Source organism: Bufo gargarizans, chromosome 3 (genome assembly GCF_014858855.1).
Source record: "Bufo gargarizans isolate SCDJY-AF-19 chromosome 3, ASM1485885v1, whole genome shotgun sequence".
Classification (NCBI taxonomy): Eukaryota; Metazoa; Chordata; class Amphibia; order Anura; family Bufonidae; genus Bufo; species Bufo gargarizans.
The window spans coordinates 175,603,079-175,675,167 of record NC_058082.1 but is presented as its reverse complement, the minus strand read 5'-3'; positions in this window follow the sequence as shown (position 1 = coordinate 175,675,167).

The window sequence follows — 72,089 nt, the reverse complement described above, 5'->3', positions numbered from 1 at the left end:
CGATGCGATGCGATGCAGGCCTCTTCCGGCCTGTGTCCCTTGTTATACGGCTCAGGCGGCGCGATGACGTCATTGTGCCGCCTGCACCGGTCTCTGATAGGCTGCCAGCACTAGGCCAGCAGCCTATCAGAGAAACAGGAGGGGGCACACCTCTCCCTCCCTTGCCGCAGCACAGGCATCTGTATCGCCGTCCTGAGGACGGCAATACAGATGACTATGGAGATGAGCGCTTCCACAATGGAAGCGCTCATCTCCTGCTCTGCCCTGCCACCGGCCGCCCCCACTTGTCACCAGGGCCGCGGCCTTGCGGCACTCAGGCCTGCCGGCCTACCGGGAGATCTCTTGGTATCCTGGCAGGCCAGTCCGGCCCTGTGGCCAGTCATTCACAAGTGGCTCCGAGGGTAGGTTCCTGCACCCACAAAATGCCAGGTACATAATATTCCAGCCAGGGCACAGTTCTGGAGGATGAGGAGGTGGAGGATGAGGAGGAGGAGATTGGAGGAGGAGGAACTATGTTCACAGCAGGGTGGCAACCAGACCAGCTCATGGTTATCACTTGTGCGTTTTTGGGTGGGCCGAGTTGCCCACCTTCTAACTTGTGCTGATTACTGGATGGCCACGCTGCTGGATCCATGTAAAAAGGACAATGTACCGTCCTTAATTCCGTCACTGGAGCATGATCGTAAGATGCGCGAGTACAAGCGCACGCTGGTAGACGTGCTGCTGGTAGCATTCCCACCTGACAGCGGGGGCACAGTGGAAGCACAAGGTGAAGGCAGAAGAAGAGGAAGAGGTCGCCAACGCAGCTCGGGCACCACGAGCACCTCAGAAGACAGGGTTAACATGGCCGAAATGTGGAAAAGCTTTGTCAGCACGCCACAACAACCAGCACCACCAGCTGATATGGAATGTCTTAGCAGGAGGCAGCATTTCACCAACATGGTTGAGCAGTATGTGTGCACACGCCTACACGTACTGAATGACGGGTCTGCCCCCTTCAACTTTTGGGTCTCCAAATTGGGCACATAGCCTGAGCTTGCCCTTTACGCCTTGGATGTGCTGGCCTGCCCTGCAGCCAGTGTATTGTCTGAACGTGTGTTTAGCACGGCAGGGGGTGTCATCACAGACAAGCGCAGCCGCCTATCTACAGCCAATGTGGACAAGCTCACGTTCATTAAAATTAACCAGGCATGGATCCAAGAGGACTTGTCCGTACCTTGTGCAGTATAGACATGTATACCTGCCTTAACCAGCCATTGTCATACTGCAGCGCAATTTCTCATTCTTGTATTTTGGATATGTCACACTTTTTTGGAGTGTACCATAATTTAAAAAAATAAAAGCAAACACTAGTGTTGGCTACCTAGTCCTCCTCCACCGCAGATTCCACCTACACCGCTACATCCATCGCCTCCTTAAACTCCTACTCCATATGGAACTCCACCTCATAAATCAAATTTTTTTTTTTTTGTACGTATTTAATTTTATGTCATTTCACTACTTTGTCAGTTACATTTTCAGGTGAAATTCACCAATTTTTGGGTGTGATGTACCACTGCTATACCTGGTAAAAATAAAAATTTGTTACATTTTCGGGTGAAATTCCAATTTTTTTTAGTGTAATATATCCCTCCTCTACCTAGTTGACAGCTTAATAAATTTCAATAAATTTTCTTTTACATTTTCGGGTGACAAACAATTTTAGACGTGAATAAACCCCTGCTTTGCATAGGTGACAGGGAATAAAATTTCAGAAATTCTTCTCTAATTGATGCGCGCCACCTCCTTTGATTCAATGCTTAAACTTTAACAAGTTGTACCACATTTGCACTTCAATAATTTGTCCCAAATTTCGACTTTACTCTTTTGGCCCACATTTGGGCTTCTGTAATTTGTCCCACATTTGCGTCTCAACAACTTTTCCCATATATCCGCTTTACTCTTTTGGCCCACATTTGGGCTTCTGTAATTTGTCCCACATTTGTGCCTTAATAACTTTTCCCATATTTCAGCTCGATCCTCAAAAATATGTATATTTATCTCCCTTAAATTTGGTCTCTTTTTCTCACGCTCACTCTCCGGCGTGGAACCCTGATTCATCGATAACCGTGATCAACATGGTAGGCTCAGAAAAGAACATTGAAAGTTGATAGAGAAGATATCCAAATGGATGGTGGATGTCACTGGGGCAATTTTACATAGGTGATAGGAACATACATTTTAAAAAGTTGTCAATTACATTGTCAGATGACATTTTTCAAATTTTGCCAGATAGAAACCCCTGCTCTGCATAGTTGACAGGGAATTTTTTTAAATAAATTCTTCATTAATTAATGCGTGCCACGTCCTTTCATTCAATGCTTAAACTTTAAAAAATTGTCCCACTTTTATGCTATAATAATTTGTCCCATAATTCCACTCTATAATTTTAAATGTGAAAAAATGAATCCTCCATTGGATGTGGTCTCTCTTTCTCACGCTCCCTCTCCGGCGTGGAACCCTGATTCCACGCCACCCGTGATCACCATGGTAGACGCATAAAACATCGAAAGTTGATAGATCAGATATCAAATTGGATCGTGAACATCATGGGAACGTGCAACATGGTGGGGCAGTAAGTGTGCACACGCCTACACGAACTGACTGACAGGGGTCAGCCCCTGCAACTTCTGGGTCTTCAAATTGGGCACATGTCCTGAGCTTGCCCTTTACCACTTGGAGGTGCTGGCCTACCCTGCAACCAGTGTATTGTCTGAACGTGTATTTAGCATGACTGGAGTGGGTTATCACAGGTTATATTTTCCAATGTTTTGGGGTGTACCCTAATTTAAAAAAATAAAAATAAATGTAAAACCAAAAAGCAGTGTAGGCTACCTCCTCCACCGCCACTTCCACCTACACTGCCACATCTACCTCCTCCTCAACCTCCTACTCCATATGGTCCTCGTCCTCCTAGATCAAGTTTATTATTATTTATTTTTATGTATTTTATGTTATTTAAAGTAATTTCCCTATCCACATTTGTTTGCAGAGCACTTGCCATTCTCTTAACCACATTTTTATGCCATTTTCAGCCCTCTAGCCATTTCCATGACATTTTTACAGCCATTTTAGTGCTCAAAAGATCGGATCCCTATTGACTTCAATGGGGTTCGGGTTCGGGGTCAAGTTCGGGTCCCGAACTCAAACTTTTTTGTGAAGTTCGGCCTAACCTGTCGAACTCGAACATCCAGGTGTCCGCTCAACTCTACTCAAGAGTTAAAGGGGGGGGGGGGGGTCGCTGTGGAGTTCACTGTCAAAGGTGTGGGCACCGTGGAGGTCACTGTTAAAGGAGCAGTCACTGTTAATGGGGCAGCCACTGTGAAAGTCACTGTTAAAGGGGTGGTCATTGTGAAAGTCACTGTTATAGGGGCAGTCACTGTTAAAGGGGTGTTCACTGTTAAAGGGGCGGTCACCATTAAAGGGGCAGCCATTGTGAAGGTCATTGTTTTTTATATAAAGTTGCAATAAATAAATGCCCGAGCAATGCTGGTTCATCAGCTAGTTGAAAAATAAAATACAATGAAAAGGAAAAAGTTCTAAATAAAAAAGTGTTTACTGTCTAGCAACAGTCTTTTTATGACCCCTTGAGGGACACATTATGTAGAAAAAAATATATATTTAAAAAAAAAAATGTATACGATTATAAAAATTACTACAATAAAATATTAAGAAAATACAAATAAAAGTAAAAAATAAAAAGGAAAAAGTGTAAAATTTAAAAGGTCTTTTTATGACCTCTTGGGGGATATATTATTTAGCAGATATATATTAAAAATTAAGTTAAAAAAATACATAAAAGAAAAAACACCCACACCGATCAAAACAGTCACCATTACAGCCCCATTCACGTGAAACTATACATATTATATAACAAAACAGCCCACACAAAATAGGGAACTAATTATAATAATTTATTTTTGTGTCAGTTTGCATATTTAAAGAATAAGGAGCTAAAGTATACTTTTTAAAAATGTTTTGTATAGTTTCCCCCAAATAAAAATTGTTGCAAAAATTATTTTGGTAGTCCAATAAATAAAATAGTTACAACCGTTTGAACCACAACGCACACTAAATCACAAAATAGTGTCCGGTCATTAAGATCTTTTTGGGCCTGGTCATTCAAGCGTTAACCAATAAGCGCCTTCCCCACTAGCAAGGTAATGTGCTTACTAGTTACTGCAGGGTGCCTGTAACTGGATTGGCAGGAGATGGTGATAACCAGTGAGCTCTGTCCTCTGCAGTGAAGTAAAACACAGATTTATAAATAGGAGTCAGGATGGAAGGAAATGTCGCCACATTTCTGGTAAAAATTATTTTTAACAAGTTCCTGCAGCATGGCCTCTGAAATAGAAGATTCATAATTACATGCTCCATGCCGCTCTGGTCTTCTGCTCTCCCCCGCTGCCTCCATCTTCCGGTTCCTGATCTGCTTACAACTGGCAGTGCATGGCCATGCTTACTTGCACTGCTCCAGTCAATGACTGGCTTTAGAAGTGACACGCTGCTTGTGGTAACATCACCGTGTAAGGCCTCTTTCACACTTGCATTGTCCGGATCCGGTGTGTACTCCACTTGCCGGAATTACACGACAGATCCGGAAAAACGCAAGTGTACTGAAAGCATTTGAAGACGGATCAGTCTTCAAAATGCTTTCAGTGTTACTATGGCACCCAGGACGCTATTAAAGTCCTGGTTGCCATAGTAGGAGCGGGGAGCGGGGGAGCGGTATACTTACCATCCGTGCGGCTCCCGGGGCGCTCCAGAATGACGTCAGAGCGCCCCATGCGCATGGATGACGTGCCATGCGATCACGTCATCCATGCGCCTGGGGCTCCCTGACGTCACTCTGGAGCGCCCCGGGAGCCGCACGGACGGTAAGTATGCTGCTCCCCCGCTCCCCGCTACACTTTACCATGGCTGCCAGGACTTTAGCGTCCCGGCAGCCATGGTAACCATTGTAAAAAAGCTAAACGTCGTATCCGGCAATGCGCCGAAACGACGTTTAGCTTAAGGCCGGATACGGATCAATGCCTTTCAATGGGCATTCATTCCGGATCCGGCCTTGCAGCAAGTCTTCAGTTTTTTTGGCCGGAGCAAAAAGCGCAGCATGCTGCGGTATTTTCTCTGGCCAAAAAACGTTCCGTTCCGGAACTGAAGACATCCTGATGCATCCTGAACGGATTTCACTCCATTCAGAATGCATTAGGATAATCCTGATCAGGATTCTTCCTGCATAAAGCCCCGACGACGGAACTCTATGCCGGAAGACAATAACGCAGGTGTGAAAGAGCCCTAAGCCAGTCATTGGCTGGAGTGGTGTATGACCATGTCCATGCACTGTCAGGTGTAAACAGCGGGGGCAGGGCGAAGGACCGGAGCGATGGGGAGCAGGTAAGTATAACTCTTCAGTTTCAGGGGCTATGCTGAAGCATGAGATTTGGGGCAATTACTGTGAACAAGTGTTCGTAGGAGCGCTCATATCTTACATCTGGCCTGTATAATCGTGCAGCTGATCAGTCGATAAACAAGGAATTGCTCATTTGTCGGCTGACTTGCATATTTTATCAGGATGAAAGATGTACAATTATCTGCAGCACATCTCCCTATGTAATCTAAATAAAGGCAGAATGAATGTCGCAGCGATCACTCTTCCCCATTCACTTTGCACTTGTCTTGTGTAATAGGCAGATGAGCGCCGATCAACGTTTTTTATTTGCGGCCCCTTTAAATAGAGTGATGTGACAATCAGGCCCCAAAACCAAAAATGGTTGTGTACCCTGACTTATAATATAGCTGCCTTACATCTGGTGGCATTAGAGGCAGAGCTTGTTAAGAGCTCATTTGTATCCCTTTCTAAACATGCTGAATTATAGCAAAAAAAAATTAGAACAGCAGCACAATTTTAATACCAGTGAAATTAAATGCAAATTACACCATAGACAGAAATATAACCGTTTTTCTTGCATTGTTATATTGGTGCTAATTGTTTCATCGCATTACAAGTTTATAACCTGTGTTTTTAGCAGAGAAAGGTATTTTTTTAAACTGTGTTTTTAAATGCAAATAACACCCTAGGTACGCCACTGGATAGGAGAGAGGGAGAGTGGGAGTGACACTCAGCTGTGGTTGGGAATGGGAGGATCTCCATGGAAGAGACAGATAAGCGTATGGAGTGAAAACCAGACCGACACAAACATGAAGGTGTCAATAGGACCTGACTTTCTTGCTGCATTGCTGCCTCTCCACTGCTGCAAAAAATATTGACTCAGTGGGGCCATGAAAGACATGTACTGTCCTTGTTGGTGTGCACCATGCTGCACAGCAAGAATTGAAAGTTGCAGCACAGCTTCTCTGCCACATGACAATATAATTGTCACAACCATGGTTATGGTCTTGACTCCTGGAACCGCATGCAGTTGTCTGCGGTTTGGTCTTGTTGTCAATCACAGGTGAGGGCTGTAGTATGTTACCTCACCTGTGGTTGCCGCTTGCAACATTATGTATGCGGTTGCACCTGGCAACCTGTCTTTGTAGGTGTGCCTTTTATACGTTTGGTGTGCACGAGGTTTGGGTGTGTGCACTGTGACATTTTTCCTTCACTTGTGGTTGTCTCCGGCAACGTGTTGTTTATGTACATGCGGTACATAAACGATGTTTGTACACTTCCCCTTTATGTGGCTTTTTTCCCCATGCCTGGTTTAGGAAGAGTTAACTCCCTTCTGTGTGTGTGAACACTGGGTGTGTCTGTGTGGGTGTGGCTACATGGGCTATTTAGCCTCTGCTGTGAGCAGTAGTCAGAGGGGTACTTCAGCCATGGTCTGCTGGAGTCATCCTCCTACTTATATACCATCTGCCAGTGGGGGCCACCCTTGTGGTCATAAGTTTAAGTTTATGTATAAGTTTATGTTATACACGATGTTATGAAGGTGTGTCTTTTGTATGCTTTTTATTGCACCTTATGGTCCTGGGTTCCTGTATGATGTGTGGTGTGTGCTGTGTCTGTTTGTGTTCTTGTGGACAGCAGCACTTGCACATGGGTTCCAGGATTTGTGTCTGTGGCAGGTAGGTGTTGTAATTATTTCATTTACCTGCCATTGCCATAAGCTGTTTATGTTCCCCTTTCTTTGTAGCTTGGCCAGTGAGACTCCTGTTCATCCGTATCCAAGAGGAACAGGTTGTCTTACCCTGCTTCTAGTCCAGGGCCACCCTGAGGGCTAGTAGGGACTATAGGTTCCGGTGTATGAGCCCTCCTACCATCCTGCAGATCTTGCACATACCAATGTCTTTATTTTCCAGCACTGTGGAGAAAAAATGTCAAATTGAAAATACTCACAAAGTGCATAGAGCTAGCAGCAACCAAGCTTTGCTTAGATCTGGTATGTTTTGTGCCTGTGCCCACAGTATTAGTGGCATTACCAGTTCCCGAGCTGACCATAACAGAAGCAGATCTGGCCCTAGCTCTTTTTCATGAGTTTTAGCTGTATGTTGCCTCTGATCTTTATTGCCACTACTGCAGCCACCACCCTCCTCCTCTGATGTTTCCTCCTCCTATGCAACATATTATTGTTGTCTCCTTGGCATCCCTCCAGATTTCCTGCTCTGTATTTGTCCCAAATGCCACTGCCCCTACCACCACCACTATGGCTATAGTTGCCACTACTACCACCATAACCAACAGAGCTATGCCTAGGGACCCCTGTCTCTCCTTGATCCCCTTCTTCTTGGCAGTCCAAATGTTGACTGGTCTCACACAAGTCATCAATATGGAGAAGTATCTACCATAGCACATGGGGTTTTGTTGCCTCTTCTTAGGAATGAAGAAGGCACCCCACTAGGAGAGGGCAGTGAAGACAGATGATGCAACTGAAGGCCTTACTGGAGCCACAAGGAATGGTTTCATCCTGTTGTGATTACGAGGAGTAAGCCTTCCAGTCCACAATATTATACTCTCTGGTGCTGCTACTACTCGCATTCTGAATCTTAGAAGACAAAGCATGGGTCTTTTGTTTTGCATTCTTCCATTTTACATGTTATTAGAGGCTTATAAATAAAAAGTATTGAGTTTCCTATAAATGCAAAGGGTTTGGTACACAGATTATTAAACAGCACTAGCAAAATTGCATGAGTGTTTTCTGTAATTTAAAGACAGAGGAACAATTAAATGTCTTTCTTCCTCTTCTGCAGACATACCACACACTGGTATTGACAAGTTACATTGATAATATTGTAATGTTTGTGGCAAAATGTATTTAAACTATGCATTCAATATCACAGGTATAGCAATGCAATTTTTGGAAATGTCTTTGAACTCCACGGTGCGCTGCAGTCATTTTCAAGTTTATTTGTCACACAACGCAATATATAGTATAACGTGCGGTTAAATGCTTAAATGACATTCTATTACAATAAAAAAAGTGGTAAAGAGTAGCATAACATTATATTAAAAACATTGTTAGTACAATAAAAATTTCTCACAATTGTTTAGCTATAGGATACAGATTCATTTATCATTCCCTCTAAGTTGTTCTAATTCAGCATCCAAACGGCCTGCATGAAGAAACTCTTCCTCATTCTCTTGGTGTTAGCTTTATAAATGTGCAAACGTTTCCCAGATAGCAGTAGACAAAACAGACTGTTATTTGGGTGTCTGTGGTATTTCACCACCTTCATGCCCATGTTCAAGCACCTCTCATTATAAATTAACTGCAAATCAGAAAGGTCAGTGTGGATTTTTTACATGGCCAACACGGCCAAGCACACCACCCTATGAAGCACCCTCCTGTCCTGTTTCTTGCTACTATGGAACCAGGCTGTAATGTTTCCTGTAGGGTACTCTCGATGAAGAAGTTCTTTAGGGGTAGCCTGAAATCAATCAGGCATCTGAGATGATAAAGAACCTGACGGGCCTTCTTTATCAAGAAGTTCATATGACTAGCCCAAGATAATTCTTGTGTAACTTGTACACCCAGGTATTTAAAACTGGCCACACACTGCACTAAATCTCCATTACTGGGTGATAGATCATCTTCCACTTCTTGCTGAAATCTACCACCACCTCCTTTGTTTTGGTGTCACGACCGCTATCCCAGCAGCAGTCGTGTCGTACCAGACGGAGGGGAAGGGGGGCTCTTATCTATGGATGGGAGCTAGAACGGCCACCCCTGACTAACCCTAAGCTGGCACCTGTCTGCCCTGATACCCTAGACGGGGTGTGAACCCGTGCGGCGAGCAGGATGCCTAAACCCTCAGTCACCCTAGCAAGACTAGACTGGGGAAAGGCAGATGGGTACATAGTCACCATCACTCAAGTCTAGGAGAACAACAGGGGAAGACAGCAACAAACAAACAATCTATAACAGAGAATAGACTTATCCAGTCACGAGCAGAGAAGGTGATCCCAATAACGACAGTCCATGCCAGACAAGAGCTCCACAGCAATACCGTCAAATGATCTCCATCAAAGGTCAGAATAACACTGGAAGTAAGGACTATATCTGGCAATGACTGCAAGTGAAACTGAAACTAATATAGTAGCTGGGAGTGGCAGACAGGACTCACCTGAGAAGGACGCCTACAAACTCCCAGTCAGGACAAAAAGGTTCACAAGGCAAAACCCTGATGACATACCCTGAACCACAGAGCAAACTCACAAGCTATGGCGAGTAGCAAGTCGCTGCGACCTTCTCCTCCCAGACCTGTCTGGATCAGTCACAGTCGTGACATTTGGTGACATTCAGACTGAGATGGTTATCTCGGCACCAAGTTACCAAGTGATTGATCTCATCCAGGTAGGCTGTCTCGTTGTTATTGGAGATCAGACCTACCACAATAGTGTCATTAGCGAACTTAATAATTGTAGAGGAACCGGAGGTTGCCACACAATCATAAGTATATAATGAGTAGAGCAGTGGACTCAGGACACAGCCTTGTGGGGTGCCAACATTAAAAATGATGGGGGATGAAACATGTTTGCCCACACATACTATTTGAAATATGACAGAAAGTTAGTGATCCATTGACATAGTGATCTAGATTCCCCAACTTAGTAGCCAGTATAGAGGGGCTTATGGTATTGACAGCAGAGCTATAGGCCACACACAGCATTCTTACATAATTTCCTTTCTTAGTGTCCAGATGAGACAGAACTGTGTGTAATATATAATTAATAGCAACATCTGTAGAATTGTTATTGCGGTAAGCAAATTGTAGTGGATTCAGGTTCACAGGAACTGACCATCTTTTCAAAGCACTTCATCACAATTTAGGTCAATGCTACAGGGCGATACTTATTCAAGCAGGTTGGTTGTGACTAGTGTTGATCACGAATATTCAAATTTAAAATGTTTATCGTGAATATAGGTACTACGAAAATTTGCGAATATTTCAAATATAGTGATATATATTTGCAATTTCAATTTTTTTTTATTTTTTAAATCAGTACACATGATCCCTCCCTGCTTCTAGCTTGTGGGCCAATGAGAAGGCTGCAGTATATTTGACTTTAGGAGTAGTGTTGTTTGTGAATTTTCGTAATGAGACTTTTTTATTGCATATTATAGCACTATATTAGCTAAATTGCTCTATATTTGTTTTTTTGAATATTCGCTATATTGCTATAACTTCGTTTTTTTTTTGAATATTCGCAATATTCTAAAACAAGAATATATAGCAATATAGCGAATATTCAAAAAAAAAAAAAGCGAATATAGAGCAATTTAGCTAATATAGTGCTATAATCTTCTTTGTCTAATAGTTGAAATCTTTTTTCTCATCTGAAGTTCAGATTGGAAAAAAATTACAACTATAAAAAAAAAGATTATAGCAGTATATTAGCTAAATTGCTCTATATTAGTTTTTTTTTTGAATATTCGCTATATTGCTATATATTCTTGTTTTAGAATATTACGAATATTCGAAAAAACGAAGTTATGGCAATATAGCGAATATTCAGAAAAAAACTAAACAAATATAGAGCAATTTAGATAATATAGTGCTATGATCTTTGTCTAATATTTGCAAGTTGAAAAATGTGCAATAAAAATTAGCATTATGAAAATTTGCATTACAAAAATTTGCATATTACACGATCATTACCTTGCAGATTTTTTGAGTAAAAAAATCATAGAATATAACAAATATTTGAATTTGCAAATATTCAACGAATATTCTACAAAATATTCGCAAAATATTGTGAATTCGAATATGACCCCTGCCGCTCATCACTAGTTGTGACTATAGGGCCTTTTTGAAGCATGCTGAGACAGAAGACAATTGCAGAGATTGATTAGAGATTGTGGTAAACACTGGAGCTATGGTAGCTAATTAGCACAAGATCTGAGCACTTGACCAGAGAGAACATCTGGATCTGACCCTCTGAATACCCCTCCTCACCTCATGTTCTGTGATAATAAGAGTGGGAACACTCTTGGATCTAGTTGGTTTCCCGACCATCCTATAAATTAACAAGTAGGAGATAATTGAATACCTTTTTTAAGATGGGCTTCACCATCAAAGCATGCATAGATACGTCCGTATTCTCAATGCTGTTGGATGCTTTAAAGTTAGTTACCATTCTCAGCCCATGTCATAAACGCTTTGCACCATTCTGTTGGAATTGTAGCTCTAACCTCCTTCCATAACAGTGTTTTGCTTCCTTAACCGCTCTCTGAACATCATATGATGCAACTTTATACTTGGCCATATTTCCAGTGATAATCCCCCACATTCGGAAATGATCTGATGGTATGTTTTTGGCCTGTATCATCCACAAGTTTGACAAACCCCACAACTATTAAAGTTGAAATTATTAAAGTTGCCAGAGCTCTGCCTAAAAATATCCCAGTCAACATCATCCAGCGCACCTTGCAGGGCAGCCTCTGTTTGATTCATTCATCGCATGACCTCTTTCCACACAGGAACTCCCTGCTCATACACTTGAGAAAGGAGAAAAATAGCAGTGTGATCAGATTTGCCAACTGGTGAGTGAAACTGTGCTTTATATTATCTTCCAATAACAAGGATATAACAATGCAATGTTTGTCTTAAAATGTGTTTGAACTATGCATTCAATATCATGGGGATAGCAATGCAATTTTTATGTTGAAATGTCTTTGAACTACATAGTTGATGCAGAAATATGTTCAATAACGGGTACAACAATGCAATTTTTTTGGGTGAAATGATTTGAACTACATGGCTTAATGCAGTAATGCATTCACTGACTTGAGTATAGCAATGCAATGTTTAAAATGTAGGTGAATTGTCTTTGAACTATGCATTCAAAAACACGTGTATAAAAATAAGAAAAAAAGAGTGTGCAATTGCTCGGGCTTAGCAGCAGAATATTAGTGGTGTGCTTGCAATGAGCCTAAGAACTATAGAAGCAAGTTTATTTTTTTAAGCTGTCTGTTCATATACAGGAAAAAATGTGTTTATTTTTTTGCAGGGGATTTTATTATGGGTCTTGTAATGCAAAACTAGCTTGCAGCAGCTGTAAATACAGTATGACCAGTGCCTGACTCCCTCAAAGCTTTCCCTAAAGATTTCACCAATAAAATTCCCTAAACTTTACCCAATTATTTCTGCTTATTCCCCCCCCCCCCTCCCCCATAGCATTCTTATCACACTACATTAGTATCTGGTATCTGTAATAGCTGTCAGACACCATTTCAGGTCACAAGCTGAAGACAGAATAGAGATTTATCTGTCTCATAATAAGGAGCTGCCTTCATCCCTCAAGGCTTTCCCTACCAATATTGACAATAAAAATTTATTTGTCAGATGAATTTTTGTAAAATTCATATATAATCGATTCACTAATGTTTTATACATATAAGGGATTGTCTCTTTTCAGGGGGTCACACTCACAGATATCTCATTAGACAACAAATTTTCATGTCCAAATTGTGCATTTATTGTGGCACATGGCATAAAGAAAAACATACAAATAAACTTCTGCCCATCTAGGTGCTACCTAAACAAAATACATCCCTACCTCACTCGCAGAGCACAGTTCACACATGGACATCATATATGGCTTTCCTCAGCCAACCTAAATACAGCAGCCTCCAGGCTGTGGCAATTCCAGTACCTTTTTGGGGAGTGTGGCCCAGTAGTCATCCAGATTCTGGCAGTGTAACTCTCGTTCTCTAGGCGTCGCTAGGTCCCCCAAACTTCAGGCTATTGCATAGCCTCATGGCCCCTCAGCCTTGCCTAGCGGAGGTCACACTGACAGAACCTTACCAGGCTTCTGTCTGCATACTCTCCAGAGTGAGACACACCCAATTGCAGAAAGCAGATTAAATGGAATCCCTGGATGTGAGCATGCCCTAAGTCCTGGACTGGAGCATGGGGAACAGGCACCCACCCAACACATTGCCTGTTCCCAGTAAAAGCCCTGAAATAGCTGATCCAGCTACACTATCTCTATGGTGTCCCCCAACTACTTTATTGGACACCTGGACTAGGGCTTTTACTCCACCAAGGCCGGGCCCCTTGGTGACATGCTCCTGGTGCAAACAAAAGCCCTTTTATCATGCTTACCCAGACCTTTACTGCACACCTAAATGTTCACAATGCCACTAATAATATATATATATATATATATATATATATATATATATATGGTCGAGTGCAAAATCAGGCCAATACGAACCGACTCCAAGGTCCCATTCAATGGAGAAAATTCAAAAAGCCAGCAGCACTCCAGTAAAGTAAGAAAATCAATGTTGTTTATTCACCCAGTGTCAAATAGCAGCGATGTTTCAACCGCTTGTTGTGGTCTTTCTCAAGCTATGTGAACATGTGTTACAACAGCAGTATATAAAGGTGTACCAATTCATTACATAAAATATCCAATTAAAATAAAAACAATCACAATTCATAGGAGTTATGTTTAAATAAATACATACTCATCAGCCTCGGGCAAAAATACATAGTACATGACAAAAGTGCATGATCAAATATAATTGCTAACTAAAAATACAAGTGTTCCTAATGTGTAGTGTTGATTAAAAACTTACAAAACCAGTTGGTAAATTGTGTCAGCCGAGCATCACGGTCTCAAGAGCGTCCACATTCAGTTAATGCACATGCGCGAGATCGCTAGATCCCGCAATATCCCAGGCGCAAAGGAACTCTATGGAACCCTCATCAAAGATGCCCAAATCTGAGGATACTTACATGTGCGCATGTTTGAGCAATGGTTGCCACCCAAAGCAAGATCATATGATCATAGTCACATGATCCAGACCAAAACAATTAAACATGGTCACTGATGCATACATGATCACAGCCACTGACAACAAATCTAGACTGTGTCAGCAATCAACGATTCACTAATGGTAGATGGTAGAGATGCCGCCATGGGTCCCCAGGGCCAAGCATCCCCCAACTTAATTCATGCTGTATAGACCCAAAAGTGATCAAAGTAATGTAAAATGCAGGATTCGAAGTGTCTCACAGTCAAAGCCGACCGGGTCAGCAGTCAGGTCATCACTGTTGTAGGAGGGCAAAGGCGTCAACAGCGCCCAAAAGACTTAAAACAAATCCAAACGTATCGCAAATGTAAATAGAAAACGGAAATAGTGTAACCCCTGGATCAGGGGGAAACACCATCTCAATATTTCCAGAGAATATCACAGATAGTTATATGTATAGGTGGACAAAAAATAGCAATTTATAGCATGACACATGTATAGTACTATATAAACGTGGCCATCCAATAATTGTTAACAATGTATCAAAAAAACTGAATGTGGATAGCTGGTGTAAGGCCGCGATGCTCAAATCATCACACAGGATGCCCATTGGAGTTGCAACTCGTGGCTGATTCTAAAAATAATTTTATAATATAAAAAAAGAGAAATTATTATTCATTGTATAATATACTTATAAACTATAAGCCTAGTTGTTTACACACATGTCCAAAAGGACTACACCAGGGAAGGGGAACAACACGGCACATGGGGAGAGACACCAACGTTCAGGCCGTTTGGTTTAAGTGTCTTCAAAGTGACTATCCAAAGTAATTCTCGCTTTTTAAGGAGAGCTTTCCTATCACCACCATGTCTGCCCATCTGTACCTGCTCCAATACACGGAACCTAAGGTCTTTTTCAGAATGACCTGCCTCCTTGAAATGTTTGGAGACTGGCAAATACATTTTCTCCTTCCTAATGGAATACCTATGTTGGTTTAAACGTGTTTTGACATCCCACATGGTCTCCCCAACATACCACACCTCACATGGACATGACAGTAGGTAGATCACGTGGGACGAATCACACGTCAAGTATTGAGCAATCTTGATTGTTTTATGTGTCACTGGATTAAGGAAAGAGTCCCCCTTAAGCATGAGGCAACAATTCACACAGTGGTAGCATGGATAGCAACCAGTCCGTGTGGAGCCACAAAGTGACCTCACAGTGGCCCTGTTGATGCCCACATCAGACCTGACTAATCTATCACCCAAGCTCCGCCCCCTTCTGTCGAAAAAAAAGTGGGGGTGTCCGAAACTCCTAAATCTGAGGGAAACTGAGGTGAATAAACCATGTTTGTTTTTTTACTTTACTGGAGTGCTGCTGGCTTTTTGAATTTTCTTTCTCTCTAATGTGCCCTGTCAGGTTTAATAAGTGGGATTTCTTGCCTTATAAATGGGGTTGGGACCATCAGTTGCGTTGTGGAGAAGTCAGGTGGATACACAGCTGATAGTCCTACTGAATAGACTGTTAGAATTTGTATTATGGCAAGAAAAAAGCAGCTAGGTAAAGAAAAACAAGTGGCCATCATTACTTTAAGAAATTAAGGACAGTCAGTCCGAAAAATTGGGAAAACTTTGGAAGTTTCCCCAAGTGCAGTCACAAAAACCATCAAGTGCTACAAAGAAACTGGCTCACATGCGGACCGCCCCAGGAAAGGACGACCAAGAGTCACCTCTGCTGCAGAGGATAAGTTCATCCGAGTCACCAGCCTCAGAAATCGCAGGTTAACAGCAGCTCAGATTAGAGACCAGGTCAATGCCACACAGAGTTCTAGCAGCAGACACATCTCTAGAACACCTGCTAAGAGGAGACTGTGTGAATCAGGCCTTCATGGTAGAATATCTGCTAGGAAACCACTGCTAAGGACAGGCAACAAGCAGAAGAGACTTGTTTGGCTAAAGAACACAAGGAATGGACATTAGACCAGTGGAAATCTGTGCTTTGGTCTGATGAGTCAAAATTTGAGATCTTTGGTTCCAACCACCGTGTCTTTGTGCGATGCAGAAAAAGGTGAACGGATGGACTCTACATGCCTGGTTCCCACCGTGAAGCATGGAGGAGGAGGTCTGATGGTGTGGGGGTGCTTTGCTGGTGACACTGTTAGGGATTGATTCAAAATTGAAGGCATACTGAACCAGCATGGCTACCACAGCATCTTGCAGCGGCATGCTATTCCATCCGGTTTTTGTTTAGTTGGACCATCATTTATTTTTCAATAGGACAATGACCCCAAACACACCTCCAGTCTGTGTAAGGGCTATTTGACCATGAAGGAGAGTGATGGGGTGCTGCACCAGATGACCTGGCCTCCACAGTCACCGGACCTGAACCCAATCGAGATGGTTTGGGGTGAGCTGAACCGCAGAGTGAAGGCAAAAGGACCAACAAGTGCTAAGCATCTCTGGGAACTCCTTCAAGACTGTTGGAAGACCATTTCAGGTGACTAACTTTTGAAGCTCATCAAGAGAATGCCAAGAGTGTGCAAAGCAGTAATCAAAGCAAAAGGTGGCTACTTTGAAGAACCTAGAATATGACATATTTTCAGTTGTGTCACAGGTTTTTTTTTGTTATGTATATAATTCCACATGTGTTAATTCATAGTTTTGATGCCTTCAGTGTGAATCTACCATTTTCATAGTCATGAAAATAAAGAAAACTCTTTGAATGAGAAGGTGTGTCCAAACTTTTGGTCTGTACTGTATATATATATATATATATATATATATATATATTTATATGAGAGACACTGTATATAGTGTATAAATATATCCATAGCAACATTAATGTGGTCCTTAATTAATTCAGAACTTGTTTATATGTAAGATGTGCTGTTCTTATGCTAGTCTTTTACTAGTCTGGTGTGGCAAACTTTAGAAAAAAAATTTGATCAGAAGATGACATACATTGAATAAAAATGTTTTACTGTCAGTTACTTTCTTTTTTTAAATGGTAAAGTTGAAAAGACTTACTGATCTGGAACTTCAATCCCCAGTAGGGGAGCTTCAAGTTGTTATTATTGATTGAACTACTCTAAAAATGAAACTTTGGATTTGGAAATGTCCTTTCACATAAACAAGTAAAATATGAGCAAATCCAAACCAAAACAGGGGAAAGAAAGATAATAATCAAGAGATGGAACAGTCTGATATAGATGACACATTTTCAAATTATACATAACATTAAAACAACGAACACGTTTGAAAAAAGTTCACATTTCTTAAACATTCAGATAGCAGCGAGACTAATATGATCACATAGCAGTCTGGGTACATTGCGGAATGAAAGTCATGTATGCTCTTGTTCCTTTCCTTCATTTATTGATCCTGATGATTCTCCTCTTACTCTTCATCACTAGTACTGATCAAGCACCAAAGTGCTCGGGTGTTCGGGTGCTCGGGTCGCACACATCAGGATGCTCGGGTGCTCTACCGAGCACAATGAAAGTCAATGGGAGAACCCGAGCATTAAACCAGGCACCCCCTGCTCTAAAGATGGGAAGGTGTCTTGTTCATAGTAAAAGGTCATAAATTGATGGAAACACCACCAAAATGGTTTGGGAACAGCATGGGGAGGATATCTGGTTGCATCTTGGACTCACAGGTCGCTGCTGGGAACGATGTTGTCTGAGTAGTGTGCCACTTTTGCAAACTGACAATATTATGCACAAATCTGAAGATAAAAATGATTTTAGGGGAAAAAATGGAAACATTTTTTCCTGTATATTTACTTGTATATAAAGTGCAAGTCCTGCCAAAAATTACAAGAAAGAGGCACTCCAATACAACCTGTATATCACATAATAGAGGGCCTAATTCACATTGTGGTACAATTGTTCATGTAGTGGGACTCCTACACTCATATAGCCTATGCACTAAGTGAAATTGCTTCCAAAAATTACAAGGAACTGGCAATCCAATACACCCATTGCACATAAAAGAAGGGCATTATAGACCCTTGAAAAATTATGATTGAAGGACTGCTGGTGATCCTCAAAATCATTAGGAGCAAGGGCCTGCTGCTGAGCTGGCTATCTAAAACATTAGGGGTGAGGGTCTGGCTGGGAAAGTTATTTAGTGTCCGTCAAAGCACATTTTTTGTTCTGGGTTGAAATACAATTCCCAATTTAGCAATTTCATAATTTAGTGGTTTCTGCTATATCAGAGCTATTTGAAATCTATCCCTAAAAGGGTATATAATATTCAAGGTGCCCATAGGGTCATTCAGAATAACTTCACACACACGCTACTGTGCATTTCCAAGTCTAATTCTGTTAGTAAATCCATACCGGTCACCCAGCGCCTAAATACTAGGCCTCAAATTTATATCCCGCTAAATCTGTCGTTACCGCTGTACTGTTGTGGCTGGGCAAGTTATTTAGTGTCCGTCAAAGCACATTTTTTGTTCAGGGTTGAAATACAATTCCCAATTTAGCAATTTCATAATTTAGTGGTTTCTGCTATATCAGAGCTATTTGAAATCTATCCCTAAAAGGGTATATAATATTCAAGGTGCACATAGGGTCATTCAGAATAACTTCACACACACGCTTCTGTGCATTTCCAAGTCTAATTCTGTCACTAAATCCATACCGGTCACCCAGCGCCTAAATACTAGGCCTTAAATTTATATCCCGCTAAATCTGTCGTTACCGCTGTACTGTTGTGGCTGGGCAAGTTATTTAGTGTCCGTCAAAGCACATTTTTTGTTCAGGGTTGAAATACAATTCCCAATTTAGCAATTTCATAATTTAGTGGTTTCTGCTATATCAGAGCTATTTGAAATCTATCCCTAAAAGGGTATATAATATTCAAGGTGCACATAGGGTCATTCAGAATAACTTCACACACACGCTACTGTGCATTTCCAAGTCTAATTCTGTCAGTAAATCCATAACGGTCACCCAGCGCCTAAATACTAGGCCTCAAATTTATATTCAGCTGAATTTGAATACAATACATTGGGCCAAATAATATTTTTGTTGTTGTGGTGAACCATAACAATGAGGAAAACATCTAGTAAGGGACGCGGACGTGGACATGGTCGTGGTGGTGTTAGTGGACCCTCTGGTGCTGGGAGAGGACGTGGCCGTTCTGCCACATCCACACGTCCTAGTGTACCAACTACCTCAGGTCCCAGTAGCCGCCAGAATTTACAGCGATATATGGTGGGGCCCAATGCCGTTCTAAGGATGGTAAGGCCTGAGCAGGTACAGGCATTAGTCAATTGGGTGGCCGACAGTGGATCCAGCACGTTCACATTATCTCCCACCCAGTCTTCTGCAGAAAGCGCACAGATGGCGCCTGAAAACCAACCCCATCAGTCTGTCACATCACCCCCATGCATATCAGGGAAACTGTCTGAGCCTCAAGTTATGCAGCAGTCTCTTATGCTGTTTGAAGACTCTGCTGGCAGGGTTTCCCAAGGGCATCCACCTAGCCCTTCCCCAGTGGTGGAAGACATAGACTGCACTGACGCACAACCACTTTCCTGATGATGAAGACATGGGAATACCACCTCAGCATGTCTCTGATGATGACGAAACACAGGTGCCAACTGCTGCGTCTTTCTGCAGTGTGCAGACTGAACAGGAGGTCAGGGATCAAGACTGGGTGGAAGACGATGCAGGGGACGATGAGGTCCTAGACCCCACATGGAATGAAGGTCGTGCCACTGACTTTCACAGTTCGGAGGAAGAGGCAGTGGTGAGACCGAGCCAACAGCGTAGCAAAAGAGGGAGCAGTGGGCAAAAGCAGAACACCCGCCGCCAAGAGACTCCGCCTGCTACTGACCGCCGCCATCTGGGACCGAGCACCCCAAAGGCAGCTTCAAGGAGTTCCCTGGCATGGCACTTCTTCAAACAATGTGCTGACGACAAGACCCGAGTGGTTTGCACGCTGTGCCATCAGAGCCTGAAGCGAGGCATTAACGTTCTGAACCTGAGCACAACCTGCATGACCAGGCACCTGCATGCAAAGCATGAACTGCAGTGGAGTAAACACCTTAAAACCAAGGAAGTCACTCAGGCACCCCCTGCTACCTCTTCTGCTGCTGCCGCCTCGGCCTCTTCTGCTGCTGCCGCCTCGGCCTCTTCCTCCGCCTCTGGAGGAACGTTGGCACCTGCCGCCCAGCAAACAGGGGATGTACCACCAACACCACCACCACCACCTCCGTCACCAAGCGTCTCAACCATGTCACACGGCAGCGTTCAGCTCTCCATCTCACAAACATTTGAGAGAAAGCGTAAATTCCCACCTAGCCACCCTCGATCCCTGGCCCTGAATGCCAGCATTTCTAAACTACAGGCCTATGAAATGCTGTCATTTAGGCTGGTGGACACAGACAGCTTCAAACAGCTCATGTCGCTTGCTGTCCCACAGTATGTTGTTCCCAGCCGCCACTACTTCTCCAAGAGAGCCGTGCCTTCCCTGCACAACCAAGTATTCGATAAAATCAAGTGTGCACTGCGCAACGCCATCTGTAGCAAGGTCCACCTAACCACAGATACGTGGACCAGTAAGCACGGCCAGGGACGCTATATCTCCCTAACTTCACAGTTAAATGTAGTGGCAGCTGGGCCACAGGCGGAGAGCTGTTTAGCGCACGTCCTTCCGCCGCCAAGGATCGCAGGGCAACATTCTTTGCCTCCTGTTGCCACCTCCTCCTTCTTGGCTTCCTCCTCCTCTTCTTCCACCTGCTCATCCAGTCAGCCACACACCTTCACCACCAACTTCAGCACAGCCCGGGGTAAACGTCAGCAGGCCATTCTGAAACTCATATGTTTGAAGGACAGGCCCCACACCGCACAGGAGTTGTGGCGGGGTATAGAACAACAGACCGACGAGTGGTTGCTGCCGGTGAGCCTCAAGCCCGGCCTGGTGGTGTGTGATAATGGGCGAAATCTCGTTGCAGCTCTGGGACTAGCCAATTTGACGCACATCCCTTGCTTGGCGCATGTGCTGAATTTGGTGGTGCAGAAGTTCATTCACAACTACTCCGACATGTCAGAGCTGCTGCATAAAGTGCGGGCCGTCTGTTCGCGCTTCCGGCGTTCACATCCTGCTGCTGCCCGCCTGTCTGCGCTACAGCGTAACTTCGGCCTTCCCGCTCACCGCCTCATATGCGACGTGCCCACCAGGTGGAACTCCACCTTGCACATGCTGGACAGACTGTGCGAGCAGCAGCAGGCCATAGTGGAGTTTCAGCTGCAGCACGCACGGGTCAGTCGCACTACAGAACAGCACCACTTCACCACCAATGACTGGGCCTCCATGCGAGACCTGTGTGCCCTGTTGCGCTGTTTCGAGTACTCCACCAACATGGCCAGTGGCGATGATGCCGTTATCAGCGTTATAATACCACTTCTATGTCTCCTTGAGAAAACACTTAGGGCGATGATGGAAGAGGAGGTGGCCCAGGAGGAGGAGGAAGAGGGGTCATTTTTAGCACTTTCAGGCCAATCTCTTCGAAGTGACTCAGAGGGAGGTTTTGGGCAACAGCAGAGGCCAGGTACAAATGTGGCCAGCCAGGGCCCACTACTGGAGGACGAGGATGAGGAGGAGGTGGAGGAGGATGAGGATGAAGCATGGTCACAGCGGGGTGGCACCCAACGCAGCTCGGGTCCATCACTGGTGCGTGGCTGGGGGGAAAGGCAGGACGATGACGATACGCCTCCCACAGAGGACAGCTTGTCCTTACCCCTGGGCAGCCTGGCACACATGAGCGACTACATGCTGCAGTGCCTGCACAACGACAGCAGAGTTGCCCACATTTTAACCTGTGCGGACTACTGGGTTGCCACCCTGCTGGATCCACGCTACAAAGACAATGTGCCCACCTTACTTCCTGCACTGGAGCGTGATAGGAAGATGCGCGAGTACAAGCGCACGTTGGTAGATGCGCTACTGAGAGCATTCCCAAATGTCACAGGGGAACAAGTGGAAGCCCAAGGCCAAGGCAGAGGAGGAGCAAGAGGTCGCCAAGGCAGCTGTGTCACGGCCAGCTCCTCTGAGGGCAGGGTTAGCATGGCAGAGATGTTGAAAACTTTTGTCAACACGCCACAGCTAACTGCACCACCACCTGATACGCAACGTGTTAGCAGGAGGCAACATTTCACTAACATGGTGGAACAGTACGTGTGCACACCCCTCCACTTACTGACTGATGGTTCGGCCCCATTCAACTTCTGGGTCTCTAAATTGTCCACGTGGCCAGAGCTAGCCTTTTATGCCTTGGAGGTGCTGGCCTGCCCGGCGGCCAGCGTTTTGTCTGAACGTGTATTCAGCACGGCAGGGGGCGTCATTACAGACAAACGCAGCCGCCTGTCTACAGCCAATGTGGACAAGCTGACGTTCATAAAAATGAACCAGGCATGGATCCCACAGGACCTGTCCGTCCCTTGTCCAGATTAGACATTAACTACCTCCCCTTAACCATATATTATTGTACTCCAGGGCACTTCCTCATTCAATCCTATTTTTATTTTCATTTTACCATTATATTGCGAGGCTACCCAAAGTTGAATGAACCTCTCCTCTGTCTGGGTGCCGGGGCCTAAATATATGCCAATGGACTGTTCCAATGTTGGGTGACGTGAAGCCTGATTCTCTGCTATGACATGCAGACTAATTCTCTGCTGACATGAAGACAGATTCTCTGTTACGGGACCTCTCTCCTCTGCCTGGGTGCTGGGCCTAAATATCTGACAATGGACTGTTGCAGTGGTGGCTGACGTGAAGCCTGATTTTCTGCTATGACATGCAGACTGATTCTCTGCTGACATGAAGCCAGATCCTCTGTTACGGGACCTCTCTCCTCTGCCTGTGTGCTGGGCCTAAATATATGCCAATGGACTGTTGCAGTGCTGGGTGACGTGAAGCCTGATTTTCTGCTATGACATGCAGACTGATTCTCTGCTGACATGAAGCCAGATCCTCTGTTACGGGACCTCTCTCCTCTGCCTGGGTGCTGGGCCTAAATATCTGACAATGGACTGTTGCAGTGGTGGGTGACGTGAAGCCTGATTCTCTGCTATGATATGAAGACTGATTCTCTGCTGACATGAAGCCAGATTGTCTGTTACGGGACCTCTCTCCTCTGCCTGGGTGCTGGGCCTAAATTTATGACAATGGACTGTTGCAGTGGTGGCTGACGTGAAGCCTGATTCTCTGCTATGACATGCAGACTGATTCTCTGCTGACATGAAGCCAGATTCTCTGTTACGGGACCTCTCTCCTCTGCCTGGGTGCTGGGCCTAAATTTATGAAAATGGACTCTTACAGTGGTGGGTGACGTGAAGCCTGATTCTCTGCTATGACATGCAGACTGATTCTCTGCTGACATGAAGACAGATTCACTGTTACGGGACCTCTCTCCTCTGCTTGGGTGCCGGGGCCTAAATATCTGAGAATGGACTGTTCCAGTGGTGGGTGACGTGAAGCCAGATTCTCTGCTAGGGGACCTCTCTCCAATTGATTTTGGTTAATTTTTATTTATTTAATTTTAATTTTAATTCATTTCCCTGTCCACATTTGTTTGCAGGGGATTTACCTACATGTTGCTGCCTTTTGCAGCCCTCTAGCCCTTTCCTGGGCTGTTTTACAGCCTTTTTAGTGCCGAAAAGTTCGGGTCCCCATTGACTTCAATGGGGTTCGGGTTCGGGACGAAGTTCGTATCGGGTTCGGATCCCGAACCCGAACATTTTTGGGAAGTTCGGCCGAACTTCTCGAACCGAACATCCAGGTGTCCGCTCAACTCTAACTACTACTTCTTGAAATATAGCGTAGCAGTCTGCATCCAAGGACATAATTATTCCTGACAAGGAGTGATATATATATACATATATACTAACAGTGGACTAATTTGATACTTGTCCTCCACAAGTCCAATTGCATTTTATATTGTGTTATTGATTGATGTGGTTTTAATACTTTGTGTGCAGATATTTTACTATTTTTTTGTATTTTAGGGATTGCCTATTCCTTGTTATTATTCTGCAGTGTAGTTATTACATTTATTACAACTCAATCATATGATCCAAGTGTGATCCCTTATGTAGAGAGTGCCCCTCTTAATTTTATACATATCGTTTTTTTTCTACATAGGTCTGGGTTGAGGCCTTTAGAGGTGAGCACCTCGTTCTAGAACCGATTAGTGGGTGCAGCTGCTGTTTGCTACGATATATACAAAATAAATAAAAAAATGGTATATACATATATTAGGTATTGCCGCGTCCGTGACAACCTGTTCTTTAAAAATACCACATGATCTAACCTGTCAGATGAATGTTGTAAATAAAAAAAATAAAAAAAACAGTGCCAAAAAAGCTATTTCTTGTTACCTTGCCTCACAAAAAGTGGAATATAGAGCAACCAAAAATCATATGTACCCTAAACTAGTACCAACAAAACTTCCAGCCTATCCCGTAGTTTCTAAAATGGGGTCACTTTGAAGCCCCCCTGGGTGCATCAGGGGGGCTTCAAATGGGACATGGTGTAAAAAAAAATCTAGCAAAATCTGCCTTCCAAAAACCGTATGGCATTCCTTTTCCTTCTGCGCCCTGCCGTGTGCCTGTACAGCAGTGTACGACCACATAAGGGGTGTTTCTGTAAACTACAGAATCAGGGCCATAAATAATATGTTTTGTTTGGCTGTTAGCCTTGCTTTGTCACTGGAAAAAATGGATTAAAATGTAAAATTTGCCCAAAAATTTTAATTCTGAAATTTTATCTCTATTTGCCAATAACTCTTGTGGAACACCTAAAGGGTTAACCACGTTTTTAAAATCAGTTTTGAATACCTCGAGGGGTGTAGTTTATAGAATAGGGTCATTTTTGGTTGGTTTCTATCATGTAAGCTTCACAAAGTGACTTCAGACCTGAACTGGTCCTTAAAAGGTTGGTGTTTGAAAATTTCTGAGAAATTTCAAGATTTATGTCTAAACTTATAAGCCTTGTAACGTCCCTGAAAAATAAAATACAGCTGAGCTGAAGACCCCGGATCCAGGGAAGTCAAGATGAAAGCAATAGAGAACGTAGGCTACAGCAGCATCTCCAAGAAAGTTGCCTCTTTATTCAAAATTCCATGGCGCGGTGTACAAAAATGCAACGTTTCGGCTACATCTAGCTTGACAAAGGCTAGATGTATCCAAAACTTTGCATTTTTGTACACAGCGCCATGGAATTTTGAATAAAGAGGCAACTTTCTTGGAGATGCTGCTGTAGCCTACGTTCTCTACTGTCCTCTAAAATAAAATGTAATTCCCAAAATGATTCTAACATGAAGAAGACATATGGGAAATGTAAAGTAATAACAATTTTTTCTAGGTATTAATTTGTATTATAAAAGTAGAGAAGTTGAAACTTGGAAATTTGCTAATTTTGCCCAATTTTTGGCAAATTTGGTATTTTGTATAAATAAATTTTTTTTTTTTTTAATCCATTTTACCAGTGTCATGAAGTACAATATGTGACGAAAAAACAATCTCAGAATGGCCTGGATAAGTCAAAGTGTTTTAAAGTTATCACCACATAAAGTGACACTGGTCAGATTTGCAAAAAATGGCCTGGTCCTTAACCACTTCAACCCCACTAGCTAAAACCCCCTTCATGACCAGGCCACTTTTTACACTTCTGCACTACACTACTTTCACCGTTTATCGCTCGGTCATGCAACTTACCACACAAATGAATTTTACCTCCTTTTCTTCTCACTAATAGAGCTTTCATTTGGTGGTATTTCATTGCTGCTGACATTTTTACTTTTTTTGTTATTAATCAAAATTTAACTATTTTTTTCCCAAAAAATGACATTTTTCACTTTAAGTTGTAAAATTTTGCAAAAAAAAACAACATCCATATATAAATTTTTCACTAAATTAATTGTTCTACATGTCTTTGATAAAAAAAAATGTTTGGGTAAAAAAAAAAAAAAAAAAGGGTTTGGGTAAAAGTTATAGTGTTTACAAACTATGGTACAAAAATGTGAATTTCCGCTTTTTGAAACAGCTCTGACTTTCTGAGCACCTGTCATGTTTCCTGAGGTTCTACAATGCCCAGACAGTACAAACACCCCACAAATGACCCCATTGCGGAAAGTAGACACCCTAAGGTATTCACTGATGGGCATAGTAAGTTCATACAACTTTTTATTTTTTGTCACAAGTTAGCGGAAAATGATGATTTATTTTTTTATTTTATTTTTTTCTTACAAAGTGTTATATTCCACTAACTTGTGACAAAAAATAAAAAAATTCTAGGAACTCGCCATGCCCCTCACGGAATACCCTGAGGTGTCTTCTTTCCAAAATGGGGTCACTTGTGGGGTAGTTATACTGCCCTGGCATTTTAGGGGCCCATATGCGTGAGAAGTAGTTTGCAATCAAAATCTGTAAAAAATGGCCGGTGAAATCCGAAAGGTGCTCTTTGGAATGTGTGCCCCTTTGCCCACCTAGGCTGCAAAAAAGTGTCACACATGTGGTATCGCCGTACTCAGGAGAAGTTGGGGAATGTGTTTTGGGGTGTTATTTTACATATACCCATGCTGGGTGAGATAAATATCTTGGTCAAATGCCAACTCTGTATAAAAAAATGGGAAATGTTGTCTTTTGCCAAGATATTTCTCTCACCCAGCATGGGTATATGTAAAATGACACCCCAAAACACATTCCCCAACTTCTCCTGAGTACGGCAATACCAGATGTGTGACACTTTTTTGCAGCCTAGGTGGGCAAAGGGGCACACATTCCAAAGTGCACCTTTAGGATTTCACCAGCCATTTTTTACAGGTTTAGATTTCAAACTACTTCTCACGCATATGGGCCCCTAAATTGCCAGGGCAGTATAACTACCCCACAAGTGACCCCATTTTGGAAAGAAGACACCCCAAGGTATTCCATGAGGGGCATGGCGAGTTCCTAGAATTTTTTATTTTTTGTCACAAGTTAGTGGAATATGAGACTTTGTAAGAAAAAAATAAAATAAAAAAATCATCATTTTCCGCTAACTTGTGACAAAAAATAAAAAATTCTAGGAACTCGCCATGCCCCTCACGGAATAGCTTGGGGTGTCTTCTTTCCAAAAATGGGGTAACTTGTGGGGTAGTTATACTGCCCTGGCATTCTAGGGGCACTAATGTGTGGTAAGTAGTTTGAAATCAAAATGTGTAAAAAATGACCTGTGAAATCCGAAAGGTGCTCTTTGGAATGTGTGCCCCTTTGTCCACCTAGGCTGCAAAAAAGTGTCACACATCTGGTATCGCTGTACTCAGGAGAAGTTGGGGTATGTGTTTTGGGGTGTCATTTTACATATACCCATGCTGGGTGAGAGAAATATCTTGGCAAAACACAACTTTTCCCATTTTTTTATACAAAGTTGGGTATATGTAAAATGACACCCCAAAACACATTGCCCAACTTCTCCTGAGTACGGCGATACCAGATGTGTGACACTTTTTTGCAGCCTAGATGCGCAAAGCGGCCCAAATTCCTTTTAGGAGGGCATTTTTAGACATTTGGATCCCAGACTTCTTCTCACGCTTTCGGGCCCCTAAAATGCCAGGACAGTATAAATACCCCACATGTGACCCCATTTTGAAAAGAAGACACCCCAAGGTATTCAATGAGGGGCATGGCGAGTTCATAGAAATTTTTTTTTTTGGGCACAAGTTAGCGGAAATTGTTTTTTTTTTGTATTTTCTCACAAAGTCTCCCTTTCCCCTAACTTGGGGCAAAAATTTCAATCTTTCATGGACTCAATAGGCCCCTCACGGAATACCTTGGGGTGTCTTCTTTCCGAAATGGGGTCACATGTGGGGTATTTATACTGCCCTGGCATTTTAGGGGCCCGAAAGCGTGAGAAGAAGTCTGGAATATAAATGTCTAAAAAAATGTATGCATTTGGATTCCGTGAGGGGTATTGTGAGTTCATGTGAGATTTTATTTTTTGACACAAGTTAGTGGAATATGAGACTTTGTAAGAAAAATAAAATTAAAATAAAATATCTATTGCCGCTAACTTGTGCCCACAAAAAAGTCTAAATGGAGCCTTACAGGGGGTGATCAATGACAGGGGGGTGATCAGGGAGTCTGTATGGGGTGATCACCCCCCTGTCATTGATCACCCCCCTGTAAGGCTCCATTCAGACGTCCGTATGTGTTTTGCAGATCCGATCCATGTATCCATGGATCTGTAAAAATCATACGGACGTCTGAATGGAGCCTGACAGGGGGGTGATCAATGACAGGGGGGTGATCAATGACAGGGGGGTGATCAGGGAGTCTATATGGGGTGATCAGGGGTTCATAAGGGGTTAATAAGTGACGGGGGGTGTAGTGTAGTGGTGTTTTGTGGTACTTTACACAGCTACCTGTGTCCTCTGGTGGTCGATCCAAACAAAAGGGACCACCAGAGGACCAGGTAGCAGGTATATTAGACGCTGTTATGAAAACAGCGTCTAATATACCTGTTAGGGGTTAAAAAAATCGCATCTCCAGTCTGCCAGCGAACGATCGCCGCTGGAAGGCTGGAGATCCTGTCTCTTACCTTCCATTCCTGTGAACGCGCGCGCCTGTGTGTGCGCGTTCACAGGAAGTCACGGCTCTCGCGAGATGACGCGTATATGCGTCACTCTGCGCAGAGCTGCCGCCTCCGGATCGCAGATCTGCATTAGGTGGTCCGGAGGCGGTTAAGGTAAAAATGAACCCAGTCCTTAAGGGGTTAATGCATTGTCCTCTATAGCTACCACTAAAACTGTACCCTCGTTCATTTCAGAATTTTCTGATGTGTTCTCTGAGAGTGATAATCATGAGTTGCCTCTGCACCGGGAGTATGACTGTCCCTTCAATCTTATTCCTGGAGCTACAGTCAGGTCCATAAATATTGGAACATCAACACAATTCTAAAATGTTTGGCTCTATACACAACCACAATAGATTTGAAATGAAACAAACAAGATGTGCTTTAACTGCATACTGTCAGCTTTAATTTAAAGGTATTTACATCCAAATCAGGTGAACGGTGTAGGAATTTCAACAGTTTGCATATGTGCCTCCAACTTGTTAAGGGACGAAATGTAATGGGACATAATAATCATAAATCAAACTTTCACCTTTTAATACTTGGTTGCAAATCTTTTGCAGTCAATTACAGCCAGAAGTCTGAAATGCATAGACATCACCAGACGCTGGGTTTCATCCCTAGTGATGCTCTGCCAGGCCTCTACTGCAACTGTCTTCAGTTCCTGCTTGTTCTTGGGGCATTTTCCCTTCAGTTTTGTCTTCAGCAAGTGAAATGCATGCTCAATCGGATTCAGGTCAGGTGATTGACTTGGCCATTGCATAACATTCCACTTCTTTCCCTTAAAAAACTCTTTGGTTGCTTTTGCAGTATGCTTTGGGTCATTGTCCATTTGCACTGTCAAGCGCCGTCCAATGAGTTCTGAAGCATTTGGTTGAATATGAGCAGATAATATTGCCCGAAACACTTCAGAATTCATCCTGCTGCTTTTGTCAGGCAGTCACATCATCAATTAATACAAGAGAACCAGTTCCATTGGCAGCTATTCATGCCCACGCTTTGACACTACCACCACCATGCTTTACTGATGAGGTGGTATGCTTAGGATCATGAGCAGTTCCTTTCCTTCTCCATACTCTTCTCTTCCCATCACTCTGGTACAAGTTGATCTTGGTCTCATATGTCCATAGGATTTTATTCCAGAACTGTGAAGGCTTTTTTAGATGTCGGTGGCAAACTCTAATCTGTCCTTCCTGTGAGGCTCACCAATGGTTTACATCTTGTGATGAACCCTCTGTATTCACTCTGGTGAAGCCTTCTCTTGATTGTTGACTTTGACACACATACACCTACCTCCTGGAGAGTGTTCTTGATCTGGCCAAATGTTGTGAAGGGTGTTTTCTTCACCAGGGAAATAATTATTCGGTCATCCACCACAGTTGTTTTCTGTGGTCTTATAGGTCTTTTGGTGTTGCTGAGCTCACCGGTGTGTTCCTTCTTTATAGGAATGTTCCAAACAGTTGTTTTGGCCACGCCTAATATTTTTGCTATCTCTATGATGGGTTTGTTTTGTTTTTTCAGCCTAATGATGGCCTGCTTCACTCATAGGGACAGCTCTTTGGATTTCATCTTGATAGTTGACAGCAACAGATTCCAAATGCAAATATCACACTTGAAATGAACTCTGGACCTTTAATCTGCTCATTGTAATTGGGATAATGAGGGAATAAACACACACCTGGCCATGGAACAGTTGAGAAGCCAATTGTCCCATGACTTTTGGTCCCTTAACAAGGCACATATGCAAACTGTTGTAATTCCTAAACCGTTCACCTGATTTGGATGTAAATACACTAAAATTAAAGCTGACACAGTCTGCAGTTAAAGCACATCTTGTTTGTTTCATTTCAAATCCTTTGTGGTGGTATATAGAGCCAAAAAATTTACAATTGTGTTGGTGCCCCAATATTTATGGACCTGACTGTATATTGCCCAAATATCGGTTGTATAGTGTTTCGGAACCTAAAAGAAAGGCCATGCAAGAGTATATCACCAAGACTTTGGCAAAGGCACATATTAGACCATCCAAGTCCCCAGTGACTGCTGGGTTTTTCTTTGTAAAGAAAGAGGATGGTACCCTGAGGCCATGTCTGGTCTTCTGTGAGCTCAATTGTATTACCATCCGTGATTCTTACCCCCTTCTTTTGATTCCGGATTTGTTTAGTCAGATTGTCGGTGCCAAGATGTTCTCTAAACTGGATCTATGGGGGGCATATAATTTGGTAAGGATCAAGGAGAGGGATGAGTGGAAGACCGCATTTAATTCCCTTGAGGGTCATTTAGAAAACCTGGTCATGTCCTTTGGGTTATCCAATGCTCCTGCGGTTTTTCAACACTTTGTCAATGACATCTTTCATCATCTGGTGGGGAGGTTTTTCAATGTATAGCTTGCTGACATAATACAAATTTATTTGCCTAATATGGACACTCATCAGGATCATGTGAGACAGGTGTTACAGATCCTAAGAGAGAATAAGGTGCATGCTAAGATGGAAAAGTGTGTATTTGCTGTACAGGAAGTGCAATTTCTGGGTTATCTTCTCTCATCTTCAGGTTTTCTTATGGATCCCGAGAAGGTCCATGCCGTGTTACACTGGGATCGACCCGAAAATCTAAAAGCGCTTTTGTGGTTTACCACTAACTAACGTAAATTTATCTTGAACTATTGATCAGTGGTTAAACCTTTAACAGATGTGACTAGTAAGGGTTCTGATATTTCTATCTGGTCTGATGCAGCATTACAGGCCTTTTCTGCTGTGAAAGAATGTTTTGCTTCGCCCCCTATTTTAGTGCAACCGGACATGCCTCAGCCATTTATTGTTGAGTTTAACGGGTCACCTAGTAAATAGCGCCCATGTGCATTTTTCTCAAAAAATTTCTCGACTGCTGAAAGGAATTATGATGTGGGGAATAGGGAATTGCTGGCCATTAAGTTGGCATTTGAGGAATGGCGGCATTGGTTGGAAGAAGCAATTCATCCTATTACAGTCATTACAGATCACAAGAATCTGGCCTACCTGGAGTCGGCTAAGCGACTAAACCCAAGGCAGACCAGATGGTCATTGTTTTTCACCAGATTTAACTTCATCGTCACTTACCGCTCTGGGGTTAAAAACGTCAAGGCGGATGCTTTGTCGCGTAGCTGTCTTGGGAGGGGGGGGGAGTCTAATGACCCTAGTCCCATTTTAGCTGAAGGGGTAGTCATATCCGCTCTTTATCCTGATCTCGAGGCCAGGGTGTTGGAGGCACAGGAGGATGCTCTGGACTCTTGTCCTCCGGGGAAATTGTTTTCTCCCTCCGATTTACGTCACAAGGAGGAACATCGCTGTACGGTGCTTTCTGGGCACCCTGGGAGCAGATCAACTGTCAATCTCATCTCTTGCAGATTCTGGTGGCCGGGGTTGCATAAGGCCTCTTTCACACGGGCGTCAGTTTTTTTGCCCGGATAAGAGGCGGGTGCGTTGCGGGAAAATGCGCGATTTTTCCACGCAAGTTCAAAACATTGTCATGCGTTTTGCACTCACGTGAGAAAAATTGCGCATGTTTGGTACCCAAACCTGAACTTCTTCACAGAAGTTCGGGCTTGATGTTCTGAAGATTGTATTATTTTCCCTTATAACATGGTTATAATGGAAAATAATAGCATTCTGAATACAGAATGCAGAGTATAATAGTGCTGGAAGGGTTAAAAAATAAATAAAAAGTTAACTCACCTTCTCCTCAAGATCGCGTAGGTCCCGGTCTCTTTACTTCTTGAATGGGTTGCGGGGTGGGCTAAATGACCTGTGGTGATGTCAGATCACATGCTCCAATCACATGGTCCATCACCGTGGTGATGGAGCATGTGATCTGACATCACCACAGTGATACAGTGAATAGACTGTCTCCTAGCAACCATGCGTGAAAATCGCATAGCATCCGCACTTGCTGGCGGATGCTATGCGATTTTCACGCACCCCATTCACTTCTATGGGGCCTGCGTCGCATGAAAATCGTACAATATAGAGCATGCTGCGATTTTCACTCAACGCACAAGTGATACGTGAAAATGCATCATAGAAATGAATGGGTCCGGATTCAGTGCGGGTGCAATACATTCACCGCACGTATCACACCCGCACGGAAAACTCGCCCGTGTGAAAGGGGCCTAAGTGTGTTGAGGACTATGTGTCAGCCTGTGGTACCTGTGCACGTGCTAACGTGACACATACTCAGCCTTCCGGATCTCTGTTTCCATTGCCCTTCCCGTCCAGACCTTGGACCTATTTGTCCATGGATTTTTATCACGGATTTACAGAATACTTTGGGGAAAAAACTTGTGATCGTTTTAGTAAAAAGGCACACTTTATTGCATTACTAAGTCTACTCAATACTAAAACTCTTGCACAGGTGTTTGTCGACAACATTGTGAAACTACATGGGATTTCCTCTGATGTGGAATTTGTTTCCAGATTCTGGAAAGTGTTCTATACTCGTCTGGGTGTACAATTGTCCTTCTCTTTGGCTTTTCATCCTCAAATCGAATGGACAGACAGAGCACACTAATCAGAATTTGGAGACTTACTTGAGATGTTTTGTTTTAGAAAATCAGGAAGAGTGGTCTACATTTTTGGCGTTAGCTGAGTTTGCTATAAATAACCGTAGACAGGAATCCACTGATAAGTCGCCGTGTTTTGGGGCATATGGGTTCCATCCACAGTTTGGTACATTTTCTGGTGCTCTAAATTCCGGCATTCCTGAGGAGGAACGATGTTCCTCTTCTTTGTGTTCTATTTGGCGGAAAATCCAAATAACTGAAAAAGATGGGCAATAGGTATAAGCGTGCGGCTGACAGGAGACGTATGAGTGGTCTGGACCTGAGAGTGGGTAATTCTGTGTGGTTTTCAACAAGAAACATTAAACTTAAAGGGGTTGGCCACTATATAAGTACTTTCCACTATATAGTGGGAGGTAAGGTAAAAAAGAGTTTCCTAATATAATTTATTTAAAAAAATCAGAATGATAATGTTTTTATAATGAGCCCCGCCCCCTCAGCTTCACTCCGCGTGCAGCCAGTTCGTTCATGGCTGCACGAAATATGGAGGAGCTTTAGAGAATTCTTGTCTATGGCTTTATTCTAACTGCAAATGTGCTGCTTTTCCTAATAAGAGCAGCACATGCCCAATCTGCCCATGCCACTGGCGTGCTCCATGCTCCGACTCTGTCTCTATAACCGGCTTATTTTGTCGGCTGTTCTTCTGATGAATCAGAAGAAGAAAGAAAATTACATCAACACAACCTTACTGCTGACACCCTCCTCACTTTTTTAAAAAAATATATATATATATATTTTTTATATCTCTATATACAGTATTTTATATATATCCACCTTTATGCTTCACTAAAGGTGGATATAAAAGGTATTTTGTGGGCTTGGTCCCTTTTGATACCCTGGAATAATTTGCTTCTATCTTTTTGATTAATACGTTTCAGTTGTTGTTGTAATATAGTAGTGGGATATTCCCTTTGTTTAAAACATTGTGTCATACTACCAAGAGTTTTGTCCAATGAGGAGGGATCACTTACAATTCTTTTTGCTCTGATGAATTGACTGTATGGTAGTGACCGCACCATCGCCCGGGGATGAGCACTATCAAACCTCAGGGCGGTGTTGCGGTCAGTAGATTTAGTGTAAATCTCCGTGCTCAGCACATTTCCCAAGCGTCGAACACTGACATCCAAAAAATGTATTGTACTTTCAGAATACTCCAGCGTGAATTGTATGTCGGGGATCAGGCTGTTCAGAAAATTATGGAACAATTGCAGCTCCAATGCTGAACCCGTCCAGATGACAAAAATATCGTCTATGTATCTCCACCACCTCAGCACATGGCTGAAGTGGTGGGACACATAGACGTACTGCTCCTCCAAATAGGAGACGACCATGTTGGCGTAAGTGGGGGCCACATTCGTCCCCATGGCCGTCCCCCTAATTTGCATGTAATAATCGTCTCCACTTATAGGACCCACGAAGGACAGGGTTCGCTCAGCAGGAGGGTGGATACTCTAGAAAATGTACGACTCATCCCGTGACAGCTGCATACTTATTAGATTTTGTTTGTCTTTTTGAAAATATATACTTGCAAGTATTATTTTTATGGCTACATTGGATATTTGTCACCTGATAGGGTTATTACACAATGAGAGAGATGGGAGGATAGCGGCTGCCGCTGCTCTCCCCCCTCTCTTGTCATAATTTTCGGATGACAGTGCATCACAAGATAGCACGTCACCCGATATTTTACCCGGGGTGTCATATCCTGATTGAATAGCCTAAACTCCTTATCTATATTGATTTAATACGCTTGCTCCCATACCAGATGATTTACTGTAACAGACTGTTATGCGACCTGTCGGGTGACGCCTCCGCAGGTGATCATGTGATGTCTTTGTACGGGGCCACGTGATTGCTCTGGGGATGACCTCACGGACATGCGCAGATACAGCTTTACTTTCTCGCAAGGGGTTCATGCGATCATTCCGGAAGTGAGAGCATGGACATGCGCAGCCCTAGTTCCGGGACGCCGTATCCATGCGGTGAAGCCGCATTAGTGTATCCTCCAGCCATTGAGCCCACCTGATTCCTTGTCGGTCCTGCCCACACTTATACTTCCACAGGTGATGAGTATAACTTTGTTGATTACCATTTGTAAATTATATCATGTTTTCTGATAAATCACAAATACCGGATGTGTTTTATATGAATCTCTGGATCGACCATATGGTCTTCTAGACACACTGTATTTTTTCATTTATATATGAAATATTTTTGCTGTATATGTATACATGTTGTTAATTACCAATTATGTATGTTAATTTGATTCGATCACATAAATACCCACAATTTTGTATGATGCATTGCTTGATAATAGTCCCAGTAAGAGGACTGAAACGTCGCAAGGGTGAATAAAGATCCACTATTTTTCACCTACGGATGTGCTGCGGTGCCTTTCTTGTTTTATATCGTACACCTTGGTAAGGTGTTTTCGCCGCTGGCACCCATCGGTTGGATACTAGGTGTGCTGCCCTGATTCTACACAGTATATATATATATATATATATATATATATATTCGTAAATAAGCTTGAAACTAGTCTCATCTCTATGGAGAAAATATAGATCCCAAGTATGTACCAAAGTCCGTGCTGTAAGATAACGGGTCACATGGCCGCACATCTGCGATCATGTGACACCCCCTGATATTGATCCCAGCCACAGGCTCATGTGAGCATGCGCCGTCTGAGCGATCTAAGTATCGCTACTTCCGCCCTCTCTCCCTTCAGCTTGATGAGCGCGGCACTGAGGAAATCAGCACTTCCGGACGCTTGTACTAGCGATCACATGACCGGGAGCTACATGTTATATCCTATAGAAAATGATCAGCTGGGAATTACAATAGAATAAAGATGCGATTCCAGCTGGAAGGTATTGAATTGTCTATAGATAGCTATTTCCACCTAATGTTATCAATGCCATGAAAGTTTGTAATTGTGGATGACACCTGGTGATGGCTCCTCCCACAAGAGGCGTCACCCAGGTGCATCCTTTTGGCGTTTTTTTTTAAGTATTTATCTATATATAATGTAGTATCTGTTATATGTTTGTGAAACCTGATGAAGGGGAGTCTTTGATCCCCGAAACGCGTTGTTTCTTATTAAAACAAGAAGAATCCATCTATTAAGACCGCCTCCACTAGTGATTTTGCCCCGATGCAGAACTTCTTTTTCCTTACCCTCCTCACTCTGTCATGGGGCCTCTACTTGTCCACTTCGAAACATTAGACCTGATGCCAACATTGATCTGTAAGGCTGAGTTCACACTTTATTTGGCAAGTTATTTCCATCAGTTTTTGTGAGCCAAATTCAGTAGCCAAGCCTTCTCTCGGATTAGGTATCATGAATAGACCTACACCTGTTCTGTGGGTTTGTCCTGCACCTGATTTGGTCTGACAATAAATGATGACAATAACTGACCAAATAACTGAAGTGTGAACTGTGCCTAATAGTGACACACAGTCATTGTACAGCTAACAGAAGATATTCAAAAGCATGTGTTTGCACTGCCACAACATGGATTAAAATAACAATTTTTTTCTCCACTACTTTATTGGCACTGCCTCCATATCTTTATTTTGTTCAACTAAAGAGTCATTTGAACACAGCTCCTGCAGGGGCACCCAACATTTATTTTTTGTTATTTTTCTTCACTGAAGGCTTCTGTATGCTTTTCGCTTGGTATCACAGAAGGGAATAGCTAGGAATGTTTATGGCCTGTACAATGATGTGCAAGTCCAGATATGTGACCTGCCTGTCATTCTTATGCACAGTAACTGTTTTACTACTAGAAAATGTTAGCTATGACTGTTGGTGCAATACATGGGGATATACACTGAAATATACAGTACTCTTCCTAAGTAGAGTTGAGCGAACACCTGGATGTTCGGGTTCGAGAAGTTCGGCCGAACATCCCGGAAATGTTCGGGTTCGGGATCCGAACCCGATCCGAACTTCGTCCCGAACCCGAACCCCATTGAAGTCAATGGGGACCCGAACTTTTCGGCACTAAAAAGGCTGTAAAACAGCCCAGGAAAGAGCTAGAGGGCTGCAAAAGGCAGCAACATGTAGGTAAATCCCCTGCAAACAAATGTGGATAGGGAAATGAATTAAAATAAAAATTAAATAAATAAAAATTAACCAAAATCAATTGGAGAGAGGTCCCATAGCAGAGAATCTGGCTTCACGTCACCCACCACTGTAAGAGTCCATTTTCATAAATTTAGGCCCAGCACCCAGGCAGAGGAGAGAGGTCCCGTAACAGAGAATCTGGCTTCATGTCAGCAGAGAATTAGTCTGCATGTCATAGCAGAGAATGAGGCTTCACGTCAGCCACCACTGCAACAGTCCATTGGCATATATTTAGGCCCAGCACCCAGGCAGAGGAGGGAGGTCCCGTAACAGAGAATCTGTCTTCATGTTAGCAGAGAATCAGTCTGCATGTCATAGCAGAGAATGAGGCTTCACGTCAGCCACCACTGCAACAGTCCATTGGCATATATTTAGGCCCAGCACCCAGGCAGAGGAGGGAGGTCCCGTAACAGAGAATCTGTCTTCATGTCAGCAGAGAATCAGTCTGCATGTCATAGCAGAGAATGAGGCTTCACGTCAGCCACCACTGCAACAGTCCATTGGCATATATTTAGGCCCAGCACCCAGGCAGAGGAGGGAGGTCCCGTAACAGAGAATCTGTCTTCATGTCAGCAGAGAATCAGTCTGCATGTCATAGCAGAGAATGAGGCTTCACGTCAGCCACCACTGCAACAGTCCATTGGCATATATTTAGGCCCAGCACACACACAGGCAGAGGAGAGAGGTCCCGTAACAGAGAATCTGTCTTCATGTCAGCAGAGAATCAGTCTGCATGTCATAGCAGAGAATGAGGCTTCACGTCAGCCACCACTGCAACAGTCCATTGGCATATATTTAGGCCCAGCACCCAGGCAGAGGAGGGAGGTCCCGTAACAGAGAATCTGTCTTCATGTCAGCAGAGAATCAGTCTGCATGTCATAGCAGAGAATGAGGCTTCACGTCAGCCACCACTGCAACAGTCCATTGGCATATATTTAGGCCCAGCACCCAGGCAGAGGAGGGAGGTCCCGTAACAGAGAATCTGTCTTCATGTCAGCAGAGAATTAGTCTGCATGTCATAGCAGAGAATGAGGCTTCACGTCAGCCACCACTGCAACAGTCCATTGGCATATATTTAGGCCCAGCACACACACAGGCAGAGGAGAGAGGTCCCATAACAGAGAATCTGTCTTCATGTCAGCAGAGAATTAGTCTGCATGTCATAGCAGAGAATGAGGCTTCACGTCAGCCACCACTGCAACAGTCCATTGGCATATATTTAGGCCCAGCACACACACAGGCAGAGGAGAGAGGTCCCGTAACAGAGAATCTGGCTTCATGTCAGCAGAGAATTAGTCGGCATGTCATAGCAGAGAATGAGGCTTCACGTCAGCCACCACTGCAACAGTCCATTGGCATATATTTAGGCCCAGCACCCAGGCAGAGGAGGGAGGTCCCGTAACAGAGAATCTGTCTTCATGTCAGCAGAGAATCAGTCTGCATGTCATAGCAGAGAATGAGGCTTCACGTCAGCCACCACTGCAACAGTCCATTGGCATATATTTAGGCCCAGCACCCAGGCAGAGGAGGGAGGTCCCGTAACAAAGAATCTGGCATCATGTCAGCAGAGAATCAGTCTGCATGTCATAGCAGAGAATGAGGCTTCACGTCAGCCACCACTGCAACAGTCCATTGGCATATATTTAGGCCCAGTACACACACAGGCAGAGGAGAGAGGTCCCGTAACAGAGAATCTGTCTTCATGTCAGCAGAGAATTAGTCTGCATGTCATAGCAGAGAATGAGGCTTCACGTCAGCCACCACTGCAACAGTCCATTGGCATATATTTAGGCCCAGCACACACACAGGCAGAGGAGAGAGGTCCCGTAACAGAGAATCTGGCTTCATGTCAGCAGAGAATCAGTCTGCATGTCATAGCAGAGAATGAGGCTTCACGTCAGCCACCACTGCAACAGTCCATTGGCATATATTTAGGCCCAGCACACACACAGGCAGAGGAGAGAGGTCCCGTAACAGAGAATCTGTCTTCATGTCAGCAGAGAATTAGTCTGCATGTCATAGCAGAGAATGAGGCTTCACGTCAGCCACCACTGCAACAGTCCATTGGCATATATTTAGGCCCAGCACCCAGGCAGAGGAGGGAGGTCCCGTAACAGAGAATCTGGCTTCATGTCAGCAGAGAATCAGTCTGCATGTCATAGCAGAGAATGAGGCTTCACGTCAGCCACCACTGCAACAGTCCATTGGCATATATTTAGGCCCAGCACACACACAGGCAGAGGAGAGAGGTCCCGTAACAGAGAATCTGTCTTCATGTCAGCAGAGAATTAGTCTGCATGTCATAGCAGAGAATGAGGCTTCACGTCAGCCACCACTGCAACAGTCCATTGGCATATATTTAGGCCCAGCACACACACAGGCAGAGGAGAGAGGTCCCGTAACAGAGAATCTGGCTTCATGTCAGCAGAGAATCAGTCTGCATGTCATAGCAGAGAATGAGGCTTCACGTCAGCCACCACTGCAACAGTCCATTGGCATATATTTAGGCCCAGCACACAGGCAGAGGAGGGAGGTCTCGTAACAGAGAATCTGGCTTCATGTCAGCAGAGAATCAGTCTGCATGTCATAGCAGAGAATGAGGCTTCACGTCAGCCACCACTGCAACAGTCCATTGGCATATATTTAGGCCCAGCACACACACAGGCAGAGGAGAGAGGTCCCGTAACAGAGAATCTGGCTTCATGTCAGCAGAGAATCATTCTGCATGTCATAGCAGAGAATCAGGCTTCACGTCACCCAACATTGGAACAGTCCATTGGCATATATTTAGGCCCCGGCACCCAGACACAGGAGAGGTTCATTCAACTTTGGGTAGCCTCGCAATATAATGGTAAAATGAAAATAAAAATAGGATTGAATGAGGAAGTGCCCTGGAGTCCAATAATATATGGTTAAGGGGAGGTAGTTAATGTCTAATCTGGACAAGGGACGGACAGATCCTGTGGGATCCATGCCTGGTTCATTTTTATGAACGTCAGCTTGTCCACATTGGCTGTAGACAGGCGGCTGCGTTTGTCTGTAATGACGCCCCCTGCCGTGCTGAATACACGTTCAGACAAAACGCTGGCCGCCGGGCAGGCCAGCACCTCCAAGGCATAAAAGGCTAGCTCTGGCCACGTGGACAATTTAGAGACCCAGAAGTTAAATGGGGCCGAACCATCAGTCAGTACGTGGAGGGGTGTGCACACGTACTGTTCCACCATGTTAGTGAAATGTTGCCTCCTGCTAACACGTTGCGTATCAGGTGGTGGTGCAGTTAGCTGTGGCGTGTTGACAAAAAGTTTTCCACATCTATGCCATGCTAACCCTGCCCTCAAAGGAGCTGGCATCGACACAGCTGCCTTGGCGACCTCTTGCTCCTCCTCTGCCTTGGCCTTGGGCTTCCACTTGTTCCCCTGTGACATTTGGGAATGCTCTCAGTAGCGCGTCTACCAACGTGCGCTTGTACTCGCGCATCTTCCTATCACGCTCCAGTGCAGGAAGTAAGGTGGGCACATTGTCTTTGTAGCGTGGATACAGCAGGGTGGCAACCCAGTAGTCCGCACAGGTTAAAATGTGGGCAACTCTGCTGTCGTTGCGCAGGCACTGCAGCATGTAGTCGCTCTTGTGTGCCAGGCTGCCCAGGGGTAAGGACAAGCTGTCCTCTGTGGGAGGCGTATCGTCATCGTCCTGCCTTTCCCCCCAGCCACGCACCAGTGATGGACCCGAGCTGCGTTGGGTGCCACCCCGCTGTGACCATGCTTCATCCTCATCCTCCTCCACCTCCTCCTCATCCTCGTCCTCCTCGTCCTCCAGTAGTGGGCCCTGTCTGGCCACATTTGTACCTGGCCTCTGCTGTTGCCAAAAACCTCCCTCTGAGTCACTTCGAAGAGACTGGCCTGAAAGTGCTAAAAATGACCCCTCTTCCTCCTCCTCCTCCTCCTCCTCCTGGGCCACCTGCTCTTGCATCATCGCCCTAAGTGTTTTCTCAAGGAGACATAGAAGTGGTATTGTAACGCTGATAACGGCGTCATCGCCACTGGCCATGTTGGTGGAGTACTCGAAACAGCGCAACAGGGCACACAGGTCTCGCATGGAGGCCCAGTCATTGGTGGTGAAGTGGTGCTGTTCTGTAGTGCGACTGACCCGTGCGTGCTGCAGCTGAAACTCCACTATGGAGTCTGTCCAGCATGTGCAAGGTGGAGTTCCACCTGGTGGGCACGTCGCATATGAGGCGGTGAGCGGGAAGGCCGAAGTTACGCTGTAGCGCAGACAGGCGAGCAGCAGCAGGATGTGAACGCCGGAAGCGCGAACAGACGGCCCGCACTTTATGCAGCAGCTCTGACATGTCGGGGTAGTTGTGAATGAACTTCTGCACCACCAAATTCAGCACATGCGCCAAGCAAGGGATGTGCGTCAAATTGGCTAGTCCCAGAGCTGCAACGAGATTTCGCCCATTATCACACACCACCAGGCCGGGCTTGAGGCTCACCGGCAGCAACCACTCGTCGGTCTGTTGTTCTATACCCCGCCACAACTCCTGTGCGGTGTGGGGCCTGTCCCCCAAACATATGAGTTTCAGAATGGCCTGCTGACGTTTACCCCGGGCTGTGCTGAAGTTGGTGGTGAAGGTGTGTGGCTGACTGGATGAGCAGGTGGAAGAAGAGGAGGAGGAAGCCGAGAAGGAGGAGGTGGCAACAGGAGGCAAAGAATGTTGCCCTGCGATCCTTGGCGGCGGAAGGACGTGCGCCAAACAGCTCTCCGCCTGGGGCCCAGCTGCCACTACATTTACCCAGTGTGCAGTTAGGGAGATATAGCGTCCCTGGCCGTGCTTACTGGTCCACGTATCTGTGGTTAGGTGGACCTTGCCACAGATGGCGTTGCGCAGTGCACACTTGATTTTATCGGATACTTGGTTGTGCAGGGAAGGCACGGCTCTCTTGGAGAAGTAGTGGCGGCTGGGAACAACATACTGTGGGACAGCAAGCGACATGAGCTGTTTGAAGCTGTCTGTGTCCACCAGCCTAAATGACAGCATTTCATAGGCCAGTAGTTTAGAAATGCTGGCATTCAGGGCCAGGGATTGAGGGTGGCTAGGTGGGAATTTACGCTTTCTCTCAAATGTTTGTGAGATGGAGAGCTGAACGCTGCCGTGTGACATGGTTGAGACGCTTGGTGACGGAGGTGGTGGTGGTGGTGTTGGTGGTACATCCCCTGTTTGCTGGGCGGCAGGTGCCAACGTTCCTCCAGAGGCAGAGGAAGAGGCCGAGGCGGCAGCAGCAGAAGAGGCCGAGGCGGCAGCAGCAGAAGAGGTAGCAGGGGGAGCCTGAGTGACTTCCTTGGTTTTAAGGTGTTTACTCCACTGCAGTTCATGCTTTGCATGCAGGTGCCTGGTCATGCAGGTTGTGCTCAGGTTCAGAACGTTAATGCCTCGCTTCAGGCTCTGATGGCACAGCGTGCAAACCACTCGGGTCTTGTCGTCAGCACATTGTTTGAAGAAGTGCCATGCCAGGGAACTCCTTGAAGCTGCCTTTGGGGTGCTCGGTCCCAGATGGCGGCGGTCAGTAGCAGGCGGAGTCTCTTGGCGGCGGGTGTTCTGCTTTTGCCCACTGCTCCCTCTTTTGCTACGCTGTTGGCTCGGTCTCACCACTGCCTCTTCCTCCGAACTGTGAACGTCAGTGGCACGACCTTCATTCCATGTGGGGTCTAGGACCTCATCATCCCCTGCATCGTCTTCCACCCAGTCTTGATCCCTGACCTCCTGTTCAGTCTGCACACTGCAGAAAGACGCAGCAGTTGGCACCTGTGTTTCGTCATCATCAGAGACATGCTGAGGTGGTATTCCCATGTCCTCATCATCAGGAAACATAAGTGGTTGTGCGTCAGTGCATTCTATATCTTTCACCGCTGGGGAAGGGCTAGGTGGATGCCCTTGGGAAACCCTGCCAGCGGAGTCTTCAAACAGCATAAGAGACTGCTGCATAACTTGAGGCTGAGACAGTTTCCCTGGTATGCATGGGGGTGATGTGACAGACTGATGGGGTTGGTTTTCAGGCGCCATCTGTGCGCTTTCTGCAGAAGACTGGGTGGGAGATAATGTGAACGTGCTGGATCCACTGTCGGCCACCCAATTGACTAATGCCTGTACCTGCTCAGGCCTTACCATCCTTAGAACGGCATTGGGCCCCACCATATATCGCTGTAAATTCTGGCGGCTACTGGGACCTGAGGTAGTTGGTACACTAGGACGTGTGGATGTGGCAGAACGGCCACGTCCTCTCCCAGCACCAGAGGGTCCACTAACACCACCACGACCATGTCCACGTCCGCGTCCCTTACTAGATGCTTTTCTCATTGTTATGGTTCACCACAACAACAAAAATATTATTTGGCCCAATGTATTGTATTCAAATTCAGCGGGATATAAATTTGAGGCCTAGTATTTTGGCGCTGGGTGACCGGTATGGATTTAGTGACAGAATTAGACTTGGAAATGCACAGTAGCGTGTGTGTGAAGTTATTCTGAATGACCCTATGTGCACCTTGAATATTATATACCCTTTTAGGGATAGATTTCAAATAGCTCTGATATAGCAGGAACCACTAAATTATGAAATTGCTAAATTGGGAATTGTACTTCAACCCAGAACAAAAAATGTGCTTTGACGGACACTAAATAACTTTCCCAGCTACAACAGTACAGCGGTAACGAGAGATTTAGCGGGATGTAAATTTGAGGCCTAGTATTTAGGCGCTGGGTGACCGGTATGGATTTAGCGACAGAATTAGACTTGGAAATGCACAGTAGCGTGTGTGTGAAGTTATTCTGAATGACCCTATGTGCACCTTGAATATTATATACCCTTTTAGGGATAGATTTCAAATAGCTCTGATATAGCAGGAACCACTAAATTATGAAATTGCTAAATTGGGAATTGTACTTCAACCCAGAACAAAAAATGTGCTTTGACGGACACTAAATAACTTTCCCAGCCACAACAGGACAGCGGTAACGAGAGATTTAGCGGGATATAAATTTGAGGCCTAGTATTTAGGCGCTGGGTCACCGGTATGGATTTAGTGACAGAATTAGACTGGGATATGGCCAAAAAATAACCACACTATTGCTGGTTAAATGCACTTGGTGACGGGCGCAGCTTGCCCCTGATGTAGTATATGGCCAAAAAATGAACAGACTATTGCTGGTTAAATGCACTTGGTGACGGGCGCAGCTTGCCCCTGATTTAGTATATGGCCAAAAAATGAACAGACTATTGCTGGTTAAATGCACTTGGTGACGGGCGCAGCTTGCCCCTGATTTAGTATATGGCCAAAAAATGAACAGTCTATTGCTGGTTAAATGCACTTGGTGTGATAGCTTGACCAACCACACTACTGAGGGTTAAATGCACTTGGTGACGGGCGCAGCTTGCCCCTGATGTAGTATATGGCCAAAAAATGAACAGACTATTGCTGGTTAAATGCACTTGGTGACGGGCGCAGCTTGCCCCTGATTTAGTATATGGCCAAAAAATGAACAGACTATTGCTGGTTAAATGCACTTGGTGTGATAGCTTGACCAACCACACTACTGAGGGTTAAATGCACTTGGTGACGGGCGCAGCTTGCCCCTGATGTAGTATATGGCCAAAAAATGAACAGACTATTGTTGGTTAAATGCACTTGGTGTTACAGCTTGACGAACCACACTACTGAGAGTTAAATGCACTTGGTGACGGGCGCAGCTTGCCCCTGATGTAGTATATGGCCAAAAAATAAACAGACTATTGCTGGTTAAATGCACTTGGTGTGACAGCTTCACCCTGATGTAGGCTTTAGCCAAAAAACAACCACACCATTGAGGGTTAAATGCACTTGGTGACAGGCGCAGCTTGCCCCTGATTTAGTATATGGCCAAAAAATGAACAGACTATTGCTGGTTAAATGCACTTGGTGTGACAGCTTCACCCTGATGTAGGCTTTAGCCAAAAAACAACCACACCATTGAGGGTTAAATGCACTTGGTCGCAGCTTGGATGCACTTGGTCGCAGCACCGCACAAGACACAAAATGGCCGCCGATCACCCCAGAAAAAAGTGACTGACAAACGGTCTAGGCAGCCTAAAAACAGTGAGTGAGCATTTGAATTTCAGCAGCTCAATGATGCACAGCTGCAGATCGATCGATTAATCAAGTGAAGTCCTTTGGAGGAGTTAATCTGCCTAATCTCGCCCTACTGTCACATCCGCAACCTCTCCCTACGCTAATCAGAGCAGAGTGACGGGCGGCGCTATGTGACTCCAGCTTAAATAGAGGCTGGGTCACATGGTGCTCTGGCCAATCACAGCCATGCCAATAGTAGGCATGGCTGTGACGGCCTCTTGGGGCAAGTAGTATGACGCTTGTTGATTGGCTGCTTTGCAGCCTTTCAAAAAGCGCCAAGAAAGCGTCACAAAAGCGCCAAGAAAGCGACGAACACCGAACCCGAACCCGGACTTTTACGAAAATGTCCGGGTTCGGGTCCGTGTCACGGACACCCCAAAATTCGGTACTAACCCGAACTATACAGTTCGAGTTCGCTCATCCCTATTCCTAAGGTTTAACTGCAGGCTGGGAATTGCCATGATTTAACAGGCTTCTTGAACTAATTCATAATGACCTATGTTGACATGGGAAGGCCAAAGAGCTGCAGCAGGAAGAGGGGAAGATCAGGTAAGTGTGATTCCCTCCTCATGTTTGGCCATACTGGTGGGGTCTGCACGAAAGGCCCCGGTGTGAACAACCATTTTAAGGTTCTACCAAACTTGATACTATTTTTTCTCATATTACAGTGAAAAGAAAAGGAAATATTCTATTGATTTTCCAGTAGATCCATTATGTCTCCCATCCTCATATTCCATTATTCGGCTGTAAAATACCTGGCTGCAGAAGGAGACTCCCCCTGCTCTGCCTGCAGAAGTACACCAACATTCATAAGCTATGATCCCTTGTTTAAGCTTCTCAGCCATTCCCCAGAAGAAAAAAAAATATGTTTATTTGTATCACTTATTTCTAGGTTAAGCATTAAAGTTGAGCGGACATCTGGATGTTTGGGTTCGGCCGAACTTCACAAAAAATTTCGAATTCGGGACCCGAACTTAACCCCGAACCTGAAAACCATTGAAGTTAATGGGGACCCGAACATTTGAGCACTAAAATGGCTGTAAAAATGTCATGGAAAGGGCTAGAGGGCTGCAAAAGGCATCCAAATGTGGTTAAGAGCATGGCAAGTGCTCTGCAAACAAATGTGGATAGGGAAATGACTTTAAATAACATAAAATACATAAAAATAAAAAATTATCTTGATCTAGGAGTTTAGCAGCAATTTGTGAAATACATTGTGGATGCGAAGGGAGTCGGGTAGTTTCAATCTAAAAGACACGGATTAATAATATCAATAATCTCGTAGGGTCGAACAAAACAGCGGCACAAACTTTCTGGACACCCCTTTAAAGGAAAGCTTCTTGGTGGACAGCCACACCTTGTCACCGACCTCAAAATCAACCCCCTTGGAGCGTCTCTTATCAGCTTGCTCCTTCTGAAACTCCTGGGTCTTTTCCAGGTTCGTATGAACCTGGGCCCAGACTGTGCACAGTTCTGACGCAAAACTATCTGCCTCCGGGTTGAGTGAGGACACTGAAGGACTCAAACTAAAACGAGGATGGAAGCCCAGGTTACAGAAAAATGGAGACACCCCTGTGGACGAGTTCACCCGATTGTTGATAACAAACTCCGCCAACGGAAGGTATCTCAACTACCGGTGCTGATTGTCGGACACATAACATCTCACAAATTGTTCAACCATCTGATTCAACCATTCTGTCAGCCCATTGGTCTCAGGATGGAAGGCTGATGAAAAGGACAATGAAATTTCACATCTTTGACAAAAAGCTTTCCAAAACTTAGAAACAAACTGAACACCCCTGTGAGAGACAATATTTTGGGGTACACCCCAAAACAGTGGGAAATATAACCTGTGATAACTCCCTCCAGTCGTGATAAAAACACGTTCAGACAATACACTAGCTGTTTGAGGAGGCGGTGGACGTAGCGGTGTAGGTGGAAGCGGCGGTTGAGGAGGTAGCCAATACAGTTTTTTTGATATTATTATTATTTTTTTTTTTTATTAGGTTACACCCCAAAAGAGTGTGAAATATCCAAAATACAAGAATGAACAATTGCACTGCAGTATAACAATGGCTGGTTAAGGCCGGTATACATGTCTATTATGCACAAGTTAAGGACAAGTCCTGTATGATCCATAACTGGTTCATTTTAATGAACGTGAGCTTGTCCAGATTGGCTGTAGGACAGGCGGCTGTGCTTGTCTGTGATAACGCCCCCTGCGGTGCTAAACACACGTTCAGATAATACACTGGCTGCAGAATAAAGGGCAAGCTCAGGCCATGTGCCCAATTAGGAGATCCAGAAGTTGAAGGGGGCAGACCCATCAGTCAGTACGTGTAGGCAGTGTGCACACAAACTGCTCCACCATGTGGCACGTCCCCGTGATGTCCACGATCCTATTGGATATCTGCTCTATAAACTTTTGATTGTTTGAAATTAAATATGATTGAGCGGAAAAGTGGGACAAATTATTGAAGCGAAAATGTGGGACAAGTCACCTATGCAGAGCAGGGGTTTAATCACAGCAAAAATGTTCAAATGTCACCCAAGAAAGTAACAAATTAGTGAAATGCTTTTACCTGTCTACTAGGTATAGCAGGGGTATATCACAGTCAACATTGGTGAATTTCACCTGAAAATTTAACAGACAAATTAGTGAAATTGTCACGCGCTGGATAGGAAGGGAGTTGGTGCACCCACTGTCTGCCACCCATGCCTATGTCCCTACCTACTTGCACTTGCCCGTCCTAGGTAACGAAACGCAACTGGGCAGCAGTCCCTAACCTCAATAAGTGTGAAGAGACAGAAAGGACAGTGACGGAATAGCGGGCGGAGCAGTGACACATTAAAAGCCCAGGCTAGGCCAAGAGGGCGGCTGGCAAAGCCAGGGTTCCAACACAGAAGTAGAGTCTACCCAGGGAGAAACAACAAGACGAGTCTGAATGCAAGCCAAAGGGTCAAAAACCAGGAGGTAGCGTCAGTACACAGGAGTGGACAAAGACAGGTCAGGTCACAAGCTGGAGGTCAAGCCAAGAGGTCACGTCAGAAACTAGGAGCAGGCAGTAGCGGGTCAAAAAACAGGCACGGGTCAATATCCAGATTAGCGCAGGGAACAAGATAGCAATAGCCTTAAGATACTTAATCACAGGCAAGCATGTGGCCAGCAGGTTGCCTGTTTATATACTGAATGGCAGGGGTCATGTGACGTTGCCAGCGCCACATGACCTCCCACCATGACTGCAGCCGAGCGCCGAGTGCCCAGCTCGGCACTCAGGTCCCTGCTCATCACCATGGGAACGGGGGCCGCCAGCCGCACAGAGAGGAAGAGTGCGGCAGGAAGTGAGCCACCCCCCGTTACGCCACCAACCAGGAAGCCGAGCAGCTCCCCACTCCGCGCCACAGCAGGACGCGGAGTGTGTGCCTGCCTCCGTGTCAGACCAGGGCAACGGCGGTTCAGGAGAGGTGAAGCACGTCGCCAGTGCCCTGTGACAGAAATATTTTTAACTCTCTAATCGGTATAGCAGGGGTATATCACACCCAAAAATTGTTGAATTTCACCCGGATATGTAACAGACAAATTAGTGAATTGTTACCTGTCTGCTAGGTAAAGCAGGGAAACACTAATAAGTAGGCATGGCACAACTGATAATGAACACACTTTATTTCACTCTGGTATTGATTTGCTACTTTGTCTATTTACACATACTGTATTTTGCACATTGCACTTTATACATAGATATGTATTTGGCATAGTGTAGCGCCCTATGGGTCTAGGGTCAGAACCTTTCACTCTATACCCATTTGGGTATTTGTTGTACCTTTTATGACCTATTTATTATATATTTTATAATGTTATCCAGATTGTGATTTTCTATATATCCTGTGTGTTTTTCATCTACTGCTGCATTGTATGTATTTATATTTTTATATATTATATTGTTGAAATAAAGTGTATTCAGTATCAATTGTGCCATGCTTACTTATTGGTGTTTGCTAGTTTAGTATGTTGGCATCGCACACACTTATTTTGAGGTGGTTACTATAGGTGTGTGTACAGTAGGTATAGCAGGGGTATATTGGTGTTTTAATAAACCCAGATTATTTCAGTATTTCAAGCTTGTATGTCACACTAATAAATGCAGCATAGGCCCCAGATGTAGGGGATTGCCAAAAATTGTTTTTTTTTTTTTTTTTTAATCTAGAATATATCTAGAATATTTCAAGCTTATATCTCACACTGACAGGTGCAGCATAGGCTGCAAAATTAAGTATTTTGCCCAAAATGGGTGTTTTTTTAATAGCAGAATACAACACCAGTATCTAACGCGTGTATCTCACACTGACAGATGCAGCAAATTATTGCAGTATTTCATGATCGGATTTCACACTGATAAATGCTACAAAGGCCCCAGATGTAGGGTCTTGCAAAAAATGGGTGATTTTTTAAACACAGAAAATTATTGAAGTATTGCAAGCTTCTATTTCACACTGACAAATGCTGCAAAGGCACCAGATGTAGGATATTGACAAAAAAAAATATTTTATTTTTTAAACCCAGATTATTATTGCAGTATTTCAAGCTTGGATTTGAATGTCACAAAAGCACATATGCAGTGCTGGTGCACTGAGCTCGGATAAAATGGCTGCCACCACCCACTTAACTAACAGACAGATAAAAGTTATTTTTCTGTGTCACTGGGCTCAGGGGCAAGGTAAAAAGATTGTGCACTGCACCCACAAAACTAAATCTATGTAGATCGCCGATATAACAAGCTCTTCTGATTAAAGATTCTTTCCTATTCTCTCGCTCACAGCAGCAGCATCCTCTCCCTACACTAATCAGAGCAGAGTGACGTGCAGCGCTACGTGACTCCAGCTTATATAGTGGCTGGGTCACATGCTGCACTGGCCAATCACAGCCATGTCATTAGTAGGCATGGCTGCGATCGCTTCTTAGGGCACAGAGTTAAATGCTTGTTGATTGGCTGCTCTGCAGCCTTTCAAAAATCTCCATTAAATCGCCGAACACCGAATCCAAACTCAAACTTTTACTGAATAGTTCGGGTTCGGGGTCCAAAAATCCTAAAGTTCAGTAAGAACCCAAACGGTTCGGGTTCGCTCAACCCTAGTGGTGCTTCCATCAATTTATGACCTTTTCCTTTGAACCAGGCAGCCTCGCTCTTCAGAGCAGGGGGTGCCTGGTTTAATGCTCGGGTTCTCCCGTTGAATTCCATTATACTCTACCAAGAACCCGAGCATCCCGATGTGTTCGGCCAGAGCACCCGAGCACTTTGGTGCTCGATCAACGCTATTCCTCATACATCCAGGTTAATATAAAACCTAGAATATTTTACTACATCCTACAATTTCCACTGAATTGGTTATCCTAAATTGGTTATCCTAAATTACATAGACTTTATAAGACCATATATTTAAGCAGAATTGTAGACCGGATACGACACCCTCTACAAAAGTGTTGGATACATCTAGAAGAGGGCATTACCCAGCTCTCTCTGAAACATCTGCTCCTCTCCCCAACAGACTCCTTGTGCTCCATATCTGTACAAGGTGCACTACCTTTGGCCACTCTGCGAATATGCAAAAACATTCAGCTCAGAAATGCCTGTTTTCATTTCTCCTTGCCCCTTCTGACATTATGTGATTGCTTCTCTCCTGTGGATCCTGGATATCATTCTTTGCTGTTCTCTCTTAGATGTAATGATAATCACTTCCCAGACCTTCTAGATTCATGATTTTTTTTGACTCCTCAGGCCCTATGTGCTCGACTAAACTGTAACTCTCTTAATGATATTCAATCTAACATTGATCATTCTTGGTTTAAAAATTTTCTTATGCAAACCCAATCTCCTACAAAAATAATCACAAAGATTAGAAAAGAGCTATCATTGATCATCCAATATCTTTCTTTGTAAAGGAATTGGAGAGGGATTGGCAGAATAAATTTGTGTAATTGTGCAGATTACACAATGACATTGAGCTCCTGCACTTTCCTCTAGATGTGTAATGATTCTGGAGAACTCCTATAAAATACTGTCATGTTGGTACCTAACTCCCATCAGACTGAGGCAAAAATATCCCAACATGAGGGACTTATGTTGGAGATGAGTGATGGACGAACATCTGCAGGGACGGTTCGGAAATGCAATCAAATGTTCGCGAACCGCAAGTTTCCGGTGGGTCATATTTATTTTAATGGCAGGCGGACCTGAAAAACTTTCAGCTTATATTTGCAGCCAAGAAATAATTACTAGAAGTGCACAAATAGTCCCACAACATGGACAGTGACATGCCAGATGTATTATTTGAATTTGCAATCTCGATTAATTTTTTTTCAATGCAAAATATCGGCAATATAATTTTCGCGCATGCGCAAATTCACTATACAATACCCAAATGCACTATAAAGAAAGTATATTGGTTTATATATACCCCACTTCAATCAGTTTTTTGGGGGGACGACTGGTATATCACACCAGTAGAAATTATTTGTTCCAACACTTGTCCCTCAATATACCTGCAGTATCGCAGAAGAACCACACACAACTGCCGCACAATACAAATGCACTATAATATACTTTCTAACATAGAAAGTATATTATAACATTGTACAAGGAAGGCAATCCATTAGAATATACATGAAGATAAAACTTAACCTTTAATAATTTTACTATGAGGGTCCATTCACACGTTCGTAAGGTGTTTTGCGGATCCGCAAAACACGGACACCAGCAATGTGCATTCTGCAATTTGTTGACCGCACATCGCCAGCACTATAGTAGAAAATGCTTAATCTTGTCTGCATTTGCGGACAAGAATAGGACATGTTCTATTTTTTTTGCGGATACGGAAGTGTGGATCCGCAAATGCAGACAGCACATTCCAGCCCCATTGAAAATGAATGGGTCTGCACCCATTCCGTAAAATTGCGGAAAGGATGCGGGCCCATTTTGCGGACGTGTAAATGGAAAACATATCCCTCAAAATGAAAATAAATTAAATTATTAAAGTTAACCAAAAAGCATAGATCTGGTAGGCCAGGGATCAGCAACCTTCGGCACTCCAGCTGAGGTGAAACTACGACTCCCAGCATGCACACCTGCTTGGCTATACTCAGAACTCCCAAAGGAGTGAATGGAGCATGCTGGGAGTCGTAGTTTCACAACAGCTGGAGTGCCGAAGGTTGCTGATCCCTGTGGTAGGCAATAACAAGTGCTCAGCGGCACTAAATCAGGTGCTTGGCGGCACTAAATCAGAAACCATATGTCCTACCACAATCCGGGGGGTTCCAGTGCACATCGATTAATCCAGGAGGGAAAGCAAAAAAAAAAACATCTATCCCTGGCTAGATGATGATGTGGTATTGAAGGACACGGTGGGCAAAGAACTCTCCCTGATATTGCCCTACAGGGGGTTGCTATTCTGGCCCTGATAGCCTAACCACAGACCACCTGCCCTGATAAGAGCGACACCGTCCGGAACCTTACCCTATATAAAAATGGCCCTAGTAAGCTCCTAGCCCCTAGGCTCCTGACTTCCAGGTGATCACTATATAGATCTATGTGTTTTTGACTCATTATAAAAGTATATTATAAGTATATCGCACTCCTCTGTGTATCGCACACATCAATAGCACACCTACTGTATACTAGTGCTTAAAATGACTTTTGTAGCCCTATTAGCTAGTGTTTGGTGTCCCTAACAGCCTGTCCCTGCTCCACACAGTAACCTCTCCCTACACTGACAAAAGACTGAATGTAAAATGGCAGCCAGATCAGGTTTATTTATAAGGTAGGGGGTATGTCCATGTGCTGAAATGTCTCAATTGGCTGTCCTGTACCACCTGATGGAGTGTCATGGGTCAAAGTTCTTCACAATGTAAAAGAATATGGCGGGCGCAAATTTTTCCATATGTTTGCATGTTTGACGAATCATGAACACGCAAATTTCACCGCAAAACGACTGCCGGGCGAACCGCAAGGCCATCTCTATTGGAGATGTGAACAATCATCTCCTTCTTATCTACACATCTGAAGGGTATGTACAGTTTTACTTCCTTTCTGGCAAATGTCTTCTGACATATTAATACATTTTGCAACTATAACCTTCCCTTAATCCCCGAGATTGCACTTCTTTATTCTTCAGCCTTCTGATTTATCAGTTGATAGGAGTCACTGGCCATGATAAGTGGCCCCATGACCTAAAACCATTAGTTGAGTAGATATGCCACACAACTTGCACTTAAAGGGCTTCTGTCACCCCATTAAACCGTTTTTTTTTTTCTTTACTAATAATCCCTACACTGCGATCTCATCATACATAAGCTAATTAATGATTTTCGTTCAGTAGAATTTGTTAAAAATCGATTTTTGAAATATGTAAATTACCTTGCTACCAGCAAGTAGGGCGGCTACTTGCTGGTAGCAGCCGCATCCTCCGATGGTAATGACGCCCCCTCTGCTTGTTGATTGACAGATCCCAGTCCGCTGGCCCTTTCTCTGCTGGCCCTGCCTGTTTTGATTCAATATCTGGCGCCTGCGCCGTGGCCGTACCTCTCTTCAATCTGCGCAGGCGCACTGAGAGGCGGCCACTCGCTTGGCCGCTCGCTCCTCAATGCGCCTGCGCTGGGTGTAGATGTGATGTCATCGGCACAGGCGCATTGAGGATGGAGCGGCCGAGCGAGTGGCCGCCTCTCAGTGCGCCTGCGCAGATTGAAGAGAGGTACGGCCGCGGCACAGGCGCCAGATATTGAATCAAAACAGGCAGGGCCAGCAGAGAAAGGGCCAGCGGACGGGATCTGTCAATCAACAAGCAGAGGGGGCGTCATTACCATCGGAGGATGCGGCTGCTACCAGCAAGTAGCCGCCCTACTTGCTGGTAGCAAGGTAATTTACATATTTCAAAAATCGATTTTTAACAAATTCTACTGAACGAAAATCATTAATTAGCTTATGTATGATGAGATCGCAGTGTAGGGATTATTAGTAAAGAAAAAAAAAAACGGTTTAATGGGGTGACAGAAGCCCTTTAATCTAGGTACCCATACTTATCCCCCTCTTTTCACTTTTTTCCTTCACTCCTCAGTTCAATTTTCATGTTCTTAAATAGGTTCATATTTTATTTTATTTAAAACAGTAACAATATTATTGTGATTGCTGACAGACTTGTTACAAAATTGGCTTGTGACTGATATAAGCTACAACTGAGCAATAGGAGTTGTCAGCAGTGAAGTATTTATTCCCAAAACATGGACATGTCACACATTTCAGATATAGAGAAACATGCTGGAAGATACCAATTCCCAGTGCCCTTGGGAAATCCCTGGGGTGGGAACGTCGCAGCTTGTTCTCACAACCCCCAACAACTGATTACTACCTCCGGTCTCAGAGATATCTAGAAACACACACATCTACCCCACTCCTGTCTGTACTATCACCAGCAGGGGACTTTGAAGCACGGCCAGACCACCAAGACCCCTGAAAAAGTGTAGGAGTCTCAAACCTAACATTACCTGAGTGTTACTAAGGCCTCTTTCACACGGGCGTCATATTTTTGGCCCGGATAACAGGCGTGTGCGTTGCGGGAAAATGCACGATTTTTCTGCGCGAGTGCAAAACATTGTCATGCGTTGCACTCGCGTGAGAAAAATCGTGCATGTTTGGTACCCAAACCCGAACTTCTTCACAGAAGTTCGGGCTTGGGATTGATGTTCTGAAGATTGTATTATTTTCCCTTATAACATGGTTATAAGGGAAAATAATAGCATTCTGAATACAGAATGCATAGTAAAACAGCGCTAGAGGGGTTAAAAAAAAATTAAAAATAATTTAACTCACCTTAGTCCACTTGATCGCGAAGCCGGCATCTCCTTGTGTCTCCTCTGCGTTGAACAGGACCTGGGGACTGGGGTGAGCATTAAATAGAGGTTAAGGACCTTTGATGACGTCACTCCGGTCATCACATGGTACGTCACATGATCTTTTACCATGGTGATTCACCATGGTAAAAGACCATGTGATGACCGGAGTGACGTCATCAAAGGTCCTTAACCTCTATTTAATGCTCACCCCAGTCCCCAGGTCCTGTTCAGCGCCGAGGAGACACAAGGAGGTGCCGGCTTCGCGATCAAGTGGACTAAGGTGAGTTAAAAAAATATATATTTTAACCCCTCTATCGCTGTTTTACTATGCATTCTGTACTCAGAATGCTATTATTTTCCCTTATAACCATGTTATAAGGGAAAATAATAATGATCGGGTCTCCAGCCCGATCATCTCCTAGCAACCGTGCGTGAAAATCGCACCGCATCCGTACTTGCTTGCGGATGCTATGCGATTTTCACGCTTCCCATTCACTTCTATGGGGCCTGCGTCGTGTGAAAATCGGACAATATAGAGCATGCTGCGATTTTCACTCAACGCAGTGATGCGTGAAAATCACCGCTCATGTGCACAGCCCCATAGAAATGAATGGGTCAGGATTCAGTGCGGGTGCAATACGTTCACCGCACGCATTGCACCCGCACGGAAAACTCGCCCGTGTGAATGGGGCCTAAGTGGTTCAATGATGGGGAGCGGCACTAATATGTACCAAGAATTGGAGTATGTGTTTTTCATGTATTACTGTCTCAGTTGCTGATATATGCAAGTGTATTCCAATGCTTTTTCTTTGTTTGCTACTTTACTTTGAGTATGGTTGCTATATTCCCAATAAAAAGATATTTAAACGAAAAAAAGTAAAGAAAGAAACCAGATCTGCCATTAACCTTTTCCCAATGTAGTGATTTTCATTTTTGGCATTTTTATTTTTATCCTCCTGCTATCCCGGAGCCACAGCTTTTTACTTTTCCATTCACATAGCCGTATGAAGGCTTGTTTTTTGCGGGACAAGTTGCCATTTCTAATGCCACATTTAAAATTGCATACAATGTAGTGGGAAGCGGGAGAAAAATTCCAACTAGGGCAATATAAAAAATAAAAAAAATGCTATTCCACCATTGGATGCCGGTCTTAATAAAAGCTGGCGGTGGATCTTCCAAAGTTATGAAGAGGCGCCGGCCTCTTCATAACTTCAGCGCATCCAGCATCAGTTCTGAATGTAATACAGCTTCCTACAGTAGCTGTCTTACATTTAGTCCATTTTCTACCCCAAATTTCGGATTAATAATTGATCCCCTTTGTCCCTACTCATTTTCTTAGGTCATGGCTTCTTGCACACGACTGTATGGCTTTTTCAGTATTTTGCAGGTCCGCAAAAAAAAAAAAATCCGCTAAAAATATGGATGATGTCCGTGTGCATTCCGTTTTTTGCGGGACGGAACAGCTGGCCCCTTAAAGAACAGTACTATCCTTCTCCGTTATGCGGACAATAACAAGACATGTTCTATCTTTGAACAGAATGGAAAAAAAGGAAATACACAAATGGAAGGCATACAGAATACCTTCTGTTTTTTTGTGGAGCCATTGAAATGAATGGTTCCCTATGCGGTCCGTTTATGGAACGCATAAAAAAGGAACGTTAACGGAAAAAAAAAATGTTTGTGTGCAAGAGGCCTAAGTCATCAGAGGATCAGCAGGAAAACATACAGGGTGTTATGTGGTTTCATGGTCGCACAATGTTGTAGAGCACGTAATTCCTTATGAAGATATATGCATGCAGACATAGGTGTATGTTGTATGTAAGTTTAACGTTTTTTAGGGGATGTTGTGCATCTAATTTTCTGCTTAGATCATACTTTCAGCTGCAAATATTAGTTTTTTATGCATCTAAATTGCATGAAGGTTCCTGTGTGCATAAAGTGAAAATTTTGACAATATTCAATTTTTTTTATATTAGGCTATGGTGTTAAATATGATTGCATTATTTTTCTGTTATTTGTACTTCTCAAAAGTGTGAAAATTGTATTGTCTACCAAAGGTGAAAAATATCAAAAAAGGGTTAAATAGTTCTCCTGTGAATCTCCTGTCTCTGAAAATTCCATTTGCACTATTGATTGATCCAGTATTTGACAACCATCTATTGAGCATGAGGTTGAAGTACAGAAACGTGTTATATATTGTCATCCTCTGATACACAAAGGTAGCAGAAAGATATATACTAATGGACCGTAAGGTGCCTCTGAAGAAAATTAGTACTGATACTAGCTAGCGTTTTATATGCCAGTCCTAATCACAAGTGACCTGGAGTAAGATATGTCAAATTCTGTAAGATTTGCAGGCCACATAATACATTTGACATACTTTTGACTTTTTAAATAGCATCTTATGTGTGGACAGGAAGGTTCTCTATGTATTCCTATGGGAGCCTCAATGTCGGTCTCATAGGACTGAATAGAGAAGTGACTGACTTCCTGTCCTGGGTCAGTGTTGGTCACATGACACAGCAAAAAATTAGAAGGGAGGTTATAGCTCACAAATACAGATACTGGCAGGGGCGTAGCTAAAGGTTCATGGGCCCTGGTGCAAGAGTTCAGCTTGGGCCCTCGTTCCCTCAGTGCTTTGTGGCCAGGGAAGCACATTGCCTTCCTGCTGCCTGAAATTGAAACTGCACCCCCACCATGCCAAATTCTTGACCTAACACCTTCCCTCCAGCCAGAGGTGTAACTTGACCAGCATGCACCTTCTATAAAACAGGTGTCTTCTTATGTGGTACATGGGTCTTTGGGGCCCCTCAGGCTCCTGGGCCCAGTAGCGACTGCTACCTCTGCACCCCCTATAGCTACACCCCTGGACACTGGTAAGAAGATTATATTCATTTCAGATCACATCATGTCAGAGAAAAAAAAACAAACGTTTTTTGTGAGAGTGCTGCTTTCACTTAATGAATGTTTCAGTATGACTTTTTTGTTGTTGTTGAAGCCATTATCATTCAATTCCAAACAGCACTTATTTCTCACATCCTGACCATTATTGCTAGCTTGTATTTTCACCCGCTGAGTCACCATAGGACACGGTTAAATATAGCAAGTGATTTTAGTTTAGCGTTTCAGGAAAATCTCACTGTTCCACAACATGTATCAATTCAAGCATACCTTACCTGTTGCTTCAGGTGACTTTTCAGAATAAAAGTGCTCTTGCTGAGCTCACCGGTGCGTTCCTTCTTTTTAAGAATGTTCCAAACAGTTGTTTTGCATAGTCTTCCGGGTCTTTTTGTGTTGCTGAGCTCACCGGTGCGTTCCTTCTTTTTAAGGATGTTCCAAACAGTTGTTTTGGCCGTGCCTAATGGTTTTGCAATCTCTCTGATGGGTTTGTTTTGTTTTTTCAGCCTAATGATGGCTTGCTTCACTGATAGTGACAGCTCTTTGGATCTCATCTTGAGAGTTGACAGCAACAGATTCCAAAATGAACTCTGGAACTTTTATCTGCTCATTGTAATTGGGATAATGAGGGAATAACACACACCTGGCCATGGAACAGCTGAGAAGCTGGTTGTCCCATTACTTTTGGTCCCTTAACAAGTGGGAGGCACATATGCAAACTGTTGTAATTCCTACACCGTTCACCTGATTTGGATGTAAATACCCTCAAATTAAAGCTTGTTTGTTTCATTTCAAATCCATTGTGGTGGTGTATAGAGCCAAACATGTTAGAATTGTGAATGGTGATTGTTATATTTCTTTTTTTTGTGATGCAGTAATAGGAAAAGACATATGTCTTAAAGGGGTTATCCGAGTTATTTTTTTGTTCTTTCAATGTTCCTAACTAAGCAAATGTAACAGCTTTCCAGTGAACTCACTTTATCTCCGGTGGCTGGTTTCTCAGATTTCACTGAGGGTCACATGACCTGTGATGTCAGCTTCTCTCCCTGCTCTGATAAAGGTAGTTTACAAGCCTGTAAACGAGACATCACTGCTGGCCACGCCCCCCTTACTTTCTCCTAAGATTCTTAACCCCTTCAGCTGCACATACTGGCTAGCTGCAGCAGTGACAATTCTGGGCACAGGATCTGACAGACTAGAGAGAGCATTGCACAGGAAGGTAGGGGGAAGATCCTGTGTGTATTAGCAGTGTCATTATACAGCTGGGACTTGTAGTTCTATACTTACAAGTTGCTGTTGATTCTCCCAGCACTCAGGGCAACTCTTGTATCCACTCCCTTAGCAGTGTCATTATACAGCTTGGTCTTGCAGTTTTATACATACAACATGCTGCTGAGTCTCCCAGCAGGCGGACATGTCACTCTAGGAAGTACTTGTATTCACTCCCTTAGCAGAGCAGGGGGAGGGGCAGAGATTGGTTTTATTGCATGTAAACAAAGGGCCAGAAAAGAACCAGGGAAACTGAGGAAATACAGTATATATTTTTTTTTTGCATAAAACTTGCTTAGCTTAGTTATATATTGCTGACCATCAGATTTTCAGTGCATACGGTTTGCTCACCTGTAGGCCCTCACCTCCAATGTTTCATAGGGTTTGCTCACCTGTAGGCCCTCACCTCCAATGTTTCATATGATCTGCTGAACTGTAGGCCCCCACTACAATGTTTTATACGGTCTTCTCAGCTGTAGGCCCTCACCTCCAATGTTTCTTACGGTCTGCTCACCTGTAGGCCCTCACTACAATGTTTTATGGGGTTCACTCACCTTCAGGCCCTTATCTCCAATGTTTCATACGGTCTGCTCAGCTGTAGGCCCTCACTACAATGTTTTATGGGGTTTGCTTACCATAAGGCCCTCACTACAATGTTTTATGGGGTTCGCTCACCTGTAGGCCCTCACTCCAATGTTTCATACGGTCTGCTCATCTGTAGGCCCTCACCTTCAATGTTTCATACGGTCTGCTCACCTGTAGGCCCTCACCTCCAATGTTTCATAAGGTCTGCTCACCTGTAGGCCCTCACTACAATGTTTTATGGGGTTTGCTTACCTTCAGGCCCTCACCTCTAATGTTTTCAAGGGTCAGCTCACCAGTAGGCCCTCAACCATAATGTTTAAAAGGGTCAGCTGAGCAGCAGGCCCTCACCCATAAAGCTTTAGTGTTTAACCAGCAGGCCCTTGTTTCTAATGATTTTTGAGGGTCAGCAGCAGGCTATTATTAATAATTTTTAAAGGGTATGTTTGATGCCCTCCTTTATGTGTAATAAAAGGTGCGTTGCCTTTTCCTTGAAATTTTTGGCAGGCCTTTTACTTAGTGCATAGGCTGTATGAGTGTAGGAGTCCCACTACCTGAACAATTGTAGCACCATGTGAATGAAGCCCTCCTTTATGTGATATAGAGCCTGTATCTCTTTTTCCTTGTAATTTTTGGCAGCACTTGCACTGTAGATGCAATCGAATCTACAGGAAAGAATGTTTCCTAACAATTTTTCCTCTAAAAAGTTTTTTTTTTTTTGTGGGGCGGGGTTTTGGGCGTTTTTTTGTCAGTCTATTAAAGTGGCGTACAACTCGGACAACATGGTTCCCAGCAGTGACTTTGGTGTCCAAGATGCAGACTTGGTCCCCCTGCTGTACCTGATCGATTTCAGAGGTGTTTCCATCACTTTCCGACCTTTTCCTATGAACCAGACACCCTCCCCTCATCCGAGCAGTGGGTGCCTGGTCGCCTCCCATTGACTTACATTATACTTGGGTGCTTGGCCGAGCACACGAATATCGCGATGTGTTCGGACCAAACACCCAAACACTTTGGTGCTTGCTCATCACTAATAGATAGTCTAGGGAGTGAAATAGGAATATTTTAGTTTTTATACTTGTTATAGACCCAAAAGTCCTTTTAAGGACTTTTGTTGTATGTGGCAGCAATATATATTTTTATTGCAACCTGCGCTAAATTGCTAAAACTTGTTAGAGACCCAAAAGTCCTTTTAAGGACTATTGTGTGTGTCAGCAATATATTTTTTTAGCGCATCCTACGCTAAATAGCTTGCAATTGTTTGGCCGCTGACAGCGACATTATCTGCGCTACATATCCTGTCAAAGGTGTGCACAGCCTAAAAATATCTGTGACATTCAGTGTACTTTTTCCGTAGACGGTGTCCGCTGCAGACAGTTACATTACCTGTGCTACATCTCCTGTATAACGTTTGCGTATCCGAAATATCTGTGATATTCTGTCAAATTTTTAGTGCTGCTGGTGGCAGCAACATTACCTGTGCTACATCTCCAGTATAAAGCCAGCGTATCCAAAATACCAGTGACATTCAGTGTAATTTTTTTGCTGCTGGTTGCAGAGACATTACTTGCGCTATACCTCCTGTATAACATTTGTGCATCCTAAATATCAGTCACATTCATTCAGTTTAATTTTTTATTAGCCGGTGGTGAAAGCAACATTACTTGCGCTATACCTCCTGTATAACATTTGTGCAACCTAAATATCAGTGACATGAATTCAGTGTAATTTTTTATTAGGCAGTAGTGACATTGACATTACTTGTGCTTTACCTCCTGTATAACGTTTGTGCATCTTAAATATCAATCACATTCATTCAGTGTAATTTTTTATTAGCCGGTGGTGACAGCGAAATTACTTGCGCTATACCTCCTGTTTACCGTGTGCGCATCCTAAATATCAGTGACATTCGTTCAGTGTAATTTTTATTAGGTGGTGGTGATAGAGACATAACTTGCCGTATACCTCCTTTTTAACCCTTTCATGACCAAGGGTCATTGATGCCCCAGTGTTCAGGTCAAAATGTACAAATCTGACATGTGTCACTTTATGTGGTAATAGCTTTGGAACACTTTTACTTATCCACGCCATTCTGAGATTGTTTTCTCATGACACATTGTACTTCATGATAGTCATATATTTGAGTCAATATATTTCGCCTTTATTTATGAAAAAATCCCAAATTTTACCAAAAATTTGGAAAAATTCACAATTTTCCAAATTTCAATTTCTCTGCTTCTAAAACAGAAAGTCATATCTAATAAAATATGTATTACTCAACATTACCCATATGTCTACTTTATGCTGGCATCATTTTGGAAATGTCATTTTATTTTTTTAGGACGTTAGAAGGCTTAGAAGTTTAGAAGCAATTCTTACAATTTTTAAGAAAATTTCCAAAACCCCCTTTTTAAGGACCAGTTCAGGTCTGAAGTCACTTTGTGGGGCTTACATAGTGGAAACCCCCATAAATGACCCCATTGTAGAAACTACACCCCTCAAGTTACTCAAAACTGATTTTACAAAGTTTGTTAACCCTTTAGGCGTTCCACAAGAATTAAAGGAAAATGGAGATTAAATTTCTAAATGTAACTTTTTGGGCAGATTTTCTATTTTCTATATTTTTTTTCTTAACAGCCAAAAAAAACTCAATATTTATTACCCTGATTCCGCGGTTTACATAAACACCCAACATGTGGTCGTAAACTGCTGTACGGGCACACGGCAGGGCGCAGAAGGAAAGGAATGCCATACGGTTTTTGGAAGGCAGATGCTGGATTGGTTTTCTGAACGCCATATGTTTTTTATTTTTCTGCCGATCATCTTGTGCAGGGGCTCGTTTTTTGCAGAAAGTGTTGAGGTTTTTGTTGGTACCATTTTTGGGTATATAGGTGACCCAAAAATTTGATGTTTTGGAACAGTTTTCATTTATTTATTTTTACAGCGTTCATCTGAGGAGTTAGTTCATGTGATAAGTTTTATAGAGAAGATCGTTACGGACGTGGCAATATCTAATATGTATACTTTTTCTTATTTATTTAAGTTTTACACAATAATAGCATTTCTGAAACCCCAAAAAATGATGTTTTAGTGTCTCTATAGTCTGAGAGCCATAGCTTTTTAATTTTTGGGGCGATTGTCTTAAATAGGGTATCATTTTCTGCGGAACGAGGTGACGGTTTGATTGGTACTATTTTGGGGGTCATATGCCTTTTTGATCGCTTGCTGCTGCACTTTTTGTGATGTAAGGTGACAAAAATTCCTTTTTTTTTTACACTGTTTTTTTATGGTGTTTATCGGACGGGGTCTATCATGTTATATCTTTATAGAAACGGTTGTTTTAGAAACGGTTGGACGCGGTGATACCTAATATGTGTAGTTTTTCTTTTATTTTTCATTTTTTAGAGGAAAATGCATTTTTTATTTTACATTTTTATTTATTTATTTTTACTTTTAATTTTTTTCACATTTTTTTTTATCAAGTCCCTCTTGGATCATGAGGCTGGTGGCTGTACTATACTTTGCAATGCTCTTGCATTGTAAAGTGTAATACATTCAGATGCCCTGTAGATGGCAACAGCGGACGCTTTTGCAAAGCGTCCGGTTGCCAGGGCAACCATCGGGGCTGCCATCGCAGCGCAGCAGTCCCGATGGTGGAGAGAGGGAGCCCCCTCCCTCTATTAACCCCATGGATGCCCCTGCCGTGGCATTTATGGTTTTACAGCAGAGCTGAAACTCTGATGATGGTGGCGGCTCAGGAATGGAGCCGCCGCCATCAAACACAGCAGGGGGGGCAGACCAAGCGGGGGGCAGTGCTGGAAGGGGGCAGGATGGAAATTGTCATGGCCAGCAGGAGGAATGGAGGGGGCGGACTCAAGGAGGGGGCACTGTGGACACAAGATGCCGCACAGATGGAGGGGGCACAGATGGGGGGCTGCACAGATCGGGGGGCGGACTGCACAGATTGGGGGGGGGCTGCACAGATCGGGGGGGCAGATCACAGCCTGAAACCGGCATTTTTTCACTACCGCGATCCGATAGGTTAGTCTGTACAGACTAACCAATCGGATCGATTGCCGGCAAGGGGCCACTCTGATTGGTCCCTTGCCGGCATTTGATTGACTAACCAATCGGATCGATTGCCGGCAAGGGGCTTCTCTGATTGGTCCCTTGCCGGCATTACTGCACTGTATGCTGTCTGTGACAGCATACAGGGCAGGGGCAGAATCTTTAATCCAAGCGCTTTGCAGCGCTTGGATTAAAGAGCTGCCAGAACATATATACAGGGAGTGCAGAATTATTAGGCAAATGAGTATTTTGACCACATCATCCTCTTTATGCATGTTGTCTTACTCCAAGCTGTATAGGCTCGAAAGCCTACTACCAATTAAGCATATTAGGTGATGTGCATCTCTGTAATGAGAAGGGGTGTGGTCTAATTACATCAACACCCTATATAAGGTGTGCATAATTATTAGGCAACTTCCTTTCCTTTGGCAAAATGGGTCAAAAGAAGGACTTGACAGGGTCAGAAAAGTCAAAAATAGTGAGATATCTTGCAGAGGGATGCAGCACTCTTAAAATTGCAAAGCTTCTGAAGCGTGATCATCGAACAATCAAGCGTTTCATTCAAAATAGTCAACAGGGTCGCAAGAAGCGTGTGGAAAAACCAAGGCGCAAAATAACTGCCCATGAACTGAGAAAAGTCAAGCGTGCAGCTGCCAAGATGCCACTTGCCACCAGTTTGGCAATATTTCAGAGCTGCAACATCACTGGAGTGCCCAAAAGCACAAGGTGTGCATTACTCAGAGACATGGCCAAGGTAAGAAAGGCTGAAAGACGACCACCACTGAACAAGACACACAAGCTGAAACGTCAAGACTGGGCCAAGAAATATCTCAAGACTGATTTTTCTAAGGTTTTATGGACTGATGAAATGAGAGTGAGTCTTGATGGGCCAGATGGATGGGCCCGTGGCTGGATTGGTAAAGGGCAGAGAGCTCCAGTCCGACTCAGACGCCAGCAAGGTGGAGGTGGAGTACTGGTTTGGGCTGGTATCATCAAAGATGAGCTTGTGGGGCCTTTTTGGGTTGAGGATGGAGTCAAGCTCAACTCCCAGTCCTACTGCCAGTTTCTGGAAGACACCTTCTTCAAGCAGTGGTACAGGAAGAAGTCTGCATCCTTCAAGAAAAACATGATTTTCATGCAGGACAATGCTCCGTCACACGCGTCCAAGTACTCCACAGCGTGGCTGGCAAGAAAGGGTATAAAAGAAGAAAATCTAATGACATGGCCTCCTTGTTCACCTGAACTGAACCCCATTGAGAACCTGTGGTCCATCATCAAATGTGAGATTTACAAGGAGGGAAAACAGTACACCTCTCTGAACAGTGTCTGGGAGGCTGTGGTTGCTGCTGCACGCAATGTTGATGGTGAACAGATCAAAACACTGACAGAATCCATGGATGGCAGGCTTTTGAGTGTCCTTGCAAAGAAAGGTGGCTATATTGGTCACTGATTTGTTTTTGTTTTGTTTTTGAATGTCAGAAATGTATATTTGTGAATGTTGAGATGTTATATTGGTTTCACTGGTAAAAATAAATAATTGAAATGGGTATATATTAGTTTTTTGTTAAGTTGCCTAATAATTATGCACAGTAATAGTCACCTGCACACACAGATATCCCCCTAAAATAGCTAAAACTAAAAACAAACTAAAAACTACTTCCAAAAATATTCAGCTTTGATATTAATGAGTTTTTGGGTTCATTGAGAACATGGTTGTTGTTCAATAATAAAATTAATCCTCAAAAATACAACTTGCCTAATAATTCTGCACTCCCTGTATACATGTGGTAGCTGCACGGGGTATGTGCAGCTATCACGTATATATACAGATTGCAGTCGGGAAGGGGTTAAGCACCACCCTGTTTTCCACAAAGTCCAGTTTCAGTAGCCAAGAGTCTGGTCAACAGAATCCTCACCTTGATACTCCGTCCACCCACCATGGAGAGTCTTGGCAAACAAGTGATCCCACACTCGACTATTCCGAGGAGATCTTGTGCCCTGATTCCCAAACTTTGGAGCACCCACAGTCAGAAGAAAATTACGGTGGGGAATGGCAATTAGTGTTTAACGTGGTGGATGATGATGATGAGACACAGTTGCTAATAAGTCAACTGCAATTAGTGTCTCAAGAGGTTCATGATGAGGATGAGAGGTTGTTGTTAGGTCAACAAGTCAGGAGGATGACCAGAGTGAGAAAGTGGAAGAGGAGGTTGTGGACGATGAAGTCACTGACCCAACCTGGGAAGGTGGCAACCTGAGTGAGGACAGCAGTACAGAGGGGGGGGGGGGGTGATCCGCAGCACAGCAACAGGTTGGTAGAGGCAGTGGTGTGGAAAAAGGGAGAAGGCGGGCCACACCAAACAGTCCTGCAACTGTTCCCCAGAGCACCCCTTGCGGCAATCTCCCTTGCCAAGGGGTAGGTGTTCCACAGTCTGGTGCTTTTTTGAGGAAAGTGTGGACGATAAAAGAATTGTCATTTGCAACCTGTGCCTTACCAAAATGAGCAGGGCGTGAACACTAACAACCTCACCACTACAAGCATGAACCGCCACATGGCATCAACGCACCCTAATAGGTTAGCCGAATGCCTGGGTCCACAACCAGTATCTGCAGGTCACACCACTGCCTCCTCTTTCCCTGTGTTACATGCTGGCCATTCCCCTTTCCAAGATGCAAGCCCGGATGCCTCCTGCCATGCACCTGGACCTTCGCAAGCACCATCAGCTTGTACATCCAATTCTGTGTCCCAGCGCAACGTACAGATGTCTATACCCCAGGCCTTTGAATGAAAGTGCAAATACCCAGTCACTCATCCACCCATAGACCATTTAGGATTGTGGACACCGAGGCTTTCAGCAGCCTGATGGCGGCAGCTGTCCCATTGTATTCTGTCCCCAGTTGCCAATATTTTTCCCGATGTGCAGTCTAAGCCTTACACCAGCATGTGTCCCGTAACATCACTTGTGCCCTGACCAACGCAGTTATTGGGAAGGTCCACTTAACGACTGACAAATAGACAAGTGCCTTTGGACAGGTAAACTACATTTCCCTAAAGGCACACTGGGTGAATGTTGTGGAGGCTTTGAGAGAGTTGTACCCTGGAATGGCACAGGCGCTACCGATGCCAAGGATTGCGGGCCCTACTGTACTTCCATCAGGGTTTCGCCGCCACCTACATTAGTGGCTGCAACCCCCACAGGTGCTGGCCTACGCTGCCGCCAGCGTTTTTTTAGTATGTAAGTTTTACACAATTATATCATTTTTGAAACAAAAAAAAAATCATGTTTTAGTGTCTCCATAGTCTGAGAGCCATATTTTTTTTCAATTTTTGGGTGATTGTCTTAGATAGGGTATCATTTTTGTGGGATGAGATGACAGTTGGAATGGCACTATTTTGGGGTGCATATGACTTTTGATCATTTGCTATTACACTTGTTGTGATGTAAGGTGACAAAAAATGAATTTTTTGACACCGTTTTTTCTTTATTTTTTACGGTGTTAACCCGAGGGGATAGGTCATGTGGCGTTTTTATAGAGCAGGTGGTTATGAACTCGGCGATATCTAATGTCTACTTTTTTTATTTTTTTTACATTTAACACAATAAAAGCATTTTTTGAAGCAAAAAGCAAAAAAATATCATATTTTAGTGTCTCCACAGTCTGAGAGTCATGGTTTATTTTTATTTTTTGGGCGATAGTCTTAGGTAGGGGCTCATTTTTTGTGGAATGAGGTATGGTTAGATTTGTACTATTTTGGGGGGCATATGCCTTTTTGATCGCTTAGTGTTGCACTTTTAGTGATGTAAGGTGACCAAAAAAAGTTTTTTTTAGCACATTTTTTATTTTATTGTTTTGACAGTGTTTACCTGAGGTGTTATGTCATGTGATAATATTTTAGAGCTGGTCGATACGGATGCAGTGATACCTGATATGTCTACTTTTCTTTTTTTCTCTATTTTTTATTTATTTAAATTTTTACTTTATTTTGGGAAAAAGACTTTTGAAAACGTAAAAAAAAAATTGTTGAAAACGTTATTTTTTAACTTTTTTTTCCCTTTATTTTTTTTCCCACTCTGGTACTTCAACTCTTTTAGGGTCTGATCCCCTTTACAAAGTATCACAATAGTTATATATTTTGATGTATTGCCTGTGAGAGTATTATAGACTGTAATACACTTACAGTCTGCTTGCCTGTGAGATGCAGGAGGCTGGATCCCACAGGCTCCCCAGAAGGAAGCCACAATGCTTAAGGAAGGCATGGGGCTGCATTCTCTGCCATCGGGTCCCCATCAGAACAGTCGGGGACCTGATGGCTGCTTCCTCCCTGCACGGATATTGCACGTGCTGCAGTTAGTGCTGACCATGGCCGTGTAGGGGTGAAATCACTGATGCCGGCGCATAGAGCAGGGGTCCGGCTATCAGTGACTGCCGGACCCCTGCCGTGGATCTGGCAGGCGCAGATCCTGCACCCGCCTGATCAGCGCGCCGTACATGTACGACCCTGGGTATTAAGGGGTTAAACAAAAATAAAAGCATACAGTACACCCTTCAGTACAAAAAAATATATATAAAAATGGTGCATGCCCCTGCAGGAGCTGTGTCTAAATGCCTCCTTAGTGGAACCAAAATAAAGAAATGGAGCGTCAATAAAATAGTGGAGAAAAATACAGTTTTTTTACATGTTGTGGCAGTCAAAGCACATGCTTTTTAAACCCTTTGTTGGCTGTAGTCTTTACCATGCAGTGCTCCGAGATTCATAACGTGGCCCCATGAGGGGGGAGGGTGCAGCAGCAGTGGCAGTATCAGTGACAATAGTGGCCCCATAACAATGTGGGAATGGGGGTCAACAGAAGTGGCAGTAACAGGGACAATAGTGGCCCCATGATAGAGTAGGGAGGGGTGGCAGCAGCAGTGACATTTACAATTGTGACCCCATTATATAATGGGGAGGGGGGCAGCAACAGTGGTAGTAAGGCTATGTTCACTTCACTGTTATTTTACTATTCTTCTGAAAACAAAATAAATATCCTGTATTTTGAGCATCCATAAAGACTCTTTCAGATGGTCAGTATTTAGTCAGTATTTTGCATCAGTATTTAACCAGTAAGTTTAAGTCAAAACCAGGAATGGGTCCAAAACATAGATAAAATGTAATGCAAATATTTGCATTTCATTTCTGTTTTAAACACATTCCTGCTTTTGGCTTACAAATTGAGTATCAAATACTGTAAAATACTGAACAAATACTGACTGTGTGAAAGATGAAAGAGGCCATATTCTCAATTTGTTTTGGCCATTTATGTCTGGAATCAGTCCTGGAAAACAAGTCCAGCATGCACTGATCATATACTGATACAAAACTCTGACCTAATACTAACCGTGTAAAAGAGGCCTTATCAATGCTAAAAATACCAAATACTTTTTCTTCTGTTCTTCTGATGGATCAAAAGAACGGAAAAATAAACAATGATGTCAACACCGACAAACAGGAACAATAGTGGCCCCATAACAGAATAGAGATGGAGGCCAACAGCAGTGGGAGTACCAGGGACAATAATGAACCCATGGCTAGGGTAAGTGGCAGCAGCAGTGGCAGTAACAGTGACTGTAGTGGCCCCATGACATAGTGTGGAGGGGTGGAAATAACAGTGGCATACGCACACGATGGTGACCGATCACAGTAGTTGCAGAACCCAACAACAGCAGTGTGATAGCAAGGACCAGTGGTGTATATATCCTTGTAAAAATGTAACATGTACATATCAGTAGTGATGGGCGAACATCAGCCTGGATGGTTCACGAACGCGATCGCGCAAACACGATCAAATGTTCACGAACTACAAGTTTGCGGCGGGCCCCATTCACTTCAATGGCAGGCGAAAATGAAAAACCTTCAGCTCATATTTGCAGCCACCAAATACTTAGTAGAAGTGCACAAATAGTCCCACAACATGGACAGTGACATACTAGAAGGGGATCAATTTTTAAAAATGACAACAAAAAATATGTATCTTAATCAGGGGACATTTTTATGCGTCTTAAAGGGAAATTCTCTGAAATGTGCCCTGTCGGAGCCTAGAACATTTTTATTTTAGGCCATGGGAGTACAGGCCTTAAAATTCACCTGACTAAAGAAATTCTGATTATGTGGCTGGAGGTACATTATGCGGTCAGTGGATAAAAATTTTACTATAGTCCACTGGACTACAGGCCCCACACATTAGGCATCACCGGATAGAAAAGATCAAGTGATTATGTGGCCAGAGGTATATTACAGGATCTATGGATATCAATTTTACTGCAGGCCAGTACAAATACAGGTCAAATACATATGTTTAAAAGAACTAAAAATATAAAATTGGATTAAAAACATGGCTAATGAAATCCCCCCCTTTTGAAAAAACACTAATGATAATACTTGAAATTCGATAATCCATGGTCGTCACTGGTGTTGAATTACTCCGAGGCCCGAAATGACCAACACATCTTCAAACCGCCCTCTTCTTGCATGTGCTGTTGGATTGGTACCCGCAACCGTTTCTCTGTGAGTGGAAATTCCTATGCCAACACCCACAAAAGCAGAATGCAGCATTTCTCAAAGCAAGGCCTGGAAGTGCTTCATTTTGACAGCCCTCCGTGATGCTGGTAACATGTCTATCATTTTGTGTTTGTACCGGGTGTCTAAATATGTTGCCACCCAGTACTGGTCCTTGCCCTTTACGCTTTTTATACATGGGTCCCTCTTCAAACACTGGAGCATGAAGGCCCCCATTTGCACTAAACTGGAAGCGGTGGAGTGGCCTGGCTCCTGCTTATTGTCCAGGACAATGTCGTCCTCGGTCTCCTTATCCCAGCCAAGGACAACATCAGGGATCCCCGAAATGTTTAAAGCATGCTCTTCTTGCTCCTTCTCTGCCCCAGCACTATCCTCCTCTGACTCCTCTTCAGACTCCTGTTGACTTGTCTCAGATGGAATAGCCCCCCCTGGGAATTCATCTAGCATTGTGACTTCCTCATCTTCCTGCGCCTGCTCCTCGATGGCTTGATCAATGACACAACGCAATGCATGTTCCATAAAGAAGGCGTAAGGTACGATGTCAATGATGGCGTCCTGGCAGTGACTGACCAGTTTGGTGATCTCATCAAATTGCCTCAGAAGTCTGCATGTGTCGCGCATAAGCAGCCACTGGCACGGTGAAAAAAAAAAAAAACAAGCTCCCCAGAACCTGTCCTACCGCAGAGTTTGTACAAGCAGTCTTTAACTGCACGTTTCTGCTTGAGCATCCTATCAATCATATACAAGGTGGAGTTCCAGTGTGTCGGGCAGTCACAAATCAGATGTCTGACGGGCAGGTGGTGTCACCACAGAACGTAAGCAAGGCGAGCCATGGCTGTGTGAGATCTTCTAAAATAGCCAGAGATTTTCCTGGCCTGCCGTAAGACGTGCTGGACCCCAGGGTATTTGGCAATGAATCGCTGCACGACTAAGTTCAGGACATTTGCCATGCATGGCATGTGTGTCATTTTGCCCTGTTTCAGCATGCTCAGCAGATTGGCACCGTTGTTACACACACTTCACCAACTGTCAAATTGAGCAGGGTTAGCCACTGATCGGCCTGTGACAGCAAAGCTGAA